The sequence below is a fragment of the Protopterus annectens genome, chromosome 1.part2 (genome assembly GCF_019279795.1).
Source record: "Protopterus annectens isolate FY-2018-M chromosome 1.part2, PAN1.0, whole genome shotgun sequence".
NCBI lineage: Eukaryota > Metazoa > Chordata > Ceratodontiformes > Protopteridae > Protopterus > Protopterus annectens.
Window position 1 is genome coordinate 1,133,557,128 of NC_056727.1, and position 72,089 is coordinate 1,133,629,216.

The following is a 72,089-nucleotide window of genomic DNA, read 5'->3' on the forward strand; positions in this document are numbered from 1 at the left end:
GCATCTTGAGATATAGACTTCTAGCGTTGAGCAGCATTACCCTTAGTTTTTTTCCATTATTGTTTTCTAAGGAGGTGGGTTTGCTTTTGAGCCTTGCCTAAAAAAGGCACTATGGGGGTGGCAAGAGCCTTAGCCAATATCCGGAAGCCCAGAGGTGACAGTTGTAAGCCATCCTCATGAAGCAGCGTGGCTTGTCCAACATGTCATCCCAGGCAGACAGACATTGGATCCCCTTAGAATGACACCAGTACTTGAGCCATTTGTTAAAGCTGATCATCTTGTCTTTGTATTGTGGTATCATTCTTGGTGAGGGCAAGATGCTGCTCAGGGTCAGGGTCATACCAGCCTGGGCTACATAATCGGAGAGATCCTCTCTGTCTCTTTTCATGTAGTCCAGGGAGGTACGTCTCAGGTCATTCACACCAGCATGGACAATGACGGAGTCATATTTGTACTTGCTTTGGAGTGACTTGAGTGCGTGTGTTATGTGGCGGATCCTAGCTCCAGATAGACAGCTCACAGTCACCTTCTCCTTGTTCAGGCTGGTCAGCGGGACATCAGTGTGTCTGACTATAGAGTCACCAATTACTAGTGTATCAGGCAAGGTGTTTGGCCTTAAGGGCTGTGATTGGTTGACACACTGATTTATTGAAGTATGTTTTGCCTGTGTTTTGTTTTGAGCTGGTGGATTTTTGGGTGTCTGCTTTGGGAGCCTCTGTTGTTTTGGTAAGTTTTTTATTAGGGCCTCCGAGTATGTCTTTGTGTTTTTATGTGTTTGGTTTGCAGTTGTGGTAGGTCTATGTGGGACTGGGATTGTTGTGTGTGTGGTTGCCATCTCCTCCTGTCTGGTCATGCCAGCCCTGAGTTGAGAGAGTTCAGCCTCCAGTTTGGCTATATAGTTGCATCTCTCACATGTATTTGTGTTTGTTGGGAGGAGGAGAGGGTTGTCTGTGTACAGGAGACAATTGTAGCATTGTCTCAAGATATCCAGATTGACCAGCTGAACTGGAGACGACGCCAGTAATCTACCACTCGACATGCTAGAACTGTATAAGGGAGTGCTGTACCTTTAAGGGAAGTGGATATTCACAGGGGTGGTAAGTAGATGTAGTGCTTTACTTAGTACGAGAGTGCTTACTTAGTAGAGAAGTACTGAGAACAAGTGCTAGGCTTATAATATAGTAAGTAGTCTGGTTATACTAAGAGTAGAGCTTCCTTAAGGGAAAATTTGAAGAGCAGACTTGGCGGAACCAGAAAAAGTTTAACCTTGTTTAACAAGCGCTGCGCTATGCGCACAACCACGCAAAGCTGTGCAAACGCGGATTTTAAACAGTGAACTACAAAAGAGCTAAAAATGGTCCAAAACAACCAATTACTACAGCTTCTTGTGCTGAGGTCACTTCCTACAGGAACAGGTAGGCTGCTCAAGGCTCCCCACTCCCACTGGTGAGCAAAGAAACTTCCCTCTATCCAAGTAAGGTAATGGACAACACAGGAACTACAACACAGCCCAGAATACAGCAATGCCTGTAAACTGGTCTAAACTAGTCGAGGAAGGCGGGAAAACAAGGATTTTTTTTTGTTTTTTTGGTAGAAACACACAGAAAATGCAGGAACAGTGATAAATTAGTTACACAGGCTAGCACACTTTAGTGGGCAGCCTCCACAGTTAAATTAAACAAATAAACAACAAACTTTCGATCAAATTCGACTAAAATGTAACTTTAAGTGCAGATTTTAAAATAATGCAGCAAACAGTTAAAAAACAGTTCAAGCTAGTTCAAGGTAAGCTACAGAAGCTAATTCAAGTGAAAAAAAGCAAAGATACTTAAATCCAGAAAGTGGTCACTTTTCTGAGTTCCCTGCTGCTAGGACCACTCTGCAGACCCACGAGGAACTTGTCTGAGTAGTATAGCCAGAAAAAAATGCCCAGAGGCGGATTTTAAACAGTGAACTACAAAAGAGCTAGAAATGGTCCAAAACAACCAATTACTACAGCTTCTTGTGCTGAGGTCACTTCCTACAGGGACAGGTAGGCTGCTCAAGGCTCCCCACTCCCACTGGTGAGCAAAGAAACTTCCCTCTATCCAAGTAAGGTAATGGACAACACAGGAATTACACCACAGCCCAGAATACAGCAATGCCTGTTAACTGGTCTAAACTAGTCGAGGAAGGCGGGAAAACAAGGATTATTTTTTTGTTTTTTTGGTAGAAACACACAGAAAATGCAAGAACAGTGATAAATTAGTTACACAGGCTAGCACACTTTAGTGGGCATCCTCCACAGTTAAATTAAACAAACAAACAACAAACTTTCGATCAAATTCTACTAAAATGTAACTTTAAGTGCAGATTTTAAAATAATGCAGCAAACAGTTAAAAAACAGTTCAAGCTAGTTAAAGGTAAGCTACAGAAGCTAATTCAAGTGAAAAAAAAGCAAAGATACTTAAATCCAGAAAGTGGTCACTTTTCTGAGTTCCCTGCTGCTAGGACTACTCTGCAGTCCCACAAGGAGCTTGTCTGAGTAGTATAGCCAGAAAAAAACGCCCAGAGGTGGATTTTAAACAATGAACTACAAAAGAGCTAGAAATGGTCCAAAACAACCAATTACTACAGCTTCTTGTGCTGAGGTCACTTCCTACAGGGACAGGTAGGCTGCTCAAGGCTCCCCACTCCCACTGGTGAGCAAAGAAACTTCCCTCTATCCAAGTAAGGTAATGAGCAACACAGGAACTACACCACAGCCCAGAATACAGCAATGCCTTTAAACTGGTCTAAACTAGTCGAGGAAGGCGGGAAAACAAGGATTATTTTTTTGTTTTTTTGGTAGAAACACACAGAAAATGCAGGAACAGTGATAAATTAGTTACACAGGCTAGCACACTTTAGTGGGCAGCCTCCACAGTTAAATTAAACAAACAAACAACAAACTTTCAATCAAATTCCACTAAAATGTAACTTTAAGTGCAGATTTTAAAATAATGCAGCAAACAGTTAAAAAACAGTTCAAGCTAGTTCAAGGTAAGCTACAGAAGCTAATTCAAGTGAAAAAAAAGCAAAGATACTTAAATCCAGAAAGTGGTCACGTTTCTGAGTTCCCTGCTGCTAGGACCACTCTGCAGACTCACGAGGAGCTTGTCTGAGTAGTATAGCCAGAAAAAAACGCCCTGAGGCGGATTTTAAATAGTGAACTACAAAAGAGCTAGAAATGATCCAAAACAACCAATTACTACAGCTTCTTGTGCTGAGGTCACTTCCTACAGGGACAGGTAGGCTGCTCAAGGCTCCCCACTCCCACTGGTGAGCAAAGAAACTTCCCTCTATCCAAGTAAGGTAATGGACAACACAGGAACTACACCACAGCCCAGAATACAGCAATGCCTGTAAACTGGTCTAAACTTGGCATGGAAGGCGGGAAAACAAGGATTATTTTTTTGTTTTTTTGGTAGAAACACACAGAAAATGCAGGAACAGTGATAAATTAGTTACACAGGCTAGCACACTTTAGTGGGCAGCCTCCACAGTTAAATTAAACAAACAAACAATAAACTTTCGATCAAATTCGACTAAAATGTAACTTTAAGTGCAGATTTTAAAATAATGCAGCAAACAGTTAAAAAACAGTTCAAGCTAGTTCAAGGTAAGCTACAGAAGCTAATTCAAGTGAAAAAAAAGCAAAGATACTTAAATCCAGAAAGTGGTCACTTTTCTGAGTTCCCTGCTGCTAGGACCACTCTGCAGACCCACGAGGAGCTTGTCTGAGTAGTATAGCCAGAAAAAAACGCCCAGAGGCGGATTTTAAACAGTGAACTACAAAACAGCTAGAAATGGTCCAAAACAACCAATTACTCCAGCTTCTTGTGCTGAGGTCACTTCCTACAGGGACAGGTAGGCTGCTCAAGGCTCCCCACTCCCACTGGTGAGCAAAGAAACTTCCCTCTATCCAAGTAAGGTAATGGGCAACACAGGAACTACACCACAGCCCAGAATACAGCAATGCCTGTAAACTGGTCTAAACTAGTCGAGGAAGGCGGGAAAACAATGATTATTTTTTTTTTTGTTTTTTTGGTAGAAACACACAGAAAATGCAGGAACAGTGATAAATTAGTTACACAGGCTAGCACACTTTAGTGGGCAGCCTCCACAGTTAAATTAAACAAACAAACAACAAACTTTCGATCAAATTCGACTAAAATGTAACTTTAAGTGCAGATTTTAAAATAATGCAGCAAACAGTTAAAAAACAGTTCAAGCTAGTTCAAGGTAAGCTAAGCTCTGCAGATCCAGTTTTGGCGATCTGCAGACTAGGACTGTTTTGTAAGTTTCTGAGCCGCCAGACCTTTCTGTGTTGGAGGGAAGCCTTCTAGCTTTTCAGTGAAAATGGTAAGCACTAGGTAGCCTATCTTCCACAAGAGGAGTGGTTTCTAGCCCAGAAAATGTAGTTTATTGGCTGTTTGGGCAGTTTGCACTTGTTTAATCTCTGTGGATCCAATTTTGGTGTCCTGCAGACTACAAGAGAAACAGGAAGGAGAAAAGAGATACTCTAAGCGCCTACATTTTGATTTTTTTCATAATTTTCTTTTCTCTGCACTTGTTTTTTTGTAATTTTTAATGTATCTGCGTTTATTTAAACTGTATTTGCCTTAATATTGCTACACGCTCAAGTGTGCTAGCTTGTACTGCATTTAAAGTGTTTTGCTACTGTTCTAACTGCTTTTCTGCTTAAAAAAACAAATAAAAAAAAAAGTTCTGAGCTTATTTCCCACCTTTCCTGTAACTAGCCTAGTCCAGATACAGATTTCCTATATCCAGGACTGCTTTTGTAAGTTTCTGAGCCCCCAAACCTTTCTGTTTTGGAGGGAAGTCTAGCTTATCAGTGGGAGTGGTAAGCACTAGGTAGCCTATCTACCACAAAAGGAGTGGTTTCTGGTCTAGAAATTGTAGTTTATTGGCAAATTGGGCATTTTTCCATCCCTTTCAAATTTCTGGTTTAAAAGCCTGTGTTTGCACACCATGCAGAGGTGCTCAGCTGAGGTAAACTATTACCAGTGCCAGAAAGTCTGCTTTTCAATTTTCCCCTTAAAATGTGCCTGTTCTTTTACTTATTTCACTTCAATTAGCATAATCGGCTAGCACTTTAACAGGCTTTTGTAGCATTTATTGTAGCACACTTAGGTGCTATCAGCACTAGCTGTTCCTACGCAGTAACAGCACCACTACTTATTAGTTATGACCACCCCTCCTTGTATGATTGTAAGACAATTTCCTGTGCTTTCTCCTGCTAACCTGGTGCACTTGGGCATTCTGAGACAGTTTGGCATCTGTCTAATGTACACAGACAACCCTCTCTTCTTACCTCCCAACACTCATACCTGTAAGAAATACACTTGTATCCCCAAACTGGAAGTAATGCATGCTCCAACCAAGATGGACTAGCTAGTCAAGAAGAGAAGGTCAACACCTGCAACTCACTACATAGAACACACAGCCCTCCAAAACACCAACAATCACAGCCCAAACATACAAACACAAACCGTGCACTCACCTTCATGGAGGCTCTCAATGAAAATTTATCCAAACAACAGAGACCCCCGAGACAGAAATGCACTCAACTACCACAACACAACACCAACCCCAGAACACATAGCTCACCACCACAGTATGCCCCCCAACCCAAGCCCTTAAGGCAAAACACTTTGCCCAATCTACTAATCATAGGAGACTCAATTGTGAGGAACACTGATGTCCCACTCACTAGGTAGAACAAGGAGAAGGTGACAGTCAATTGTCTATCAGGTGCCAGGATCCGACACATAACACATGCACTCAGGTCACTCCACAACAAGTACAAATATGACTCAGTCATTGTCCATGTAGGTGTGAATGACCTGAGACGTACCACCCTGGACTACATGAAGAGAGATCTGATGAAACTCACAGATTATGTGGCCCAGGCAGGTTTGACCCTAGCCCTGAGCAGTATTCTACTATCACCCAGAATGATACCACAGTGCGAGCAGAATATGATTCACTTCAACAATTGGCTAAGTTTCTGGTGTCATTCTAAGGGGATCCAGCATCTGTCTGTCTGGAATGCCATGATCGACAGACCTTGATGCTTTGCCATCGACGACCTACTTCTGTCACCCCTGGGATTTCGGGCACTGGCTAAGGCTCTTGCCACCCCTATAGTGCCTTTTTTAGGCAGTGTTCTAAAGACCAAAATTCCACAGTAACAGCTACAAACAAATGCAATCTGAGGGTCATGCTGCTTAATGCTAGAAGTCTAAATCTCAAGATGCACTCGCTCAAAGCTCTCCTCAAAATGGAGAATGCCCACATCTGTGCTGTAAGGAAGACCTGGTTTAAAGAGGAATAAAGCACCCCTGCACTCCCAGGCTACAACTCATTCCATACCTATCAGCTCCGGAATACATCCGGATGCTCCAAAGCAGGTGGCATCTCCATATTCTTAAAAGATACGCACACATCTATACTGATAGCCCAGCATAATGCATCCAAGATACTTCAGGTACAACTAACACTGGGTAAGATGGTGATACAAGTCATAGCCTGCTACAGAACCCCAAACATATCCCTAGACTCTCACTCCAACATCCTAAGCACCCTGGAATCTAACAAAGTCCAACCCAATACTCTCATACTGGGTGACTTCAACTACCCTTCCATCAACTGGGAAAACTATTCAAGTACCAATGTACAGGCCCAATGCTTTCTGGAATTTATCACTTCCAATGCCCTGGGCCAGGTCATTCTGATCCCCACTAGAGGAACCAACATCCTCAACCTGGTTATCACCAAAATGAGAAACCATTGCTCCAGACCTATAGTCAGTTCCTCCCTGGTTAAATCTAACCACAAACTGATCACCATGGAAATCTCCGTCTCACCTCCTCCCTCTGCTAAGGTGACCACCCTGAAAAACTTCTCTAAAGCCAACTTTGAGCTCCTAAAAACAGAAGTAGCTAACTTCTTGGCACCTATGCCAATGGAAAATAGCTGCACGACTGCCGAATAATACACCAATGCACTGTAGAAGCATGTACACAAATGCATGGACCTTGCCATACCAAATAGAACTAAGACACTCTCCTCCAGAAAAAGGAAGCCAATCTGCTGGTCCTCAGCCATCAATAAACTCTACAACAGAAGGAAGAAACTGTTGCAAATAAAATGAAGTCACAAGACTGGAAAACCTTCCTTATCAGTCTCAACAAAAAGCTGAGATTCCTTATAAAAATCCTCTAAAGCCAGCTATGAAAGCAGAATTGTGGCTGACACCAAAAACAACCATAAACCCTTCTGTAGCTATATCACTAACCTCAAAGGCAATACACATAATTGCTTTGAGTTATTGCACAATGGCACCTACTGTACTAAACCAACAGATATAGCCAACAAACTGTCCGACAGATTCAGTGCCAACTTTATGCCTCCCCCCAAGGGGCCCTATCAAAATACCAGAAGAAAGCCTGGTGCCCACCATTTCTGTGGAACAGGTAAAATCTGCATTGTCCAAAGCTAAAAATACAGCATCCATGGGACCTGATAATATCCCTGACTGCATCCTACATGAGCTACAAAACAAATGGGTACCACATCTGTGTGCACTGTTCAATCACAGCCTTATCGCAGGCTATGTCCCTAATGAATGACGCACTACTACTGTCATTCTGCTCCATAAAGGGAGAGTAACTACAGACCCTGGGAACTATCACCATATTAGTCTGACGAGTCTGGTATGCAAAGCTATGGAGCACATCATCATGGACCCACTTAAAAAAGATATAGGCAATCTCCAAACTCTTGACTCCACACAGTTTGGCTTTGTCAAAGGGAGATCCTATCTGCTGAACCTGTTTGTCTTCTTCGAGGCAGTCACCAAGGCTGTGGATGAGGGTAAGGCAGTGCATACAGCCTACCTCAACCTGACCAAGGCCTTTGATACCATTCCCCACTCAGGTATCATTGATAAACTCACCAAACTAGGCATCAATCCTTACATCACTAGGTTGGTTGCAAACTGGCTCACAGACAGGACCCACAGAGTGAAAGTAGTGGATTCCAAGTCAGACTGTCGATCAATCATGAGTGGTGTCCCACAGAACTTGATCCTGGGCCCTCTACTGTTTGGCATCTACTTCTTAGAGGTCCAGGCCAACAGAGAAGGACTCTGGCTGACTAGGTTTGCTGATGACTGCAAGCTAGGATCATTATCAACTCCCAAAGTGATGCAGACATCCTACAAAAGGGCCTCACTGAGACTAATGACTGGTGTCAGAACCATGGCCTGAAGCTTAATGCCAATAAATGCATTACCATCCCTTTAGGAAAAAACTCAGTTCCCATGAATTACTATGTTGATGGGAGCCCACTGATCTGGGCACTCAGGTCGACAGCCACCTCACCTTTGACCACCACATTGCCACTGTGGTGAGAAAGTCCTTCTATGTGGCACATCATATAACCAAAGGTTTCACATCCAGAAAGAAAGAGGTCATCATCCCTCTGTACTCATCCCTCATTAGACCAATCATCGAATATAATGCCCCATTTGGCATGTACCTGACCAGACACCTACAACAGCAGGAGAGGCCAAAAAAGTACCTCACAAAAAGGATCCTAGGCCTTAAACACATGTTCTACATGGACAGATTCAAGAAACATCATCTGTTCTCAGTCTCTTATCGTCTACTTAGAGGTGATCTCTGCTTGACTTACAAAGTCATGTCCAACCCAGCCCTACTTAAAATGCTGCACCTAAAGAAATCCCAATCCTCCAACACCACATGCTCCAGAGATCACAACCTCATTACCACAATTAACAGAGCATGCTGGAGGGACAGGTTCATCTCCCAAAGACTGCCCATACTCTGGAATAAGCTTCCCATTCATGTCAAGCAGAGCACCTCGCTGACCCTCTTCAAGTTAAATGTTGACGAGTGGATGGGTAACAGAAAATTCATTCCAGGGATCATTCCAGTTGCCCTACTGGATATGGGCACTGTGAACTAACATCAGATAGCATGGTGCTTGGGTAATTTTTTTGGGGGGCTAGGCTTGTAAAGGCTCCAGGGCCATTAGCCTAGTATACACCTATGAACCATTAGCCATGGGCATATAGTCTTTGAATCCAGGTGTATCTAAGAGTTTTAAATATGCATTTAAAATGTAATGAAATATTTCTTTATTCTACATTCACTGTGTGTTACCACTGAGCAGTGGGTTTAAACAACATTGCATTGAGGTAACTACACCAAGGAAAACCCATTCATCGTCACTTAGCATTGGTGCATGATGCTAAACTCCACCTAAAAACAGAGGCCAAAAAGTGTAGGGCTTCATTGCTTTTTTTAAGTTATGTGTGTTGTGTGTGATTCTGTTTTTTGAAGAGATTAAAGGTGTTAAAATGGGGTAGATAGGAAAGGGTTGAAATGGAGGCAAGCAGAGGGAGAACAAAGGGAAAGCAATATAGGAATATGCAGGCAGGATGTAGGAAAGAACCAAAGCTATCCACTTCTTCAATAGTGTAAAATAAAAATATAGACAGAACATTAGTAGTTGTTTCAATTGGAAAATTACTATGACAGTTGGCAAAAGTTTGAGGGTTGCTTGCTGCTGGGACTGTTATGTGATTTTACTTTGCAGACATGTACCAGGGCATACATTTCATGACCTGACAATTTTTTGGTTTGGCATTATACAGTGATAAAACTGATTTTTACCATGTGAGATTCAAACCCATGCATAAGAGACAAAATATTTTCTTCCACAGCTGTGATTTTCCATCTTTGTCACAGAAGTGCTTCTTGACATAGTCATAAATTATATATATATATATATATATATATATATATATATATATATATATATATATATATATATATATATACACACAGGACAGATTGTATGTGTGTGACCTGACAAGGTCCTGGTTTATACATGTGTGCATGAGTCTTACTGAAGTCTGAAGGCCATCCAAGGCCAAATAGCATTCATATAATTACTGAAGCATAGTAGTCTGTATAACCTCACATGGTTTTGCTTTATAGCTTGTTGAATTGCTCCTCCATCTTGGATTATGAGCATACAATTCAGCTGCTTAAGCTGTAATTTTCACACCACTATGTTTACTACACATGCACAGCTCTACACAGTACGCGGAGCTGCTTACTGAATCGAAAACAGTGCTCTATCATCCAAGTGTCGCACCACAACATGCGCACAGCCATGGCAGACTGTGTATGGTTTATTGAGTCTGCCCCACTGTTTACTATGACTTATAAATCACAATTTAAGACCTACACCCTAAATAATACTACCAGTATAAAAAGAATTTGTGCTGAGGTGTTTGCCATTTATACTTCTTTAGTAATCCTTTGGTTTCAGAGATATGAATATTTGTTTGAAATGTCAGGACATGATTTGATCCTATTAAAAGCTTAGGTTTCACCCATTGGAATTTACATTGCAAACTTCCAGATCTTTATTGGAGGGTATGAGTTAACAAAAGCAAACATACCTTCAAAAAATAATAGCAAAATATGAAGGTGGGAGAGAGGTGGACAACCTGGGCTCACATCAGTGTAAAGCAGGATAAGGTGTGTTGACACAATGCAAATGCATGTGTATATCACACAGGCTGCTGCAGAAGGCAAACAGAAATACAGTCAACCAAATAGAAAATGCATACCAAATGGCCAGATGGATTGCTGATGTCCACAGAATTAGACATGTATAAAACACACATATACAACAATGTGCAATCATGTCACATTAACAGGCATAGGTAAGCAATCTAAAAATTGCAAACACATGCACATATATTGTCATGCAAATGTCTAATAAAGAAAGGCACACATATTTCAACCAACCTGCTCATTATTGAGCAAAGGACACTACTGTGAGCATCATTACAGCACATCAACAGTAACCTAGTTACTGCTCACATGTCAAACATACATTTGTGTGTCAGTATGTATCTGACTATGTGGTCACACACATATGGTCATTTAATGTGTACAGCTATTTATGGAAGGTATACCCTGATGTCACTATGTAATGAGTCTGGAATTGCTACATATAACAAAGGTGGCATAATATACTGTTAAAGAATGTGTTATCTGTAACATTGTGTAAAGATTAATGTTAGTCTGCTGTTTGATGCAGTCATAAAAGGAGGACTGCCCATAGGAAATACATCTATATGATGTCACATGGCATCACTATTGTTAATCCATGACACACAACACCACATCATGACGGTGGGACATCATGACAAATGTCATCCAAAAAACATGTGAAATGAAATGACATGACTGAAATTTGCACATACCTGACATGGCAAAACAGAAATCCAAGGCATTTCACACTGTTATTGAAAGAGTATGGACAAGATATGTTGTCTATCATTTGCCCCTGTAACACACATGTTTACAGGCTACTTCTTGCAGCACTATCTGCATGTTAACTGCCACAATACATGGACAATTGAATGTATGTGTCGAAAATGTAATGTGTTAATGTGTGTCATTCACACATTGAAACCAAACTAAATGTCACATGACAATAGCACATTAGCATGACAGACACATGGTATGCATGCACAAGAGTGCATATACAGTGCAGTCAATGAAATGACAATCAGCATGTTGGCAGCATAACACAAGTGGAGTACACAGACAATACTTATGGCCTATAGGGATCAGGCTAATGGAGTTTAGACTCTTGAATTATCTCATGAGCTATCAGCTTGAATGAATCCCGCATAGCCCATGCCATATCCTCAATGAAGGGACCCCATCATGTTCCTCATTTGTGTTCACAGCACATTGGACATGACCTCCTGCATCTTCTCCTGATAATTGTCTTGATCACGGTCATGTAAACATCTTCTCTGGGGTGCAGACAGGATGGCTGGGGTAAGGACAGGTCCAGGTTTTTCAGCATCACCATTGTCATCATTGTCACCGTCATCCTCGGAAGAATCAGGCAATGGCCTCACATGTGCACATCATCATCTTCAAATTGGAGAATGTTGATGGGTCCCATGCTCTGTAAAGATTAATTGCAAAACACAACAGAAAAAAAGATTATTTGCAAAACAGAACAGAAAAGAAAACCAAATATCGATCACACAGAACAGTCCCATGAATATTATAGCAAAACATTTATTTTATTTTATTTATTTTCACATTTGTTGACTGAGTTAGTCTGACTGGGCTGAAAGCCCTTTTTCAGTGGAGACCCAAAGAGAAAAGCTCCAGAGTTACTCAAACATTAAAGTACAAAATTTAGTATAAAAAGTGTAATACAGTAAAGTTAGATGGAATGAAGCATGAACAGATATAAATTCAAATGAGACTATTTACAAATTAGTAGATATAGTATAGGTGGATTACATCAATTCAGTGCAAAAACAAATCTATATACAAAGAAGTCAGGAGACAATGTTCCACAGTGAGTTAGTACATATAGTATGGGTGAATATATCAAAATATTATATGCAAGAATAGTCAAGTGATGATGTTTTCCAGTATAAAAAAACAACAATATATACAAAGAAGTATGCAAACAATAATCAACAGTGAGAGGAAACATAATATGATTATGATGACAATTTATACCATGACTGAAATATATCCATTATGGACAGAGTTATTTATGGCCCTATATGTCGTAGTCCTAAAAAAAGGACATCAGTATTCTTTTCTGAACAATTCTACAGTACACATAGGGGTCATTAGCTTTGTATGACTTGTATGAATTGCAGGCGGTGCAGTGGTGCAGTGGCTAGCATTGTTGCTTCACAGCAAGAGGTACTCTCGTGGTTCAATTCTCAGCTGGGGTGTCTTCTATGCAGAGTCTGCATGTCCTCCCTGCATTCATGTGAGTTTCCTCTGAATGCTCCAGTTTCCTCCCACATTTCAAAGACATGTGTCTGCAACATTTCTCCCTGACCTCCACTGAAAATGGTCTCTGTCCCAGTTGAAATTTCTCAGTAAACAAAAGTTAAACAAATAAATAAATATATAAATGCTCAGAACAACAGATTGTACTGTCTTCATTCAATGATTTATACAAGCAGTCACAAAGTGCTTTTGTTAAAATGAAGAAAAAGTGATATGATAATATTGTGGACAATAGGCAAGCCATATAACACACATCTGACACAGGCAACATGATAATTGGCTGAACACACATCAATATAATGAGTACAACACTAAAAATCAGTACAGCTGTTAATATGTGACTTAATATATCTGTTACTAACAGTACTGTATGTGTACAGCTGTATGCATTATCAAGCAAAACAATTAGCAATCAGTGGCCTGAAAAATCAAAATATTGTGGGTATGCTTCCTGATACCGACCTGCTGCAATCAAATGGATTTCTGATCAAGGTTCAGTAAACTTAGGCTATAACTGTGCTTCTATAAACAACACCCAAAGGGTTGGAGACAGATGCAATACCAATTTTGAAGTGAAGGCCATGCCACACAGTCTGCAATCAGCTGTGCAAACACTGACACAGTAGACATCCATTCACTCTGTATTCTGAAACAATGGCTCAATGATACATAAAATATTAACATTGTTAAATTTTAATCACAGTTGTAAGCACAGCCACAGTGTGATGATATCACTTAACTTATCGATGAATGATGGGTATTCCTGCACTCTAATCAACATACATGCTACTGTGATAAAACAGGCCAGTAAATGGGGAAGATGCATTTCATTTCATAAAATTGGTAAAATGATCAACATAACTCTCTCACTCCACTGTTCCTCAAGCCTGTGCATCTGCTCGAGGCACATGGCTCTGTTCCAACTGTGATCTTCCTCGCCTGAAAACAGAAAAGAGAATGTATGAATAATGTAGTCCTCAAATAACACTGATATACATTTCTCAGCACAGTTTGTACAAATTTATTTCTGAAGAACAATAGATAATTATAATAGACAGTTGACAGCTTTACAATCAGGTGGGAGGCTGGTGTAATGGTTAAGGTGCTTGCATTACAGACACAAGGTGCAGCATTTGATTCTCACATGGGGTAATTGGTTAGGCTTCAAATGGCCCAAAATGGGCAGTTAGCCTAGTATTAATTTATGAACCTATAAACACAGATTGGAGAAAGTGAGATTCAAACCTGCAACCACAATCTACAACCCAACTCTAATCTTGAGAATTACCTGACTACCCAACACATCTTAATTGCAAAAATATGTTTGGAATACAGTGAAAAGACTTTCCTCATGATTTAGTAATGCCTACACTAAGTGTACACTATTCTGAGTGAACAGACAACTGATATAACTCACACCTTCTTCCTCCTAATTTTAGTTTTCCTATTGATATTCTTGCAGCTTTAAATACTGACATGGATTCATAAAGGTCATGACAAATTGTAGACTTATACTTTGTATAATCTTTATGAGTGACTAGAATGCACAAAAAATGTGATAAGAATGTTATTGAATATATATCATGTACACTTAATGTAGGCTTTATTAAATTATGTTATGACATCTTCTGGATTGGAGAGGGTCTCCTAACAAGGATCTTGGCTTAGGATTGCAAAGTATGAACACCTGCTGCTCATGTAGCTAAACAGCTGGAAAATGACATTCATGCTATGACTGTGTTCAGATACATTAACGGTAATAGAGAGCATACATCCATCAGGCAGTGTGACAATGTCATGTAGCATACAGTGTCTATGAATGGAACCATACATGTTGATGCACATACAGTAAGGTGCAAAGACCATAATATTCCTTGAAAAAATGCACATCAGTAGGAAAATACATACATTTCCCTGTTCTGTATTTCATCTATTAGTCTGCACATCCCACTCTCTCAAAAATAAGAATGATGTTCTACAACTGACTTTAATATTTCTTGAGAAAACAGACCTTCGTATCACTTTTACTAAGAATTGCTCAGACATATTAGCAGATTTAACAAGATTTACAGCCCCTGTTGTTAAATAGCTGATGTTAATGGAACATTATGGATACATTAGTAAGAATTTGATAAATAACTGAGTTATTTGCAATTATTCTCAAAATATACATTAATATCAAAAAGTGTAATATGCTTTTATATATAAGTGCTATGGGTATATTAATGCAACATAACAGTTTACGATATATGTGTAGTCTCTCTGAATATGAACGTACAACACACCAAAATGTCAACATGATGGTATGTTTTCTTACAATCTGAGCTACCAGCCAGCACATGCTATTCTTAAATAAACAGATACTGCTCTACAAACCCTGTTATTATAAAGCTGATGTTATCAGAGAATTACGGAATATGTCCATATTCATAGAAATTTGAAGACTAACTCAGTGAGTTGCTACCATGCAAAACATAAACATTAATATAAAGTATTGAAATACGGTTCTTCAGAAAATGCTATTGGTGAATTTAACCAAGGTAGCAGGTACAGATATATATTTTCCCTATGTGGATTGGAAACTACAGCACATCAAAATTTAGATGTGTTAGCTGGTTGCTTTACAGGAAAAAATAACTTTCAGCAAGAGTTTCATTTTAGGAAACATGTAATACAGGTGTTTATTAGAAGTCCTGTGGAGAACAGATGAACATGGAAAATGCAAACAAGTATTGGACCTTTTATTGCAAAGAAAAAACAGCTATCAACATGTAAGTAAAAACATATGTGTAAGCAGTCGGACAGGCATTACCTTTTAAATTAAATAAACATGTCTGTGTACTTTTTTCGGGGAATGATGTAAGGAAGTTATATAAGTACTTTTACTCCAACACATAACTGAGCATGTGGGACTATAATGGAAAATTGCAAAGTGTGCAGTCATCCTTTGTCTAGGAGTTATACGTGTCCATGATGCATGAGGACAGTGGATAGGTAAAATTCATAGGTTCATAGGTAGGTAGTAGGCTATCGGCCTTTGGGCCTATATAAGCCTAGCCAAAAAAGTTCCGTGGCTTTCACCACCCAAGAAAATTATTTTCCTGTGCCCCTGTTAAGCAGAGCCACAGAAGTGATCCCAGGGCGAATTTCCTATTTCCCATCCAATTCTCAAGATTTTTTTGAAGAGGGCTAATGAGGAGCTTTGTTTCACATGAATGGGTAGTCTGTTCCAGAGCAGGGGGGAAATCTCTGTGACAGAAATCTATCCCTCCAGCATGTTCTGCTTATTGTGGTGACAAGGTTTAGGTCCCTGGAGCATGTGGCTCAGAGATTTTCGGGTTTCTTTAAGTGTAGCATGTCCAACAGATCTGGGTTTGACACGGCTTTGTATGTTAGGCAGAGGTCACCTCTGAGTAGGCGATATGCGATGGAGTAGAGCTGGAGGTTTTTGAGACGGTCTGCGCATGGCATCTGTTTGAGGCTGGTAATCATCTTTGTGAGGTATTACTGTGGCCTTTCTAGTTGTTGTAGATGTCCTGCAAGGTACATGCCAAATGTGGTATTGTACTCTTTAATGGGTCCGATGAGAGATGACTAGAGAGGAACAATGACCTCCTTTTTTTCTGGAGGAGAACTCCTTTGTGATGAGGTGTGCCATGTAGGAGGATTTCCTGACTACTGTAGTGATGTGATTATCAAAGGAGAGACTACTGTCCACCTGTGTCCTCAGGTTTCTTATCACACTTTTGGTGTTTAGTAGGTTACCACCTATGTGGTAGTTCATGGGTACAATGTTTTTCCCAAAGGGGATGACATTGCACTTCTTGGCATTGAGCTTGATGCCATGACTTTGACACAAAGCATCAGTCTCAGTGAGATCCCTTTGTAGAATGTCCACATCATTAGGCTGCTAGTTTGCAGTCATCTGTGAACTTCGTTAGCCAAAGACCTGCTGTATTAGCCTGGACTTCAGAGAAGTAGATGGCAAACAGGAGAGGACCCAGGACTGGACCTGTGGTACTCCACTTGTCACTGGTCTGAAGCCGGATTTGGGGTCGGCTACTTTCACTGTGTGAGTTCTGTGAGTGAGTCAGTTGGCCACCCAACTTGTGACATAGGGATCTATGCCCATTCAAGTGAGTTTATCTATAGTTCCAGAGTGGGGGGTGGTGTCAAAAGCCTTGGCAAGGTCAGGATAGGCTGTGTGCACCATCTTACCCTTGTCCACAGCTCTGGTGACTGCTTCAAAGAAGTCAATCAGGTTTAGGAGACAAGACCTACCTTTTACAACCCCAAACTGAGTGGGGTCCAGAGTTTGGAGGTAACCTATGTATTTCTTTATAAGCTCCAAGATGATACGTTCCATGGCTTTGCAGGCCAGACTCGTCAGGCTAATGGGCCAGTAGTTCACAGAGTCCATGGTGGCACCTCCTTTGTGGAGTGGAATAACCGTCGTTATGTGCCATTCAGTAGGCACAAAGCCTGAAGTGAGGTTATGATTGAACATGGTACTTAGGTGGTGTGCCAGTTTGTTCTGTAGTTCATGGAGAACATAGCCTGGGATGTTGTCTGGTATCATGGATGCTGCATTCTTGGCTTTGGCAAGTGCGGTCTTTACTCATGCATCCGTGATTACAGGGGCTTTGCATTCTTCCAGTATAGAGATAGGTGCTTTGGATGGTGGTGGGGGGGGGGTAAAGTTTGCACTGAACCTATCTGCCAGGATGTTGGCAATATCAGTTGATTCTGTATATATAGTGCCATTGTGCTGTAGCTCAGAGCAGATCTGAGTGTTGCCATTGAGATTCTTGACATAGCTGTAGAATGCTTTGTGGTTGTCTTTAAAATCAGTGGCGATTTTATTTTCATAACTAGCTTTGGATGATTTTATGAGGGATCTCAGCTTCTTACTGAAGCCGACCAGGGAGTTCTTGCAATCAGGAGATTTTACTCTTTTTTTGCAACAATTTCTTCCCTCTGGCAGGGGACCACCAGATTGGCTTCCTTTTTTGGAGGATAGAGTCTTGGTTCTGTTTGAGATGGCACGATCCATGCAATTGTGTATGTGCTTATACAGTGCACTTGTGTAGGATTCAGCAGTCATACCTCTATTTTCCATCTGTATTGGTGTCTTGAAGTTTGCCACTTCTGTCTTAAGGAGCATTAAGTTGGGCTTGGAGAAGTTTTTTACAGTGGTTTCCTTAATGGGGGGTGTGGGGTATGGATGTCTAGGGTGATTAGATTGTGGTCAGATCTGAACAGCAAGGAGTTGACCTCTGGCATGGAACATTGGTTACCCATATTGGTGATGACCAGGTCCAGGATATTTCTGCCCCTGGTCGAGGTATGGAAAAGCTGATCCAGGGTGCTGGAATTTATGAATTCTAGAAAACGTTGAACAAATGAGTTAGTGCATGAGTAGTTTTCCCAGTTGATGGTGGGGTAGTTGAAATCACCCATTATTAGGGTATTGGGCTGTACCATAATATTATCCACTATATTAAGAAACATGGAGTGGGCATCCTGGGGCATGGTGTGGGATCTGTATCAAGCTACAACCTGGATTGCAGTCTTGCCCATTGTTAGTTGCACTTAGATAATTTCGGATGCATTATGTTGAGCAACTAGCCTGGAGGTGTGGATATCCTTAATGAATATGGGTTCTCCTCCTTCTTTAGTGTTTTGGTCCAGATTAGGTGGCCAAAAGGTGTGGTATAAAGTATAGCCTGATAATGCATGGGGTGCTCTCTGGAGCCTTAAACCAGGTCTCTGTCACTGCACAAATGTCGATATTCTCCATTTTAAGGAGTGCCTCGAGTGAGTGCATTTTAAGGTTCAGACTTCTAGCATTAAGTAGCATTGCCCTCAGATTTTGCTTGCTTGTACCTGCTATGGTGATGAGTTTGTCGTTTGAACCTTGCTTAAAAAAGGCACTATTGGGGTGGCAAGAGCCTTAGACTGCATCCGGAATTACAGGGTCAACAGGTGCAGGCCATCTCTGGCAAAGCATCGTGGTCTGTCGATCATGTCGTCCCAGGCAGACAGATACTGGATCCCCTTAGAATGACACCAGAAGCTTAACCAATTATTGAAGTCAATCATTTTGTTCTTGTACTGTGGTATCATTCTGGGTGATGGCAGGATGCTACTCAGGCTAGGGTCATACGTGCCTGGGCTACAAGATCCAAGAGCTCCTCCATGTCTCTTTTCATGTAGTCCAGGGAGGTACATCTCAGGTCATTCACACCAACTTGGACAATGACAGAGTCATATTTGTACCTGTTGTGGAGTGACCTGAGTGTGTGCATTATGTGGCGGATCCTGGCACTCAACAGGCAGCTGACAATAACTTTCTCCTTGTTTAGCCTGGTGAGTGGGACATCAGTGTGCCTGACTATAGAGTCACCTATAACTAGTCTGTTGGGTACATGGTTTTGCCTTATGGGCTGAGGTTGAGTGGTACACTGATTTTGTGGGCTATGTGTCATTTAGGTGGTGTTGGAGGGTGGTGGTTGCTTGTGTTTCAGCTTTGGAGGTCTCTGTTGTTTGGGCAGATTTTTATTTTGAGTCTCTGCGAATGTAGGTCTGTGTTTTGTGTTACTATGTGTTCATAGTTTCATAGGTTCATAGGTTGGTAAAAGGCTATCAGCCCAAGGGCCTATACAAGCCTAGCCAAACAATTCCCCAGATATTTTTTCCCACAATATTTCCTTCCCTGGATGCCTGTCTAGCAGGGTGACTGACATAATCCCGGGGTGAATTTCCTATCTCCCATCCAATCATCAAAGTTTCTTTTGAAGAAGGCCAAGGAGGCGATCTGCTTGACATGTATGAGCAGTCTATTCCAGAGTATGGGGAGTCTCTTGGTCAGGAATCTATCCCTCCAGCATGTTTGTTTCATTGTGATGACAAGGTTTAGATGCCTGAAGCATCTGGCTCTGAGGGATTAGGTTACTTTAAGTGGAGGATGTCCAACAGCTCAGGGTTTGACATGGCCTTGTATGTTAAGCAGAGATTGCCTCTGAGTAGACGATATGCCACAGAGTATAGCTAGAGTCTTTTTAGATGGTCAGCATAGGGCATCTGCTTTAGGCCTGTGATTCTTTTAGTGAGGTATTTCTTCGGCCTTTCCAGCTGTTGCAGATGTCTTGTGAGGTACATACCAAACAGGGTATTATACTCTATAATGGGTCTAATGAGGAATGAGTACAGTGGGACAATGACCTCCTTTTTTCTGGATGAAAAGCCCTTTGTAATGAGGTGTGCCATATAGAAGGATTTCCTGACTGTTGTGGCGATGTGGTTATCGAAGGTGAGACCACTGTCCACCTGTGTTCCTAAGTCTCTCATCACACTTTCGGTGTTTAGTGTACTGCCACCTAAGTGGTAATTCATGGGTACATGTTTTTTTCCCAAAGGGGATAACTATATATTTCTTGGCATTAACCTTGAGCCCATGGCTCTGGCATCAAGCATCTGTTTCTGTAAGGCCCTTTTGTAGAATATCCATATCATTTGGGGATTTAATAATGGCTCCCAGTTTGCAGTCATCTGTGAACTTTGTTAGCCAGAGTCCCTTAGTGTTGGCCTGTACTTCAGAGAAGTAGATGCCAAACAAGAGCGGTCACAGGACTGAACCTTGAGGTACTCCACTTGTCACTTGTCTGGAGCTGGATTTGTAGTCAGCTACTTTTACAGTCTGGGTTCTGTCAGTAAGCCAGTTGGCAAACCATCGAGTTATGTAGTGATTTATGCCCAGCTTAGTAAGTTTATCTATGATTCCAGAGTGGGGGATGGTGTCAAAGGCCTTGGCGAGCTCCAGATAGGCTGTGCAGACTGCCTTACCCTCGTCCACAGCTCTAGAGACTGATTCGAAGAAGTCAGTCAGGTTCAGGAGACAAGATCAGCCCTTCATGAACCCAAACTGGGTGGGGTCCAGTGTTTGAAGGTTGCCAATGTCTTTGTTTATAAGTTCCATGATAATGCGTTCCATGCCCTTGCAGGTCAGGCTCGTCAGACTGATGGGACGGTAGTTCCAGGAATCCAAGGTGGATGCCCTCTTGTGGAGTGGGATAACTGTAGCTGCACACCACTCAGTGGTCACAAAGCCTGATGTGAGGGTATGGTTAAACATGACACTTAGGTGAGGTACCAGTTCATTTTGTAGTTCATGTAGTACACAGCCCAGGATGTCATCTGGTCCCATGGATGCTGTATTCTTAGCTTTGGAGAGTGCAGTTTCTACTTGTGTGGCCATGATTACTTGAATTTGGCAATCTTTTGGTATGAGATGGGCCCTTCTGGAGGTGAGAGGGGGGTGAGGTTGGCACTAAATCGATCTTCCAGGATATTGGCAATATCCTTGGGATCAGTATATTTAATGCCATTCTGTCGTAGCTCAGAGCAGATCTGAGCATTGCCATTTAGATTCTTGACATAACTATAGAATGCCTTGTGGTTGTCTTTGGAATCTTTCGCAATTTTATTTTTGTAATTAGCTTTAGAGGATTTTATGGGGGATCTCAGCTTCTTACTGAGGATGGTAAGGGAGTTTTTTTCATCCTGGGATTTTCCTCTTTTCTGCAACAGTTTCTTCCTTCTGTTGTATAGTTTGTTTATGGCAGGGGATCACCAGATTGGCTTCCTTTTTTTGGAGGAGAGTGTCTTTGTTCTATTTGGAATGGCACAATTCATGCGTGAGTGGATGTGCTCGTACAGTGCCTTAGTGTAGGATTCAGCAGTCAAACTTTCAGCTCTCGTCTGCATGGGTGCCATGAAGTTTGTCACTTCTGACTTAAGTAGCATGAAGTTGGCTTTGGAGAAGTTTTTTACAGAGGTTTCCTTACTGGGGGTTGGGAGTGGGATGCGGATGTCAAGGGTGATTTGCTTATGGTCAGACCTGTGCAATGAGGAGGTGACCACTGGTGTGGAGCATCTATCTCCCATGTTGTTAATGACCAGGTCTAGGATATTGAAGCCCCTGGTGGGACAATGGATTAGTTGATCCAGGGCATTGGAATTTATGAATTCCAAGGACAGATGGGAAAAGGTGTTGGTACCCGAGTAGTTTTCCCAGTTAATGGCAGGGTAATTGAAATCACCCAGTATTAGGGTGTTTGGTTGTATCTTAATATTTTCGAGTATGTTTAGAAAGGTTTAGTGAGAATCTTGTGGTATAGTGGGGGATCTGTTGCAAGCTACAATTTGGATTGCAGTCTTACCTAGTGTTAGTTGCACCAGGAGAATTTCAGATGCATTGTGTTGGGCAACTAGCCTGGAGGTGTGAATATCCTTGGGGGGACAGTCCTCCATCTTTAGTGATTTTGTCTTAATTTGGTGGATGAAAAGTGTGGTAAGAGTTGTAGCCTGGTATTGCAGGGGTGCTCTTTGGAGTCTTGAACCAGGTCTCAGTTTCTGCACAGATATCGATGTTCTGCATTTTTAGGAGGGCCTCGAGAGAGTGCATTTTGAGGTTTAGACTTCTAGCATTGAGTAGCATTACCTTCAGATTTTGCATGCTTGTATTTGTTACGGTGCTGGTTTTGTCCTTTGAACCTTGCCTAAAAAGGCACTATAGGGGTGGCAAGAGCTTTAGCCAGTAATCTGAATCCCAGTAGTGACGGGTGCAGACCATCTCTGACAAAACATCGAGGTTTGTCGATCATGTTGTCCCAGGCAGACAGATACTGGATTCCCTTTGAATGACACCAGAAGTTTAGCCAATTGTTGAAGTTAATCATTTTGTCCTTATACTGTGGTATCATTCTGGGTGAAGGCAGGATGCTACTCAGGGCTATGGTCATACCTGCCTGGGCCACATGATCTGAGAGCTCTTCCATGTCTCTTTTCATGTAGTCCAGGGAGGTATGTCTCAGGTCATTCTCTCCAACATGGACAATGACAGAGTTGTATGTGTACTTGTTGTGGAGTGACTTGAGTGAATGCATTATGTGGTGGCTCCTGGCACCCAACAGGCAGCTGAATGTAATTTTCTCCTTGGTCAGCCTGGTGAGAGGGACATCAGATGGCCTGACTATAGAGTCACCTATGACTAACGTGTTGGGTACATTGTCTTGCCTTAGGGGCTGTTGTTGGGTGGCACACTGGTGTTGTGAGCTATGTGTCACTTTGGTTGTGAATTTTGTTTGTTTGCATTTCAGTTTCAGAGGTCCTTGTTGCTTGGGCAGGTTAATGTTAAGGGACTCCGCATATGTGGGTTTAGTGTTGCTATGTATGGGTGTTGACAGTGTGGGTTTTGAAGGGCTATGTGTTGCTTGAGGAGTAGTGCAGGTGTTAATCTTCTCCTCTTGATTGTCTAGCACAATCTTGGCTGGAGAGAGCTTTGCTTCCAGTTTGGTTATGTAAGTGCATCTCTCACAGATTGTAGTGTTGGGTAGTAGGAGGAGAGGGTTGTCTGTGTACATGTCGCAGTTGCTGCATTGCCCCAGTATGTCAAGATTCACCAGGTTGACATGAGAAATCACCGAAAGCTGACCCTTGGACATGCCTGATTAGGTGCTTTTTTTGTAAACTACAAAAGCTGTTTTCTTTTTTACCTTTGCAAGTTTTTTTACCTTTGCAAGGTACTTTGCAATTATAGGCTGTTTAGTTCTTACGATTAATTTCTCCTTATTAACAAGGAGAGTTGAGTGCTTGTATCAGTTTAAGGCTTCCTAGTGCTTTCCAGCAGGTTCTAGAGCAAGTGCTAGTCACAGGGGTTCAGATTTTAGTGCTACTACTGAGAAACCAGCTAGTTCTAAGGGAAAATTTGAAGAGCAGACTTTCTGGCAACTGGAATAGTTTAACCATAGCCCCACTGTGCTGCATGATGCAAAAAATGTGCAAACACACACGTTTTTAAGCCAGAAAGTTGAAAGGGATAGAAATCAGCCCAAAATGGCTAATACAATTACAATTTCAGAGCTGGAAACCACTCGTCTAGTGTTATATAGGCAGTACAATGCTCACCACTCCCACTGGTAAGCAGTAGGACTTCCCTCTACCACTGCAAGGTCTGGATAGCTCTGAACACAGAAAATAAAGTCCTGAAATCAGCAATGTCTGGGATCTGGACTATACTAGCTAGGAAAGTCGAGGAACGAGCAAACAAGATAGTAATTTTTTGGGTTTTTTTGTTAAAATAGGCTAAACAATGCAATAATGCAGTAAATAAACACAGAAAAAGCTAACACACTTGAGTGTGTAGCCCTAAACAGTAAATGCAATTAAAACTCTACAAAATTAGCAATGTGTGGGCTTAGGTGGTGTAAGTTTTGATGGACTATGTGTTGAGTGTGGTGTGGTGCAAGTGTTTACCTTCTCCTCTTGACTGTCTAGTAAAGTCTTGGCTGGAGAGAGCTTGGCTTCTAGTTTGGCTATATAAGTGCATCTTACATAGCTTGTAGAGTTGGGTGGTAGGAGGAGAGGGTTGTCAATGTACATGAGGCAATTGCTACATTGCCCCAAGATGCCCAGATTCATCACGTAGACAGGGGAAAACACCAGATTATCCCCTGTTATGTAATTAGATGTCGTAAAACATATGTGCATCTACAAAGGACATAATTGTGGCTATTATACATGTTATTAAATAAATTAACACCACTGGAATCGTACCCTTAGTGAATAGGAAAATATTTAACAAGTCCACTTAATTATCCCCATTTGCTGATGCGTTCTGTAAGTTAAACATATTGTTACTTGAATGGGACAGTCAAGTAGACTCATATCATGGTGGTGTTGTCTTGGGACCTTTTTGCGAGATATCTATATATATATATATATATATATATATATATATATATATATATATATATATATAAAAAAGAAACAGTCCCGATACCCAATAAATGTCCAAAAATTCCCTTGGTATGAGGCAACAGACAGGGTTTCAGTTGTTCAAACAATAAATATCCACAGTAAATATCCACAACGGACAAACTAATATATAAAAGGCCGTATTTAATGAAGAGCAAAAAAGAAACGTTAGCGCTTTCACGGACTTACTGATCCGCTTCATCAGACGTTGAAAATTCAAATCACAATATTCATTAAATATAAATCACTTAATTACATTAATTAATCAGTTGGAAATCTCATACAATTAATGTACAACCTGCAATTAAAGGCATATAAAGCATTTATAAACCACTATTTAAAATGTGAAAAACTAAAAATATATATGTGTAGTAAACATATGTATCTATAAAACATACAATGTACATTGTAATGGTATTAGAATACCACTAAACAAAATCATTAAAAACTATCTGAGTTTCCTAGCATTCAGTATGGGTTTCAGGGATATAGCATCATTTAAACCCCGTCCCCTATGTGCTCCTAGCCTAAGGATCCATTTTAGTTCAGCACTTTCAGTATCATTAACTATGTTACCTAGGCGTATGTTCTCGGGCTGGATATGTAATATTTGAAACAAAAAAGTATGATGTATACCTTCTTTACTAACATGTTTAGCTATAGCATTATATTCTTCTTTTCTCTGAATACTATAGATATGATCTCTTATCTGTTCCCTTAATGACCTGTTTGTTTTGCCCACATAAAAACAAAAGCAGGAGGTACAATGGGCAATGTAGACTACGTTCCTAGTGGCACAATCACCTTTATTCCTTAATTGCCACAGATAGCCTGTATCCGGGTGTCTGAAGAACCTTGATTCATCAATGTATGTACACTGTGCACAAGTTCCACATTTCTTAGTGCCCAGTAAAGATAAATTTATCTCATTGTACAATCTATTTCCTTTAGTCTGATAACATAGATGTTGTTGCAAACTCTTACAGTTTTTATATGTAAAAGTAGGAACGTTACCAACTAAATTTTTTGTTTTATCATCTACCAATAATATATGCCAATTATCATATATAACTTTCTGTACCCCGATTAACATTACTGCTATATGGTACAACAATGGAAAGAGTCGGTCGTTCTTTTTTATTGACCACTCTTGTATCAGAGTTACCAGATGAAAAAAATGGTTTAGCTCTGTCCTTTCTAAGTTCTCCCATCTGTGTGTAAACCCTATTAATCTCATCCTCTTTATAGCCTCTTTTCAGAAAACCTTCCTTAAGTCGATCCAATTCCACTCGCAATATCAAATCATCACAACATAGCCGAGAGAGTCTCATGGCCTGTTCTTTCACAATGTTGTCAAACAACATTGGATTATGCATACTTTCGCGATGCAGAAATGCTGGGCGGTAACATGGTTTTCGATAAACCTTGGTTTTCAATGTATTGGCTTCCACATATAATGTGACATCCAAAAAATCTATCCTACTAATAGAATGACACATTGTAAACTTCAGGAAATCACTGGTGGAGTTAACCAATTCAAATAAGTCAGTGCAATCTTTTTCTTTCCCTTGCAAAATAATGAAGAGGTCATCCACAAAACACCTGTAAAACAGGACATTCTGGTGACCTATCAAATGCTCTTGCTCCCATGCAACCATAATGAGGTTAGCATAGGTGTTAGCACAACTAGTGCCCATAGCTACCCCTCTCTTTTGCTTGAAGTATTTGTTGTTAAACAGGAATATGTTGTTATCTAATACTATCTCTAACAAAAAACATAGGAAGTCTGCTTTCAAAGCCTCCATTCCATTCTCATTTACCAATAATTTCTGTAATATTCTAATACCCAAAGTGTTGGGAATACACGTAAACAGCGCTTCAACATCCATAGTAACGAATGTTAAATCCTGGGTATTGTTGCAACAATACATAAACTCATGTAGGTCTCTTAAAAAATGTTCGGTGTCCTTCAAAACATATGTGTACCTAGACAAGACGTCTTTCAGCTCTTGATCCAAATAAATGGACAAAGGTTCTGTGGCCCATCGAGCCCCCGCCACTATTGGTCTAAATTTGGGTTGGGTGGGGTGTTTGTGAATCTTTGGAAAACCATGCATTTTTGGAATCAGTGGATGTTCAATGTTAAAATAGTTAAATAACTCTTTAGTAATAATGCCCATCTTTGAGCATTCTAAGAGCGACAGATATATAGTTCTCAAAATATCATGTATATTTTCTAAACTGATCTCCTCATAAGCATCAGTATTAATCATTTCCAACATTGTATTCATATAATATGCTGCATCCATAATAACAATCGGGCCACCTTTATCTGATGGTCTAATAGCAATTTGTTCATTGTTTTGTAAGCTCTTTAATGCTTCGACCTCCTTGCTATCTAAGTTATGTCCATTATTAGATTTTGAAAAATAAACATTACTGTAAACCATGCTTTCAACCGCTTTCAAGAAAGTGTCTACATTGGGTGGCATTTGTGGAACATAATTGCTCTTCTTTTTATAAACAAAACATTCTCTATTGGTGTTTTGGCCCATTGTTAATTTTAAAGCAAGTTCACGAGCAAACATACGTATAGACAGAATAACATCACTAACATCAGTACAAACTGTTGGTATAAAACCCAAACCCTTGTTTAACAGCTCATTTTCATTAAAAGATAATACATACTGTGATATATTCCAAACTAAGTCTCTTGAGTCCACATTTTCTTTATGGTACGCACCTGTTGTTGCTGCGGTGCTTCCTTGCGTTTCTGCCCTCGTTGTAGATCCAAGTCTATTGACTTTTTTCTTGTTGTTCTTTTTTAGTTTCTAATACCATTACAATGTACATTGTATGTTTTATAGATACATATGTTTACTACACATATATATTTTTTAGTTTTTCACATTTTAAATAGTGGTTTATAAATGTTTTATATGCCTTTAATTGCAGGTTGTACATTAATTGTATGAGATTTCCAATTGATTAATTAATGTAATTAAGTGATTTATATTTAATGAATATTGTGATTTGAATTTTCAACGTCTGATGAAGTGGATCAGTAAGTCCATGAAAGCGCTAACGTTTCTTTTTTGCTCTTCATTAAATACGGCCTTTTATATATTAGTTTGTCCGTTGTGGATATTTACTGTGGATATTTATTGTTTGAACAACTGAAACCCTGTCTGTTGCCTCATACCAAGGGAATTTTTGGATATATATGTATATATATATATATATGTATATATATGGTTCCCCTTCATGAGATCGAATTACTGAAAGCTCGAAACTCATAAGATCGAGTTCAAAATCTCGAGTTTCAGTAACTCGAAATTGTGAACGGGTAGTGTAAAAAATTAGATTAAGGGTTTTACTTACCTTTTCGTAGGGGTCTGGATCCCCCTGTACTGTTCCTTCCTTAATGTGCAGGTTTCATGACTGCTCAGAGGAGGAATGGAAAGTGTCCTGTTGTGCACGTATACATATAGCGCATAATGGTACATTTCCATCTCCTTTGCTGTAGTGCGATCTCGGAGTTGATATATTTAAGTAGGGGGGTGCCTGTAAAAACATTAGAAAAAGTGTTTTTTACTTTCCTTTTGTGCCCCTTCATAATTTCGAGTATATGAATACTCGAGATTTTGGGCTCGGGCTTATGAGTTTCGAGTATTCATATATTCGATCTTGTGAAGGGAAATCATATATATATATATATATATATATATATATATATATATATATATATATATATAGATAGATATACACACACACACACACATATATATATATATATATATATATATATATATATATATATATATATATATATATATATATATATATATAGATATGCATTGTCAGGGGTTGTAATCCCACTCATGAACGGTAAAGATATTTCAATATATTTTTATTTTACTAATGTTATGTATGACGGCATTGTTGTTACTTGTAATATGTCACATTAGTATTTATCAAACACTGTTATACAGACATTTTTATTGCACAGGAATGTGTACTGTTTATGTTGACATATGCTTCTCACAGAATGAAATGGAAGAATGGGCTCACGCATGAATATTATCATGTGCTCAACACTGTCTTTCGAATAGCCAGTCATCCTAGGGGTGAAAATTCCTCCCCCAGGAAATTACTTCATAAGTGATGTTCTCTGTCAACATCTAAGGAGTCTCATAGATTGTTCAGGTGATACTGTTTGCAGAAATAATATCCAGCCAGACTTTGCCAACATGATTAATGCAGTTGGAGGCCATACACAGTCCCATGAAGCCTGCACATGACACTGCTCGGACATGATCTTTCTTGCAGCCAACAGAGTGACATGTTATGAGAGATCGAGAGATGCCACAAGTGGTGAACCACCACTGACTTCCCCAATGCATCACAATTTTTCTGGCCTCACTGCATACAGCAAGAGGTGAGCAACACATCCCTGTAGCTGGAATTCCAGGATGAACATGTATGTTTTATTTCTATTACAGGGCTGGGTATTGAGAAAATCATTGCATATTGCTGTAGCATGCATATTCATGGACTTTTGTTTTTGATTTGCAGCAGCAAAGTTGAGCTGTGCACACACATCTAGAAAAGGTGAGGATAATGAATGTAAGTCTAATGACATGCATTGAGAAACTGTAATGGTATTTGCACTGATATTCACTGGTCCATCTACTTTGTGCCTAAACCAGGGATCAGCAAGTGAGTGTCTCTGTGCTGTTACTGTGAACACTACCTTGTTACTGCCTCAACCTCATTTTATGGCACTGTTGTTTAGTGTCATGTTGCTGTTTCCCTACCATTGTACACTATAGGTACATCCAGTGGAAGAGCAAGCCATACATTTTCAAATACAGGCAGACTAGGTATGTTACAGCAAAATTCTCATAGTTTTCAGCAATGTGTAGCAGATGTGGTACCTTACATTTATGTCAATATATGTCGATAGAGGCCCACTTGATGTAAAGTTGCAATGTCCATCACATGAGTACTTGCAGCCCATGATACTGTATGGAATATCTGATGCTGACACTATTCTTTCTGGTAAATAAATGACTGTGCTGTCTTTCTCATTACTTTCCCACTGCTGTATCTACAGTACAACCCACGTCCTCTCCACAGTAGAAGTCTGTCAGTGGTATGCCAGTAAGTATGTTTCATATGTGTCCTTTCTGTTAAACCTGTAGTTGTCCTTCATTAACACCGTATCCTTCTTACAATTCCTAGGCCATTCTGCATCAGTGCCCTCAAGTGCACATATGAATATTATGTGTACGTCACACATTCTGTATGTTTTAAATGTGTTCACCTGGTTAATGGTGCAAATGATGTGATCACTAATACTGTTTCTTTTCCTACACTAGATGAACTTTATCCCTGTTCAACACCATCATCTTCCCATGAGTTTTTGCCAGGTGTTTTTTTTTTATTCATTACATGTTGGCCATGTAAATAGATTATAGGTCCTGGGTCCTCTCCTGTTTGGTATCTACTTCTCTGAAGTCCAGACCAACACAAAGGGACTCTGGCTAACAAAGTCTGCAGACAATTGCAAGTTGGGAGCTATTATTAACTCTCCAAGTGATGCTGACATCCTACATAAAGGCCTCACTGAGTCCAACGAATGGTGTCAGAACCATGGCCTTATGCTCAATGCCAAAAAATGTGTCATCATCCCCTTTGAGAAAAACCTGGTTCCCATGAATTACCACATCAGTGGTAGTCCACTAAACACAGAAGGCATTATAAGAGATCTGGGAACTCAGATTGACAGCAACCTCTCTTTTGACCACCACATTGCCACTGTGATCAGAAAGTCCTTCTATGTGGCACATCTCATTATTAACGGTTTTGGATCCAGGAAGAAATAGGTCATTGTCTCCCTCTACTCTTCCCTCATTAGGCCAGTCATTGAGTACAATGCCCCATTTGGCATGTACCTCACTAGACACCTGCAACAAATGGAGTGGCTGCAAAAGTCCCTCATAAAGAGGATCCTAGGCCTTAAACACTTGTCCTATATGGACATTGGACAGACTCAAAATACTCCAACAACTATTCTCTGTCTCATATTGCCTACTTAGAGGCAATCTCTGCTTGACTTACAAAGCCATGTCTGACCCAGCTCTTTTAGAAATGCTACATCTAAAGAAATCCCAATCCCTCCACACCACATGCTCCAGAGACCTTAACCTCATTACCACAATCAGCAGAACATGCTGGAGGGACAGGTTCATAACCCAGAGACTGCCCATGCTATGGAATTGACTTCCCATACATGTCAAACAGAGCACCTCACTGGCTCTCTTCAAGAGAAATCTTGATGAGTGGATGGAAAACAGAAAATTCATCCCAGGGATCACTCCAGTGGCTCTACTCAACAGAGGCAATGGGAACTAAGGTCAGGTGGCACAATGCCAGTGTAATCCTATGGGCTAGGCTTGTAAAGGCTCCAGGGCCATTAGCCTAGTACACACCTATGAACCTATATACTTCATTTATGAAGAATCCGTGAATCATACATACTTACAGCAGACCATATGTAAAGTCATTATTATTTGTAACATTGCAGTGAGATATATATGTCATATGTCTTTGTTGATATCTATCACATGATGTTGGCACATTGTCCTGATCTGTGTCTTTGTATGTTGTAGGACACCTACTATCTGTATCATCCAGCAGCCCACCCAGCGATCATGATGTTGCTCGTGATGTGTCTCAGTATGGCAGTATGGCTCCTGGCACAGAGGACCTTGGGCTGTTTGAGACTCCATTCATGAGTTTGACAGTGATGTTACAGCAGATGTAGCTTCAGATTTGGAGATCGGCCTGTTCAGCCATTCAGTGGATGCTGTCACAGTGAATGTTTAACAGATTGAGGCCATTGGCCAATGCACCTCAGCTGATAGCATTGCTGCTGGCAGTTCCACACAACAACCAGGGAAAGGACATTGTGGTAGACATAAGCAAGCAGATGTTATGCATGGCTTGGTGTCAGAGGGTGTCCACTACCTGGTGCAGGCAAATGAATGGTCAGAGCAATGGCATCTTTTGGACATCTGTGCATTTGCCCGTACCACGGATCATGTGGCACACCAGCTACATGTCATACATGAGTGACATGAGCACAGATAATGGCTGTACTAGCCATTCAGAATGAGTGTCTTCTAGGTGTGCCTCAGTTGGTGGATACCCTGGCCTTTTTTTTACTGCAGCAGTATCATAGTACCAGCAGGATTCTGAGTTCTTTGACTTTGTTCAGAAGATTGCAACCAGTAAGAGGCAGGCCACCTGTCCACAGAATCACTATTGGCCATTGAGAATAACTGTCTGTAGTCCAACCTGCAGGCAGTTCAACTGCTAGACCATCTGCTGTGGTCCCGCCAGTCATAATGCCTTCAACTCGCAGTCATGCTCTTTCATCTCAACATGGTTTTGTAACTTCATCCATCTCCTTTGTGGAGCAATGAGAGCAAGATGTGTCTATACATGGTTGGAAAAGAGGTGACCATGGTTTGAGATATCAGCAAGATTGTCCTAGACTGTGTTAGAGTGTATCCAACAGTGCAATACACATAGCTGGATCATATTATTGAAACACCTTTGTACTCTGAAATATGTCTTCTGAAATTAAAAATTCTGCATTATGCCATGTGTGGTTTCTCTTTCTTCGTATTATTATATTGTACAGATAAGTATGTACAGCACTGATGTGTGTCCCTTATTTTTTACCATATAGTGGTACAACAATCTGAGTGTGTATGCAAACCTGTGTCAGTTGTGCCTGAGTTGATGATCCTTGTTATGACATATTTGCATATGTTCATGTTGGATTATGTTATAATTATGTTATGTGTGATGTTCGGTGTGCACGTCTAGTGGGTACCTGCCATTAGATGCAATCTGTGCTGCTGTGGTAGGGCAACACCTACACATCACTGTTCAATCTGTGTACTCATGTACATGTGGCTTGTCATGACTCAAATATTTGAGTCAGGTGTTGTCGTATTGCCTGGGCCTGCACTTGTGGTCACACTCTACATTGCCTACTCCTGTGACTTCTGTCCCCTATGTCCACTTGCTCTTTCTCCGATACCTCATGGATGTCCTCTTCAGACATTTGGAGTATATTTGTTGTTTATTTTATTTTACATCTGTTTACCGGAAAAGTCTGACTGGGCATGGATCCCATTTTCAGTGGAGGCCTGGGGAGAAAAGTTCTGCAAAGATTAGTACAGCAAATACAGTAAATAAAAATCCATGTTAAAGTATAGTACAGTCAAAAGTTAATAAAGTTCAGTTTCAAGGCCAAGAAAGGAGCAAAAAGTAAATATACTATAAGGAGCGCAGTGTGTTACAATAAACAATACAGTTGAAAGGACACTTTGTTCAGTCATTTGGTTACACTCATCATTGGCTAGTACAGTAAACACACTTGGATTAAGAGTATAGAAAGGAATTGTTGCAAGCTTTCATGGGAGGTTAAGGTATGATATGATCTAATTAAATGAAACTACCCAGGGTCAGAACAATTACATAACCAAGAACTATGTAAATGGGACCGGAGGAGGTTTTTGAAATTATTTTTTGTTTTCAGTGGTCCTAATATCTACAGGGATGGTATTCCATGCTTTTGCAACAGAAATGGAAAACAAGGAGTCTCCAGAACGATTGTTGTTTTTGCCTATGTCAATTAGTGCTTTACTGGTGGATCTTAATAGGCGTTTGTTAGAGCAGATATTAAGTAGACCTTGAAGAGCAGGAACTCTATCGGGATAATATAGAATTTCCAAAAAATATAGATGTATGGACTGAGGCATGAAAGAAAAATCCAGTATAAAGTAGTTTATTAGTAACACAACATAAGCACTTTCACAGTAATAGTCTATACGTCTATATTTTTTGGGAATTATCTGTCGCTTGCATTTTTATGGTGGACTGGGATACTGGAAGTTCTTGGTGTTTTTTCTTTTTACTTTTGTTTGTCTCGTAGTATAGAATTTGGTGGGCTATTGTAAGCTGGTTATATGTGAGCAGATTGGGTGATTCTAGTCAGGATAGTTGCTTGATTGCTATGCAGTGATGTGTCCTGAAGGGTGAGTCAGTAGCAAACCTAACTATTTTGTTGTAGCAGGTGTTTAGTTTGTTAAAGTCTGCTTTGTTTAGGTTAATGAGTATGGGGGGTGCATAGAGGAGTGTGGATAGTAGGTGGGTTCTTGTGATGGTGGGTTATTGTCATTGGTGAGATACCTTTTGCATCTATATGGGGTTCCGAGTTTTTTATGAACTTTCTTTATTGTCTGTGGAATGTGCATATCGAATTTCATGTTGTGATCTATGATAACCCTGAGAAGTTGGGTGTGTTACGCAGGTGTGATAGGAGTGTTATTAGCTGAGAATATTGTGACTGGTGGTATGGGGTCTAAGGCTCTAGTGGGATAGAATATCATTAGCTGTGTTTTATTTGGGTTAAGTATTAGTTGTTTTTCAGTTTCTGACAAATATGGATGGACAATTTCCTACATTTTCTCCTGCCAGTCTGGTTAATATGGGCATCCGGAGACAGTGTAGCAACTGCCTCATGTACATGGACAACCGTCTACTACTAGCGCCTAGGAACACAATTTGTGAGAGATGCAAATGCATCAAGAACCTAATGTCATCACTCTGTCCCCCACAAACCAATATATCTGGCACTGAGAATGTTGGCAACATGAACACCACACCTCAAACACCACCCACATCTACACAACACACTCCCACATATGCAGAGGCCCTCAACAAAAGCATACCCAAACAAAAGAGATCTCCAAGGCATAAACGCATGCAAACACCACTGCCCACCACACCACACACCACACATAGTCCACACACCTGTGTCTCACAGCCACTAAGACCTAATCATAAACCCAACATAATAGTCATAGGAGACTCTGTTGTGAGACACAGAGATGTGCCCCTCACCAGGCTGGATAAGGAGAAAGTCACAGTTAGTTGTTTGTCGGGTGTCAGAATCTGCCATATCACCAATGCACTCAAGTCTCTCAACAGGCATTGTTATGACTCTGTCATAGTCCATGTTGGTGTGAATGACTTGAGACATACCTCCCTGGACTATATGAAGAGAGACATCATCAAACTCGCTGGGTATGCATACCAGGCAGGTATGTCTCTAGCCTTAAGCAGCATTCTACCATCACCCAAAATGATGCCTCAATACAAACAGAAAATGATTGACTTTAACAACTGGCTTAGGTTCTAGTGTCATTCAAAGGGGATGCAGTACCTGACAGCCTGGGATGACATGACAGACAAGCCACGATGATCTGCCAGAGATGGCCTGCCTCTGTCTCCCTTGGGCTTCAGGCTCCTGACAAAGGCTCTTGCCGCCCCATAGTGCCTTTTTTAGGCAATGCTATGAGGTCAAAACTACCAGCATGAAAATTTCATCAAAACGAAAATTGTATTTATTATTTATTTATTTATTGACATTTGTTAACAGGGGTTAGTCCAACTGGGATTGTGGCCCATTTTCAGTCGAGACCCAAGGAGAAAAGCTCCAAATAGTACAATATATCATAACAGCAGGAAACAAATAAAAACACTATATCATTACAGTAGGAAATAAAATATAAACAAAAGTAACAAGTATAATACTTATAGTGAAAACAAAAATTGTAAACACTTTTTTTTTTTTTTCCTCAGGGCAGTTCTATGCTAATGTACTTGAGAGGGGAGAGTTCAGAGTGTAAGTAGGATCAACTGTGAGAGAAATGAGTGGGGAGGAGGGAGCTAAGTAGGGTTATGGCAGGGGCAGGTTCTGGACTAGAGTAGATGTGTTTTTAGTTTGTTTTTAAACAGTGAGATGTGAAAAATTGAGCGTATGTCAAGGGAAAGTTTGTTCCAGGCATGGGCTACAGAGTATTTGTAGAGTAGTTTGTATACTGACTTATTTGGGTGGTAAATAGTAAGCAAATGTTGATTAGAAGTGTGGAGAGGTTGGGATGGGGTGTAGATAGAGACTAGGGCAGATAGAGATGGACAGCAGGAAGGTTTATAGAGCATAGAGTGTACATGTGGAATTGGTAGAAATGTAGTAGCTGTGGAAGTTCCAGCCATTGTAGAGACTTTAAAGCAATACAGTGGCGTGTGTTGTTAGGGTAGTTAGTGATGAATCTGGCTATTTTATGGTAGGATTGTTGGAGTTTGTTTAGGGTAGTAGCTTGGATATTGATAAGAACTGGAGCAGCATAGAGGAGAGAGGGGAGGAGAAGAGCCTGACCTAGGGTGTGTCTAGCTTCAGGGCTGAGGTATTTTCTGTTGTGGTATAAGAGGCCTAGCTTCTGATGGGTTTTCTTTATGCATTGCTGTATGTGTTGGTTGAATTTTAGTTCATCGTCGATGATGACCCCTAAGAGTTTAGTGTAGGTGTCAGGTAGGATAGCTGTATTGTTACAAGAATTAATGACAAAGCCAGACTTATGATGAGAAAGAGAACGGGGCAGGAAAAGTAGGAGTTTGTTTTTTTGGGATTGAGTATCAGTAGATTTTTTGAAAGCCATTTTTCAGTGGATAGTAGTGCTTTTTGGGTTAGGTAGTGTAGGTCAGGGATGTTGTTAGCTGTAGAAATAATTGTGGAGTCATCAGCGTATTGAATGAGAGATGACTGTTTGCAAGAGGTGAAAAGATCATTGGTAAAGATGTTAAACAAAAGTGGTCCTAAGGTGAAGCCCTGTAGGACACCAGTAGAGATGGGAAGGAAAGGAGATGAGGAAGAGAGCCATTTGACAGATTGTTTGTGGCCAGATAGATAGCTAGAGAAACAGTTGAGGGTGGAGGTGGACAGATAAAAATTGGCAAGTTTGGATAGAAGTAATGGATGGGAGACAGTATCAAAAGCTTTAGAAAGGTCAAGGAAGAGACAGGAAGTGAGTTTATTGTTGTCCAAAGATTCTGCAATGGTGTGAGTGAAGGAGAGTAGAGCAGTAGTGGTGATGTGATAGGGGCGAAATACATGTTGGGTAGGGGTGAGTAAGTTGTGATTGAGACGGTGATTAAAAAGCTGTGTATGGATACATTTTTCTAGTATCTTGGATAGTGGAGACAGAATGGCAATAGGTCGATAGTTGGAAGGGTTAGTGGAGTCACCTCCTTTATGGAGAGGGATCATAAAGAAAAATTTCCATAAAGTAGGAACTGTAGATTCTTGAATGGATCTATTTATTAATATTGTCACTGGGTAGGCAATTGATTCGGCTGCGAGTTTGAGGAAGGTAGGAGGTAATTTGTAAGTGGAGGGAGAGCAGGGTTTTAATTTGAGTAGTAGAGATTTGATGTAACTAGTGGGAACTAGTTTAAAGGAAAATGAAATAGTATTGGGGGGAGGTGTAGGTAGGTAGAGAGGCAGAGTTAGGTTGAGAGGGTAGGAGATGTTGGATGGAAGAGATAAAGTGTGAATTGAATAGGGTAGCTGTATCCTGAGGGGAAGTATTTGGGTAGGGGGAGGGATTAGAGGGACTTCCTGGGTAAAGGATGCTGTTTAGTGTTGTCCAAAATTTTCGAGGATTGGATTTATATTTATACTGGCCAGAGCTGTAAAATGATTTTTTGTCTATTGTAGTGTGTCTTTTAGCCATGTTACGTAGTTGTCTGTATTTGAGAAGAAGAGGTGTTAGTTTAGATTTGGTAAAGGCTTTCCATATATTATCTCTTTGTTTCATGATGGATTTAGTCCCTTTAGATAGCCAGGGAGCATAATTAGATTTCACTCTGATTTTCCTGGAAGGAGCTGGGGAGTCTAGAGTACTCAGGAAAATGCTTTTAAAGGTACTAACAGCATCATTCAGGGAGAGTTGTCTAAGGATGGACCAGTCTATGTTTTAGAGAATAGAGTTAAACTAGGGAGAATTGAAAGTGGACAGTTTTTGACAGTCTTTGAAAAAGTGGGGTTTAGAAGAGTGGGAGTCATATCTCAAGATGGAGCTAGGGAGATGGTCACTAAATTAATATGGTAAGGTTGTGGGGTGGTGGTAGTGATGAGGGGAGTTGGTAAGTATCCAGTCAATTGTAGAGCTGGAAGTAGAGTTTTTGTGGAAATGGGTGCGGGTAGAAATACGTTGGTGGAAGCCATGAAGGTGAATACTGTGTGGGAGAGAGTCATTAGAAAGTGTGGACCAGTCTATATTGGCATTGCCGAGGATTAGAGACTCATAAGGTATGTTGTGGGAGAACCAGGATAGGATGTTTTCTAGAATGGGCACATTGTTGCCAGGAGGGAGATGGAAGCAATAGAAAGTTTTTTTGTGAGGATTAAGATGAAAGTTTAGAATGAGTAGTTCAGCTGGGTGGACGTCAGGAATGGGAGACGGTATCATGAAAGGTTAAGGTTATTTGAGTAGAGGATGGCTACGCCACCTCCTTTCTTTGAAGGCCTGCCAGAGCGGTAGATGGTAGCCAGAAGGGAGTATTTCACTATTTGAAATATGTGGCTTAAGCCATGTTTCAGACAGGGACAGAATGTGAGGGGTGTTGTAAGCTATCCAAGAGTGCAGCTTGGCGGTTTTATTTGCAGGGCTTTGAATATTCATTGAATAAAAGGTTAAGTGTTTACATGGAGTTGAGTTTTGAGACAGAGGATGTTGATTGTGTGAGTTGTTAGAAGAGGGCTGTGAGGTGGGGATTGTTAAGGTAGATAAGTAGGGGAGGAGGGGGAGTGGAGAGGGGAAGAGGGGCCAGGATTGGGGAGGATGTCCTCAGAGGAGGGTAGGTCTTTAGTGAGAACAGATAGTGTTATGAATGGTAGATAGAATCTAGGTAGTCTGGATTTAGTCTTATAGGATGGTTTGAGGACTAGTAATAAGGGTCATTTATACAGAGTTGTGGTAGAAGTGTTGAATAGGTTTGGGGAGATGGTAAAATAAGATGTAGTAGGAAAGTTGTAATATGAGTGAGAGGTAGGTGAACAGTGCAGTGGATCTATGAGGTAGTAGTGATAAGAGGTAGAGAAGGAGAGCAGAGTGAGTAATGCTGCTGATATAAGAAGATGATGCATGATGAGGTAACTTAGGACATGTGGGAAGAGAAGATTTCCACAAGTGATGAATAACAGATGATCTTGATAAGCTTGTTAGATATTGGAGTGAGGGAGTGGTAAGAGGCAGGAAGTGGATTTGTAGTGGATGGCCAGACAGGAAGGGGAGGGATGGTTAAGTATAAAGGAAACTTTACTGGGGGTGGGTGGGAATGGGGGTAAGGTAGAGGAGCAAAGTGAGCCCAAGCGCAGCAAGGGTGAACAGAGCAGGCTAACCCTCCAAGAGAAGAAATGCAGAAAAAAGTTAATCAGTCATCAAAGAAAAGAACAGTATAGGAATGGGGAGAGGGTGAAAATCAGGGGTAACAAAGAGTGGAAAATGAGGATGCTGGCAACACAGTAATGCTGGGTTGTGAATGAAAAGAGAGAAAATAATGGAATAAGAAGGTAGAAGAGAATAATAAAGGAAAAAAATAAAGTGGAAGGTGTACGGAGCTAATAGGCTGAGAGATGGCAGGTTAGAGGGGAAGACAAGTCTATCGAGAAAGTGAAGGAGATAGAGGGAATAGCAGAGAGGGTAACTAAGAGAAAATAAGTAGCAGTCACAAAGAGAGGGGGAGGGGGAGGGGAGTTTGCTGCTGGTGTCACTAGGAAGGACTGACCTCAAGGCAATCTAACAGGGACAATGGTATATTGCCTTAAACTATGGTATTAACTAAACAGTACAGAACATACTTAAAAAAATTATCTTTAGGTCTTTGGAAGTTTCAGGGAGATGCACCGCTCCAGATCAGGGACTGCATAAGATATGAGGCTGCCAGCAGGGCTGTTTCAAAGGCAGGAAAATTAGATGATGGGAGGAGAATAGTTGTGATAATGCCATGAGCAGGGCTGCACAGCAGCAAGGGTGAATGTCAGGATTCAAGGATTAAACATCATGCTGCTAAACGCTAGGAGTCCTAACATGAAACTGCACTCATTGCAAGCATTCTTAACCCTGGAAGAAACTGACATTTGTGCAGTCACAAAAACCTGACTCAAAGCTGCGGAGAGCACCTCAGCTGTACCAGGTTACTCATCCTATCATTCATTCAGACCCCAAGCCGTGGACAGCAAAACAAAAGGAGGTGGTGCTGCAATATATATATATATATATATATATATATATATATATATATATATATATATATGACATGCACACCTCTAGGCTGGTCAAACAGCATGATGCACAGGAAATACTCCAGCTGCACTTAATAATTGATAAGACCCCTATTCAAATCATAGCTAGCTACAGGCTTCCAACTCTGACTCAAGATGCCCACTCCACCTATGAACCTCTTCAAATCTATCAAGATTCAATCCTTTACCCTGATCCTGGGCGACTTTAACTATCCAGCCATAGACTGGAAGAACTACTCATGCCAAAACACAAATGCCCAGAGATTGCTTGATTTCATCAATGCAAATGCCTTGGACCAGTTGGTTGACACCCCTACAACAGGTGTAAATATCCTGGACTTAGTATCAACCAACATGAGAAACCAATACAGCATCCCTACAGTGTCATCATCTTTGGTAAGATCCGACCACAAAACAGTCACTTTCGAAGTCACCATCACCCCCACCCCCCAGCTAGAGTCAAACAAAAAATGTCTCCATAGCTGATTACAACATCCTGAGGGAAGGTATAAACAGCTTCACCTCCCCCTCCCTTCCCCAGAAACTGGCACATATGTCCAAACTTACATCAAAGTACTGTATGAGCATTTATATAGTTACATGGAATCAGAAATACCAGACAGGATGAAATCATCCTCCTCAAGAAAAAATAAATCTGTCTGGTGGACATCTACAATAAATAAACTCTATAATAAAGGGATAAAAATTGCTGTCCAGGACCAAGAAGGAGCAGGTGTCTAATTGGAAGCAATCTCTCTTTAGCTTGAACAAGCAAATAAGAGCACTAGTGAAATCTCCCCAAGCAAACTTCCAGTCCAAACTGGCCAAATCTACTAAAGACAATCATAAGGCGTTCTTCACATATGTCTGCAATCTCAAGGGAAGCCCTCAGATCTGCTCAAAACTGGTGGTCAAGGACACCACATACACAAACCCTGTAGATGTAGCCAACCTGCTGGCAGACACGTTCAGTGAATACTTCACTCCACTGTCCCCCCATCAGTAAAACAGGACATCCCCAGTACCTGCCCCCATCTCCTTATCTCTAGGGAGCAAGTTATCACTTCCCTCTCAAAGGCAAAAAATACAGTCTACATGGGACCCAATAACATCCCAGGCTGCATCCTACATGAACTCAGGCAGGAACTTGCAGCACCATTAAGCACCCTATTCAACCAAAGCCTGAGTACCGGCTTCATCCTAGCCAAGTGGAGGACAGCTACTGTCATCCCTTTGCACAAAGGTGGAGCATCCACCAATCCAGGAAATTATAGATCCATCACCCTAACTAGCCTGATCTGAAAGGCCATGGAGCAAATTCTCATGGACCTCATTAACAAGGACATTGGCAACCTCTAGACACTTGATCCAACACAGTTTGGTTTTGCCTAGGGGAGGTTATGCCTGTTAAATCTGGTCGACTTCATTGAGAAAGTCACCGAGGCCATAGATGAGGGGAAAATGGTGCACACCTTCTACCTTGACCTGGCCCAGGCCTTTGATAATATTCGCCACTCAGGTATAATAGATAAACTGTCTCAACTAGGCATCAAACCATATGTTACCAGATGGGTAGCAAACTGGCTTACTGATAGAACCCACATAGTCAAAATAGGGGGAGCCACCTAAAATAGTAGACCTGTAACAAGCAGTGTACCCCAGGGATTGGTCTTGGGGCCTCTGCTGTTTGGGATATACCTCTCAGAGGTGCAGGCCAAATCTAGTGGCCTATGGTTGATCAAGTTTGCAGATGACTGCAAGCTGGGTGCTGTCATCAATTCTCCTAGTGATGTGGACATCCTCCAATAGGGTCTCACCCAAACAGATGACTGGTGCCAGAAACATGGCCTCGAACTGAATGCCAAAAAATGCATCATTATCTCATTGGGGAGAATGATGCCCCACAAATTATCACATTGATAATAAGGCACTAAGCACACAATCAGTCGTGAGGGACTTGAGAACCCAAGTTGATAGCAACTGACTTTTGACTACCATATTGCCTCCATTGTATGGAAAGCTTTCTACATGGCCCACCTCATTAGTAAGGATATCTCATCCAGGGACAAGGTAGTCATAACATCCCTGTATTCTTCCCTTATAAAACTGATTATTGAATACAATGCCCCTTTCAGCATGTACCTATCAAAGCACATGCAGCAGCTGGAGAGACCTCAGAGATTCCTCACCTGGAGAATCCAGGGCCTCAAACATCTACCCTACACAGATATGCTTAAAGCCCTGTCTCTCTACTCAGTCTCCTACAGACTACTGTGATTGGGCAGAATCCATGCTGGGTGTTGGTTAGCAGTTTATTAGTGAGGAGATTAGGTGCCTTATTTGGGAATGTATCCTTTTTTTCTAGGATTTTAGATAAGGGGATAGAATGGCAATTGGATGGTAATTAGATAGTTCCACAGAGTTACCTCCTTTGTGGAATGGTATTATATGTGAAATTTTCCACAGACCAGGAATGCATTTTTCTGATAAAGAGTGTTTAATGAGCATCAAGACTGGGTAAGAGATGGCTTTGGCTGCAATCTTTAAATATTCTGCAGGTAATTTGTCTCCAGCCAGGGTTGTGGGTTTAAGCCTATTTAGGTATTTATATGTTGTGCTAGTTGGGACAGGCTGTAAGGAGAAGAGGTTTTGGTCTGCCGGTATGGAAGACAGGTTTGGATGTGAAGTGAGAAAACTGCTATTGGTGAGGACTAGGATGGATTTGGTGAAGTGTTTGTTGAACTGGGTGGCAATATTATTGGTGGCGGTGTCAATGTTTGGGGATGGAGTACTGGTCTTTCCTGGCTGTAGGATTTTATTAATAGCAGCCCAGAATTTTTGTGGGTTATTTTTGTGTTTGGTTTGAATGCCTATATAGTTGTTACTTTTGTCTGTCCTAATTTGTTTTTTGGCTTTGTTCCTTAGTTCCTGGTATGCCCATCTATTAGTCTGAGTTTTATTGTGATGCCATGAGTCCAATGCTTTATCTCTTTGTTTTAGTAGTAGACAGGTACCTCTGTTCAGCTAGGGGGCATAGTTGTACTTAGTTCTGACAGTTCTGATTGAGCAAGATGATTTAGAATTTTTAGAAGAGTGTTTTTGAAGTAGTCTATGGCACTTTCCAGGGAGAGTGATGAGAGTGGTCTCCAGCTGCATTGATTAAGTGCAGATATGAAGCCATGGGTTTTGAAATTCTTTGTATACCAAATTTGTTAGAGTGTGGAGGATTTTAATGGATTCATTTGATGTCTAATCATAAATGTGGTAAGGTGGTCGCTGAGGGTGTCTGGGAGGGAGCCTGAGAGGTAGGATTGAGATGGTCTCTTAGTAAGGATCCAGTCTAGGATGGACTCCTTTTTTTCATGCTTTATCTACCTGTGCTGTGGTTTTGATTAGTCTCATAGTTTTGGCTTTTGTTCATCCCATACTATATAGTTGCTCTCTAGTAGTGAACACATGATGTGGGACCCCATTATTAAGTAAACTATACTGTCTCTAGTGAGTGACACTGAGATGATCGGGAGGGTAAACTTCTCATCTCCCATCCATGAGATTTTTCTTGAACGGTGCCAATGAATGAAGTCTGGCTCTCTCTCATGGGATTTTTTTTTGAGTAAAATCTTTAGCTCGTGTGGTGGTGTGGGATTTGGATTTTTGACATGTCCATCAATTCCTGGTTTGACATGGCCCTATGTTATAGGCATCTGAGAAGTAAATGCCGACAGGAGGTGGACCCAAGACTGAGAGCCCTGGGACACCACTTAGACTGGGGCTCCAGCAATTTTAACCTTATGGGTTCTGTTTTTCAGCCAGTTTCTACCCCCCTTGTGTGATCTGCCTTTTACAAATCCTAACTGTGTAGGATCTCCCCAATGTCGCCATTTATGAGTTCCATGATGATTCTTTCCATAGCCTTACAGACCAGGCTGGGTCAAACTTATGGGGGGTAGTTACCTGGGTCAGTAAAATTTCCCTTTGTGGAGTGGGACCACTGTTGCTGTGCACCAGTGTTCAGGTACATATCCTGTAGTGAGGCTAAGATTGAATAGAGTTCTTAGCGGGTTAGTTCATCTTGAAGTTCACGTAAACGCAAAACCGATACCACGGTACCATGGATGTTTGCCTTGTTTTTTGCTTGTTTCACGGGATAATTACTTCATCTTTAGGGGGTGAGGAGAGGAGGATTTGCACTGAACCTATCTGCAGAATAATGGCAATTGTTGTACAGTTTGTTTATAGCGGGGTCCACCAAACCGGGCATTTTCCTTGGTGGAGGGGTCTGTTTTAGTTGTTGGTGCTTGATGCATTTTGGGATGTGGTTTCCATTCCAGGAATCTTTGGGCTAGGGTGTTAGGGCTGGGAATAGGCCCAGTCTATGTTGGGGTAGTTGACAGCGACCAGTTGTATGGGCCTTTTGCCTATGGTGGATAAAACATGAAACATTTCTGAGATGAAACCTAGGTAGCAATCGAGAATTGTAGGTGTGTAAATGAAAATGGACCTCCCCACTCCCTCGCCTGGAACTTGAGGTCTACTTGAATTGGCTAAGGTATAGCCTGGTAGCGCTGCCTGCTCTCAGCTGAGTAGTCTCAGGAGTGTTACTGCATTTGCTGGGCAGCACAGACATCGATGTTCTCCATAGGGTGACAGGTGCAAGCCATCCTTTTGAAAACAACGGGCTTGTGCAGCATCATCCAGGCTGACAGACATTGATTCCCCCCCTAGAATGACATTTTGTCTTTGTACTGAGGCATCATTCTTGGTGAAGGCAGGATGCTGCTCAGGGTCAGGGTCATACCAGTGTCATACCAGTCTGGGCTACATAATCGGAGGCTCTCTCAATGTCTCTTTTTCATGTAGTCCAGGTGGTCATTCACATGGACAATGACTGAATCATACTTGTACTTGCTTTGGGGACCTGAGTGCGGTGTGTGTGTGTGGGGATCCCTCCCGATAGGCAGCTCACCATTACCCTCTCCTTATTCACCCTGGTAAGTGGAACATCGGTGTGTCGTCACCTATTACTAATGTCTCTGGCATAGTATTTTGCCTTAGTAAGTTTTTATAAGAGCCTCGAGTATGTCTTTGTGTTTTTATGTGTTGGTTTGCATTAGTTAGTGGTTTTTTGTGTGACTGGTTTTGCTTTTTGGGTGTGGGTACTCTCTCCTCCTGACTGGTCCTGCCAGTCCTGAGTTGACAATTGTAACATTGTCTTAGACTCCAGATTTAACCAGCTGAACAGAGGAGGGCTATTGGTCACCACTCCGACATACTAGAATATTATAAGGTTGTGCCTTTAAGGAGGAAGGTATTCTGGGTATGGTGGATGCCTAGTGCTTACGTTGAGCGAAAGTGTGTAGGTTAATGTGGTTAGTGGGGTGGAGGGAGTTACAGGAGGACCAGATGATATTAACATCATCTAGTATGATTGTTTTGTGGGGACCTTTTTTGGGTGTCCAGTCTAGAATGGATTCTACTGTGTTAATGTTATTGCCAGGGGGTTATATAGGTACCAATTAAATGTAAGTGATTTTTTGAGATGATTTTCAGCTTAGTGGACATAATTTCTGCATTATTGAACTTGGGTTGTTCGTTGACTAACATTTCAAGGTCAGGTTGTTTTTGAAGAGGAGAGCAATGCCACTGCCTCTTTTGGATATTCTGTCTTGTCTAAGAACATTGTAACCAGATGGAACAAAGTTATTATTATTGTTTACTGGTTTTATCCAGGTCTCTGTGATGAGAACTATGTCAGGGGAGTAGAGGGCCAGGGAAGAGTGTAACTCTGGGATTTTGTTCAGTATGCTGCTTATGTTTTATGTTGAGTATAACGTGATCTGTTGATTCCCTGGGGGGGTTAGAATGTTATTTGTCTGATAGCAAGGGGTTGTTATTGTTTTTAGGGCCAGGGTTTGGGTGAGCATCTCCACTAAGTAATCGGATTATAGTTTTTAGGCATTTGATTATAGACGTATTATATTTTGAGGAAATGTGGTTGTTTAGTTGGTGTGGGGTTACTTTGAATGTGGCGAGGTCAAGATTTGAGATGTTGTAGATAGAAGGAGATATTAATGAGAAGGCTGGTTTATCTTGTGAATGGGTTGGGCAGGTAGGGGATTTAGTCTTAAATTTTGCCTTGTTAGTGCAGTGGTATGAGGTTAAGTGTGAGGTGATGGCGAGGCTTATTATTAATGTAAAGGTCAGGGGACACATTCTGCTCAGGCAAAGTGTGGCTGTATTGTTGTGAAGTTTTAGTAGGTATCTTTACTGGTGTGAGGACGGATTTAGGTTGGGCTATACTTTATGTATGTTGTAGTTAGAGTGGGGGAATTAGGTAGGGGGTATTAACCTGACGAGATGGTACAATATGGGTATTGTGTGAGTGAAGTGATGTGAATTGAAGGTAGATGGTCTTGGGGTAGTTCACCTATACCTGCAGCTGGAAGACTGTCATGTGCTTTGGTTTGCAAGCTGTGCAGCATGTCACATACTATCATCATATTTGCTGCATTTTCAGGTGTGTATTGCAGTGCACCCCCAGATGGGTCCCGGCATCTGAACCTAACTTTCAGTACACCAAGCACACACTCTGTGGTGTTTCTGGTTATTGCGTGTGCTCTGTTATAGGCTCCCTGTGCAGGGTTTGATGGTTAATGGTATGGGGACATTAGTCACAGCTCAAGTAGATAACCACAGTCACCTTTTGGGGGGAATTAAAACACTTTTAGTCATAATGGATATTGTTGAGAGGGGTATCCTTAAATTGCATCTTAGCTGTGTTTCTGTATTTAACCACTAGCAGTTCCTCAGGTATTTCACCTTGCTTCAATGCAGTCTCCAATCCACTTTCCCTCCAAATGGCAGCATCATGGGCACTTCCAGGAAGTGTTGCCATGATGTTTGCCATGCCAACAACTGCTGCACACACACTTGGGAGTTGATGGATAGCCATCTCTTTCTGTTTATGTATCACTTTGTTTCTGGATGTACTGGTGTCTTGATAGCTACTTGTGTACAACCTGTTGCACCCAGTACATGTGGGAAGTGTACTGTGTTATAAAACTGGGGCATTACAGTCCTCCACCCCATGGGGGTGGATGAAAAGTGTATGTAGTCATCCATGTTGTTGCACATTGCTTCCAGGAATGTAGCCAGGATACAACTGGCAGCTGTCTTTTATACTCCCACAGAACCCCCCCATTGTGTCTCTGTAAATGTCTCAAATGCAAGTATACCCAGGCTGAAATGCACTTTGGTTTCAACAGGGGGTGGGATTTCCTCACAGGGTCTGCACAGACATGTAAGGGGCACACATGCTGCAGACAGCCACCACTATTTGTTGTCTAGACAGTATCTTGTTGATTATTTGCTGGTCTGACAACTGGTCTAGTTGTGACTTTGCTCTGACTCTACTTGGCTGACTTCTAGGATGCACAGCCTCATTTATGGCTTGCATCATTGAAGGCTATTGCAGTATATTAAAAGCAGCTTACATTTTATATATATATATATATATATATATATATATATATATATATATATATATATTTTTTTTTTTAATGTTTTGCTGCAGATTGTGCTGTAATCTGTAGAATTTGCTTGAATTCTTTTAAGTCTGGAAGGTATGCATTTAGGATTTTCAGCATCCGTCAGCCTTGCTGATTGTTGCAGTTGAGTTGCCTTATGCGCTCATAATGTGTTTTGGAATTAGACCAGTGTGCAAGGAATCCCTAATTTTTCTACTCTACATATTTAAGAACCTTACCTTTAGAGTGTCTTCTAGAATTGCATCCGCACTAGGTATGCTGAAGTCTTCCTTTGGCATGCTGCACTATTTACAAATGGCTTCCATGCACTTTATGGAATCCAGCTGCTTGTGTCAACAGGAAAGAGATATTGTTTCTGGACTGGCTGTGTACTAGTGCAATGTGCATATGTAGTACAAGTATGCTGTTTGTAAGTATTTTGAGTTCAGCATGATAAAACTTCATATTTTGATATTTCAGGATTTTTGCATTAAGTATTATGACTTTCAGTATACCACTATTCAGTAAGTTTTTACATACCCTATATATATATATATATATATATATATATATATATATATATATATATATATGTATAACTTTACTCTCAAAATGTTGAAAGTAAAAAAAAATGTATTCACTTGATCGATCTGACATTATGAATTTGGCAATGTCACATTTACAGAATGCCAAACATCATCACCTCAACTTCCACATTAAAACATATTCAGAATGTCAGTAGGTGATGTCAGACCCTCAAGCAGTTGTGCTGAAGCTGCCATTTGAATTGTACATCTACAGTGCAAGTCTTTATAGTTTTACAAGCCATGTGAGGGGGCTGCACCTCCCATACTCCCTGCAAATTATAAATTCCATCTCTGAGATCACACTAAAGTGAGGAAACGGGTAAATTTCCCAATCCCCAGTGTAGTATGATTGCCAGTCAGAACGTCAGTCTCACATTAGCAAATGTACACTACCATTTGCTAATGTGAATTCAAACATTCTCAGAACGGCATTATGGAAACTGAAAAACACACATTATACCATTCCAGTTTCATGCAAGTGCTGTTCCACATTTTGAAAGTAAACCTATATATATATATATATATATATATATATATATATATATATATATATATATATATGCATATATATATATATATATATATATAGTTCCGCTTTAGAAGACTGAATTACTGAAAACTCGAAATTCATAAGCTCGAAGCCAGAATCTCGAGTTTTCAGTAACTCCAAATACTGCAGGGGAACAAAATCACCTGCAAAACAATTTTTCTAATGTTTTTGCAGAGGGGCAAGCCCACCTGCACCCCCCACACCCTCCCTACTTAAATATACCAACTCTGAGATCGCACTAGAACGGGGATAAGGGAAATCTCTCATTCCGTGCTGTGTGCAGAAGCTCACAATGGGAGAATTTCCATTTCTCGGCTATAGTGCGGTCATGGAACTGATATATTTAAGAAGGGACAGTGCAGGGGGAATCAGCCCCCTGCAAACATGCCAATAAACTTGTTTTTTTTCTTTCCCCTTCACTTCACAATTTCAATCTTGAAGGGTATATATATATATATATATATATATATATATATATATATATATATATATACACACATATATATGTATGTATATATATATATATATATATATATACACACATATATATATATATATATATATATATATATATATATATAGAGAGAGAGAGAGAGAGAGAGAGTGTGTGTGTGGGTGTATGAGTCTGTTATGAATATTCAAAGTGCCTAAATTCCATATCATAGGCAAAAACATTTCGAACATTCAGAATTCCAAAGTGCAAAAGGAAACAAAAGCAAAACAATTTCCTTTTGCAGTCTTTACAACACCTTCCTATAACATTAAGTCCAATTTTGCATGTGGTAGTACATGTGGTAGTGTTATGGAAAGGGTTTTTTTCTAAAATAATTAGGTTAGGATTACCAGGCTTTTCCTGTCAGCAGCACCTTAGTAATGCCTGCTAACTCTAACCCTAAGCCTGCCCCTGCCCTATTCACCCTACCTTTTTGGTAACATTACCAGTACACAATACAGCTTAGACACACACTACATACAAATGCATGCATGGATGCACACACACACAGTCACATGACAGACAGGTGCCATAAACTATTACAGGCATGGCAAATGGGGGATGGAGAAATCCACAGGAGGACAGACAAGTTAGGGACAGATATGGGGACTGTTTTGTGTGTGTGTGTGTGTGTGTCCTTGTGTTTTGTGACTGGGGCTGTCACTTCCTACATGAGCAGCAGTTTGCTACCACAGTTTGCAGGTCAGCAAAGATCTGCGCATCTTAGTCAGTGGTGGCTGGTGACTTCAAATTAAAGGGGGGGGTTGCAGGAGACAGCGGAATGTTTGGGGCCAATATGAAAGGGGTGTGGCCAACTAGAAAGGGGTGGAGCTATGCTGAAAAACACAACAACTGGAAATTTAATTAAATACACTGCCCTGGGTGCCAAATTGTCATTACGAGAGTCCAAGACAAAATGAAGTGTAGAAGAAAAAAATATTGCAATGCATTGGCTACATGACAGCTTACTTAATATCTAGATGGAAACAAAAAGGTTGTGAGGCATGGAAAAAATAAATTACTTTTTAAATATATTACTGGAATACTAGTCAAAATCAAGTATAAAAAAACAAGTTTCTCCTTGCACTGCAGTTCTAATTATAACTTATATTCAGCTTTATAAAAGTACCAAGTAACATGCTGAAAGTAGAAATCTCTGTGATACCCCCACTTGTAAAAATGTTTCTTATCCAAAAAAGACCTGATGCCTGACAACAACTGTCTATTGTTTCAATGGGAAAACATGATCAAAGTAAAAAATGAACAGCAAACAAGAAACAAGCTCAAGATAAATTGCTTAAAGGATTACTGCACAGGTTATGGACCACACATGATAGATTGGCATTTTGTTTAGTTTACGGGTAAAGCCTGCAAAGATGACTGCAAATCTCCAACAAATGTAATGAGCTTCTGAAAATACTGTAATCCCGTCCTTTATTACAAATACTGTCATATGCATTTCAATACCTAAGGCTTGTACATTATCTAGTTACACAAATATTCTCTGCATGGCAACAACAAAAAGGCTTTCAGTGTTGGTAGTTATTTAACAGTATGCTTATTAAAGGTTACTTGCATCTTACAATCACAGACAAGCTTACCTGATGGTCACTAAAGCATTGCTACTTAAACACAAAGCAACAGGGCACTGTGACAGCATGCATTTTCTGATTAATAAGAAGCATAAATCAACAGTATAATAATATGACAGAAAACCAGAACATTCTGCAAAATCAAGGACAGATGAAGAAAAGCCACTGTTGTACTTGTGTCTGCCTTGGATGGGGGAATACTCTGCACACTTACACTACATAACTACTCCTTGCCTTGCTTGGACACATCCAGAGTGACTACATGGGGGAGTGAAGTGCAACAAGTAGTTCACAGTTTGAAATGTCTCTGGGTGATGGTGATGGCTCTGACACTCATACCTCTCAACCTCAGAGCAAGAAATCTGGACAAAGCCATACATGGAAGTGGGACACAGGCCCAAAAATAAGGACAATGTTTAAATATTGCTCTTATAAACTTAGAAAGATAATAGAATAGTAGTAGGTCTTGCATTAGTATGAATTTTCTGAAGGGTATGAAATCTGAAACTGAAATGTCTGCCATTATTTTCTAACTTCAGTCTTTAATGATTTGCCATAAATTTGGCAGAAAACCACAATTTTATGAAAAACAGACCAAAAATGTGATGCAAAAATATGAAATTGCCACACTACAGCTGGGAACCTGTCAAAGAAGGGACACCTTTTTAATATTAATGCTGTTAACTTGAGCAGCTGACAAAATAAGAGCATCTACATGCATTTCTGAAATAAAAGTAATCTATAACTCTGATCATTACAGTTATTTATAATTGTAAACCCTCCATGTTTTTTTTCCAAAATTGCCATTTTGCGGAGGGGTTATTAGGGTGAGAGCAACATTTTGAGCCAAAATTGGGACAGTTGAGTGGTTTGAATATTCTTATGTCTATAAAGCGATTTATTTGCACATACCTCTCAACCTCTTAATGCAGGAAATCTGGACAAGGCCAAATAAATATATTGGGGGGAACATACAAATAGTACTAAAAAATTGCTCTTGTATAAACTTAAGACAGTTGATAGAATAACAGGTCTTGCTTTAGCATGCATTTTTCTGAAGGTTATAACATCTGAAACTCAATGTCTGTCATTATTTATTGACTTCATTCCTAAATGATTTGCCAGAAAACCACAAATTTTATGAGGAACAAACCAAAAATAAGAAGCAAAAATCTATTCATTCTGCAAAAATCTTCTCTGCCCTTGAAACTCGCATTCATTGAAACAGCATTGAAACCCACATTCAAAGAAAATACATTTTGCCAGTGGCAGATAAAGATTAACTTTGGTCTGTTTTCAAATCATAGGCCCCTTGAACATGAAACATACACATGCTCTTTGATACACCTTCCTGATTGTATTAAATTACATTCCTTGTACAATACTGTACAGTTGTAAGAGGGCATTTTAAATTTATTGTTTTGAACATTTTTCCAGTAAACAATGAAACAAAATGCATGCACCAATAATGACAAAACTGCCCAATTCAGAACACTTCCATCATAAAAGTCTACTCAAACTTACATTTCCATCATAAAAGTCTACTCAAACTTCTACAGTCCACTACTATCAGTCAATATGCACAATCTCTGAAGAAGTAAAAGTCATCTAAATAATTCCACATTAAAGAAATCTGTAACTAATGAAGAGGTTGCTGCTAGCAAACAACTTTATATGTCATTGTTTCATCTGCAAATAAAGTGGTTGTTACCCTTGAGGAATAAATTGCCCATGTTGCATTAAAAAAATGATAAGCTAGTAATATCGCAGTAGGGAATGGATGGCAAATTGATAACAGGTTCATAGTTACTTGGTATCTTCGCCAAAAAGGACTGCAGCATCCACCCCATTTGCAACACAGTAGAGTAATGCATTGACTTACTACAGGAGTAGAACCCACAGCCTTCTGTATTAAGAGCAAGTATACTACCTGTTGTGCTATTAACAATGCAAGTAGACTCCCCATATGCACTACTAAACTTTTGTTCCCCTGCAGCTCTCAGCTCCTTGTAAAATCTACTCGACACTCTGCTGTATCTCTGAACTTTGCAGCACAAGAAATCTGGAAAAAGCCAAAATTTATTGTGGGGGGCAAAAGCTCAAAAACCAGGGACACATTTTAAACGTTGCTTGTATAATGTTGGAAAGTTGCTACAATAAAATGATGTGTTATCACCATACATTTCACTGCCAAGTCTTGAACCCAGGAGAACTCTGTGCAAAACAGTCACAGGAACATACCACTATGCCAAATCAGCTGTTTTGTGCAAGAGAGAAAGACTGAAACTTAAATGACTACCATTTAGTGAATTCAGTTCTCACCATAGCTGTCAACCTCTTAGCACAAAATACCTGAACAAAGCCAATAATGGGGGAATACAGCCCCAAACATATTCAATGAATTCAGTTCTCACCATAATGAATTCAGTTCTCACCATAGCTCTAAACCTTAGCACAAAAAAAAATTGGACAAAGCCAATAATAGGGGAATACAGTCCCAAAAAATAAGGACAAATTTCAAATATCCATGTTATAAACTCAGAAAATTGTTTGAATAAAAGGTCATGTACTTTCTGAAGAATATGAAGTCTGAAATTCAAATGCCTGTTATTTTTATTTAACATTTGTTAACCAGGAAAGTCTGACTTGGAACAAAAGCCATTGTTCAACAGAGCAGGGAGAAACACCCCAGACACATGTCTTTGTAAGATGGGAAGACATGCAGAATCCACACAAAAAGCACCTCAGCCAAGAATCAAGCCAGAGAACCTGCAACTATCTGGCAACAATTCTACCAGTGCACCACTGCACTACTGACAGCACCTGGAACAAAAAGCATACAGAAACCACAGATTTTATGAGGAACAGAACACATATGATGCAAAAACATGCAAATTATTTTACAAATGGTGGTGGGTAGGGAATTCAGGCCCATACTACCTGCACCCAAGGTACAGAGTTCAAGCCTGAGTATTCTCTACTGACCACCATGTGTCCTCTCTAGCCACCAGTATGTAGCAACTGGGGCAGTACACACACACACACACACACACACACACACACACACACACACACACACACACACACACACACACACACACACACACACACACAGCCTACCTCCAGCAGATCTAAGTCCTTGTCCTCTGCAGTAGATCCGATCCTCCATGGCAGCGAAGTCTTCGTCCTCTGTAGTGGACTGAATCCATCCTCTGCAGCAGCCTGCTCAACTGTCCTCCATAGCAGCCCATGCAGGCTGTACTGGTGGTTTCCTTGCAAGATGTGAGTAGGCTGCAGCCTGCGGACAATGCAGTCAGGTATTCTTCTGGTCTGTGCAGTCGTCACTGCACAGACTTCTGGGCAGGCAGGGTGGAGTTCCCTTCCTTCCCTATCTGGACTGCCTAACACAGCAGTCTGGAGTTCAGGAACTAAGCACACATGTGTGGAGTTCCAGACTGCCTAACACAGCAGTCTGGAACTAAGCATGCATGCGTGGAGTTCCAGGACTCGCAAATTTCTTTTTTTTTTTTCTATTAACTTTCTACAGTGGGGGGGGGCTCACAATTTATTTTTCTATTTTCTTTCTACAGGTGGGGGCCTGCAGTCCTGCAGTCCTATAGCACAAGCCACCCCTGATCTTAGTAGTAAATGACATTCAGAGAAATGTAAATTAGCCTATGATGAGATCTTACCAAATGTGTCTTACCAATGTGGCTAACATCTCTGAATTAAAAAATGGGCATAATTTTGGGGAAATGTCTTTTTAACACATGATCCATATGGCTTGTGCTAGGCCCATTAATGAATCCCTGGATATATCTTTCCTTTGATATGTGTCTTTCTTTAACTTCTTCAGGTACCTAAATTTAACTTTGAGAAATACACCAGCACATGAACAAAAGTAAGCAACAGGCTGTGTTTTCTACTGGAAATAGAAAGCAGAGCAGCCTTCTTCCTTATCCCGATATTATAGATAATATATGACTGGTGAATGGTCATAACCAGTTAAAGTGTGCACATATTTTAAGAAATTACACTTCATCAAGGAAAAGAGAAAAAGCATTGGAACACTGGATGATGAAATGTTTCAAAGTATCAGTATACGTCTATGTGTATAAAGATCTGTGTGTGTGTGTGTGTGTGTGTGTGTGTGTGTGTGTGTGTGTGTGTGTGTGTGTGTGTGTGTGTGTGTGTGTGTGTGTGTGTGTGTGTGTGTGTGTGTGTGTGTGTGTGTGTATAATATATATAATGTATACACACACACACACACACACACACACATATATATATATATATATATATATGTATGTATATAAAATATATATATATATATATATATATATATATATATATATATATATATATATATATATATGGGTCTACTTCATAAGATCGACAGTCCATTTGATCGACATTCATTTGGTCGACAGCTCATTTGATTGACAACCAGTATTCAAGGCAAAAACCAGGGAATTGCCCCCCTCCCCAATGTTGTGCAACCCTGGAGTTGATATATATAGTCGGGGGGGTGGGGGGCACAGCCCCCCACATTGGGGTGTGTGGGGAGGGAATCCCCCCACCTATTTCCATTCAAAACATAAAAATACAATAAAAACTACACATTTTAAACGAAAATACACTGTGCCCCCCACACTCCCCTAACTATATATATCAACTCCATGCACAACATGGGGGGGGGGGCAAATCCCTGTTAAGTGCCTTGAATACTGGTTGTCGATCAAATGAGCTGTCGACCAAATGAATGTCGATTAAATGGTCTGTCGGACTTATGAAGCAGACCCATATATATATATATATATATATATATATATATATATAGAGAGAGAGTGATGGCTATAGATGTAGATACATATGTACACACACATACACATCATATAGGCTTGAATAAGGCAAGTGTAACTTTTTACAACTCCATTCATTTGTACTATGGATGCTTTTGATAACTATTCAAACTGTTGACTATATGGGATGTAAGTTTGTCAGCATTTTTAAATGTACTTGCCAAGGTGTATTGAGAAGGGGATTGCAAGAGTACAGCAATTACTGAGGTACCAGATTGTTAAGCTGGATGGGAGACACACTCCTGAGTTCATAGGCAGACTATTAGTGGTGTATGCATTCCATATTATGTCAGCAGCCTTGTCAGTTGCAGTTTTGAGATTGTTACGTGGGGGAGCCTGTGCTCAGTAGTCCTTGATACCCGGTGTTACCCGGTGTTACTTATAGAGTTTGGATATGGATAAATAGCTGTCAGACATAAAAACAAAAGCAGTATGCTATGTAGCCTAAGAGGATACTAGTGGTGTTAAGATTTTTATTAGGGCCATGCAGGAGCAAAACTGTTCATGTCACTGCTTTCTGTAACAACTGAACAATGCCTGAAAAACAGGCTAAGCAGATACTAAATAATGCATTTGCTGGGACATCAATATCCACACTTAAAGCAAAAAGAGAATGAGTTTCTATTCTCGGCTCTCTAACTCCATGGCTGATGGCTCTTGGAGTCAAGAGCTGCTGACCAACTCATAACTGTGTCTGAGCTGACAATGCAATCAATGTTAATGCAGTTGGTGTTAGAACAGAGGACACAAAGTGGTGTGCCACAGCACCAGCGATATGATATGAAATGATATGATATGATTTATGATATGATATGATATGATATGGGTTACCACACAAAGACCAGAAATCCTGCCATGAGAATATAGGGCAACAGATGAGGAGCCGCCAAGTGTACAACCTCTCATAGAAATGGAGATGTTCCTGACCTCTGTCTAAGGGTGTGACACCTCTACAGAGTCAAACAGAAAGGTGCTAGATGAGTTAAAGCTGGACAGGATCTGAAGGAATATCTATTACAGATGCTCCAGGTATGTAGTTTTATTTCTATTTATCAATACCTGCAAATCTTTTCCACCCGTTATTCACTATAAAACATAACTAAAGCTGTCTGACTTACAGTATACAGGTACATTAGGAATTCAACAAGCACATCCATCTGCATAGGGTATGCTCATAGCTATTACTTTTGATCATGTTTATATTTGTAAAACAGGCAGCTGCATGTATAGTTGTGGAGCTGGGTCATACACTGGCTATTTTGTGCTTTGGTCTTCACAGCTGATTCTTTATCCAGCATCAGCACAGTGGAAATGCTCCTTTCTAATGCTGAAGAATCTGTAGCCTCTGATAATAATGTCAGGTATGAGCTATCACAGTCCAAGAGTCAAAAGCATGTGTGTTAGACAGAGGGAATGTGACCACCACAACCCCAACAAAGACCATGGACACAGCCTTTATGCTTGTGGATACCCAGGCTACCCAGACATAACAGGACAGGTTGACAGGGATACTATTCATCAGAGAAATATGTTAACCCCTAGTAGACAATGTCTGAATCTTCCACTAGAACTCCTGGGCAGAAAGGTCCACAGCCTGGGCTTGGTAATGGCACTTGTTGGAGATGTGGTTATTGCCCTCCCACAGAGGTTGGTCTACTATTGACCATGACCCGATGTATGTGCAAGGTCATCATGGATGCAAAGGTTGGCACCACTACAGCCATGTGTAATAACCTATGGGAGTACATCTCTCATATGTATGATTCCTTGGATAGACTGGATCGAATCACACACTGCATTGTACAATGTCTTCTCTTGTTTGCTTGCTTGGCAAAGGTGAGGAGCTATCCATGGAGCTGATCAGCTGCTATATCCACAGATGTTAGCCTTTGTGGCCATGGGCAACTGAGATCCCCCTCCAACAGTGCTAGCACTGCTACAAGAACATCTATTGTGGAAGTGTCTACTCCCATAAGAAGCCATCCCTGTGGTTGTAGTCATTGTCATACTGACTTGTTTCCTAGCAGACATCTTTCAAGGTCATGCAGCACAGTGGAATCTGGCCAGGGTCATGGTACGCCCAGGATGAATCCCAACAAAACCAAATGTCATGCACGAGGGTGTGCATGGGATGCTGAACCTCCAGTGACAAGACCTGTTCAGTAGACCAAGCCACAATGCTGTAACTACTGCTTTGTTTGTTTCTCTGAAAACCCACATTCACACCACCATAGCTTGCTGTACATCACACAGTTCCACTGACACAAGTCTGTCTCTGTATTAAAGTCCCCCACCCCAGTACTGACATTTCAAACAAAAACATTTTTTTACTTTCACATTCCTCAACACTCACACTCACATACTTCCATGTGAAAGACATGCATTCCAGTGTTCCCCTTCCCACATGTGCAAATGTTGATATGCAACTGTGCCTGTCCTTTGTACATTTTACTCGGGTAACCTATCTCTGATGCACAATGTGATCAGCATATCAATGGGTAAGCACAGTCTGGTGTAGGATTAACATGCATCACTTTCATTGTAATGTATCTGCTTAATCCTTGTATATTATGCTCCAAGGGTGTGTGTGAGCTGCTGCCTCTTGAGCAGTGCCTCTGACTGGCACTATTATTCCCCTTTGCTGGCTCCTCCTCTGATTCCTTGTTCTGGTCCTTCAGATGCCTACTCTGCTGCATCTGCTTTCTACATATAATACTGTGCCACATAGTACACATGGGCACTATTTCTGCACATGTGGCAGGGTTCTCACTCCAGGGCAGCACCAGATGAATCCAGACAGCAAAAGAGTGCCTTCATTACGTCAAGCACATGCTTAGTAATGCTTATTCTCTGCAATTGTACATGATTATATCAAGGATCTGTTTTGTAGAAATGTAAATTTGTCTATGCCACAAGTGATAATTCAATGAAGGTGTTTAAAATATGGTCTCTTTGATTCTGTGAATTTCCTAGGAGTGCAATGACCCAGGGTTCCAGATATATCAAGCATCACCACCAAGACAATCCTGTGTGAAGTCACTCTTTGCATGCCACTTGTACAAGTTACAGGTATGTCATGTGAGGGAACTGTGATAAATGCCTGGCTAGTCTCCACACTCATTGTATGTGGTAACCTAACCAGATGATACTCTGTGCATTAAACACCACCTATCAGTTGATGGAGTGATGCCCTTTGCAGTGCATATGATTTCTTTACAGTTCACCAGGTGGGGCTGTTATTTCAAAGTTAGTACACTCTATGGTCCCTAGTACCTCAGAGAAAGAAATGAACTGAATCGTAGAGATCCATCATGGTGTTTGCTGTCGCCTCTGGGATACAAGGGTACTACATATTCTTCTCCACATGTTGAAGCATGTCATTGAGAAACAGATGGAGTATCCTCAAGGCAGGTGCCTCATATACCACACTGTCACTTCAGTAGGTCCTTGAAAGTTTCCTGTAGCTAATATACTTAAATCCACACATACCTTAGTAATCCACTAAATTAGGTACTCCATAGGGCTGCAGACAAGGCTGACATAAGCCCATAATTTCTTGAATGGTGTCTCTATGAACACAGTGCTAGTCCACAATGTTGGTGTTGTAGAGTCCATGGAATATTAAGTATGATTGTATGACCTTCTGCCTCTGTGGGGAGTGATGTCATGCATTGCCATGCACAGCAATGGTAATAAGACCCTCTGACAGATAGACATTTGAAGCAACCTTCAACATTAATTTGTGATTTAATCAGGCTGATTGCAAGCATTCATCCAGGTTCAAATATACAGTGGGTATGTCTCTGTTACATGGCTTTATGCATTTATGAGTCATTGTCACTTTTTTTTTTTTGCCACGTTATCATTTACAGATACTCATTATATGGTCATCTTCATATACCATGACCGGATATGTTTCTTGGGCAGCCCACATTGTGGAGCCTGGTTTTCTGAATTTGAAAGGTGGTGGAGCCTGGTTTTCTGAATTTGAAAGGTGTTGCGTGTAGCTGCTAATCATGCAGATTTGCTTAGCATAATGTTGCAAAGTTTTCTGAATCTGGAACAATATTGAGTTTTACCTTGACATTAATTCTGGTGAGGTAACTTCTATGGAGACTTATAGGCAGCTACTAGGCATGTAGTCTAGGAGACCATTGAGGAGTCTAGTCCAAGGGGTCTATATCATATGTTCAAAGTTTTATAACTTTGAACATTAAAATATCGAATTTAAATGTTCAAAGTTATAAAACTTTGAACATATGTAAAAAAAAAAAACAAACCCAAAACTAATGGCTATAATGCGGTCTTGGAGTTGGTATATTTAAAGAGTGAGGGGTGTGGGGGGTGCAGGTGGGCTTGCCCCCCCTGCCTACACTTGTCAGGTAAGTCACATTTTTTTTTTTTTATTATATGTTCGATGTTTGAAACTTTGAACATTTAAATTCGATTATTTAACATTTGAAGTTTTCAAACTTCGAACATATAATATAGACCATAGTCCAAGCTCCTCCAGAGCAACTTCTTGACAAATGGAGAGTGAGGGAATTAAACTCTGGACTACAGAGTGCAGCATGTTAATGGTTTATAGACTTTTGCTTATTGTCAGTTGAAAGAATATTGATTTATATGGTGTCTGTGTTCTGCTCTGAGCCAAAGAATAAATTAATGCATTTCCAATATGTTTCATGTTCAACATTAAGTGAAACCCTAGAGAGAGAGGGAGAGAGAGAGAGAGAGAGAGAGAGAGAGAGAGAGAGAGAGAGAGAGAGAGAGATGCTCAGCTTACATTACCCTGAGTCATATCATCCTTCAGCTGTGTTTATGTTGTAAAAACATTAAAGAAAACTTTGGCCGAAAGGTTTCCTTAGACACAGTTAAAAAAATCTATATACAGAGGCTTTCATTGAGAAGAAGTGTGAAAACTAAATAGAGTGGAAGCAAAATTTGTAGTCAAGACTGTAACTGAGAACTTATCAACAAATATGCTTTAGTTTTATTTGTGTCAGTCCCCAGCACCTAATAACTGACTAACTAACTAGCTAACTAAATATGTAAATAAAAATTATGTAGGGTATAGTTCAGCACTGAAGTTTTATCCTTCAGATGTGCTATTCCAAATCTGTAAAACACTAATCAAGGTAACGTATTAATCTGTGAGGATTTCCATTGACTGAAGCTCTATATAACATAAAGGCCAGTGGTCAGACTACAGACTATAAAGTTATCACTGGTCTTGGGTTGACTTTTTTTCTATTTATTACTGTTTTACATTATGCACATCAGTGTCACCTCATTACACTGGTAATAGTGGCAGTGCAGCATTAGCATAGCAGAGAATATGTCACAGCTGACAAACAAACAGTGGTGATATCTGTATATGAAAAAGGCCACCAAGTAATCATCTTTTTTTTGGGGGGGGGGATCATAGCATTTGTCTTAACTCTGTGAGACAACCCGCTGGATACAAGTGTCCCTCTTCAGAGGTAGACCAGGGACATTGTCTGGTGAAATTACTTGGTCAGAGTCACACAGTAAACAAATGATGGCTGAGAGAATGAAACATTGCACTTCACAGAAGTTCATTAACAACTCATAGCCTTATTCATCAGGACTAAATACCAGGCAGGCAGACAGACTGTTGTAGTTCAACACAGTGCATTTCATGTCTGTGTGCCTTCAAAATACAAGCTGAATTAAACATGTTTTTGTTGTTAAAATACTAACATTAAACTCTTAGGCTTACTGCTGACCAGTTTATTCACAGCCAGACAAGAAACACAAACTGTCAGCAGTCAATGAAACAAGGAAAAACCCCCATACCTAAAGAAAGTGGCTCATATAATGATGCTCTTGTTTACTATGATCATTTCCTTCTTTCACACAATAACTACTGCAAGATGCAGGAATCATGTATTCACAAATTCTCACACAAACATATTCACACACAGATGTGAGCATTAATTACATCCCCTTGTATGAATCAGTACTCCTTAATGTATGCTTGTGATGAAATGAATTAGCAAGTATATGAATGAAGACCAAGAAGTATATTTCAGCTCGCTGCTGTGAGAACCATAACATGCAACCACTTCCACCCCAAAATGCCCTCCCAACCTCTTTCAGTAACAGATTTTAAATATTGCTCATATATACTTAGAAAGTTGCTAGTAGAACATATTTTGTGTTAGCAAGAATTTTCTGAGGTGTATGAAGTCTAAAACTCGCATTTTTTCATTAAGCAGTGTTTACAGAAATTCACACAGTTTAATAGCATTCAACCACATATTTGAGGAAAAAATCAGTCATCTGAAAAACGCACCCTCTGTACACACACACACACACACACACACACACACACACACACACACACACACACACACACACACACACACATGCAACCACAAAACCACCAATTGCAGCCACTTACTGTAAATCTCAGATTGCTGATTAAGATCAAGTGAATAAATACATCTAGAAATAACTGGACAGAAAAGTATCTCATCTTTCTGATGTCAGAACCATACAGTGGAACCCACTGCAACTACCCTCTGCTCTCTTCAATTCTTAGCTCAGGTATCAGAGACAAAGACCCGAAAACAAGAAATAGATATTAAATATTTCTATTACATACTTGCAAAGTCACTGCAATAACAACTAGAATAACAAGCTCTGAATTCTCTGAATTAGCAAGTATTTTCTGTAGGATACAATCAAATGACTTGTCAGTATTGAATGACTGGAATTCACAACAGTTTGCCAGAAGACCATAAATTTTACATGGAACAGACCAAAACTCCTTTCATTTTATTAGCTCAAGAATTCTAGACAAAGCCAAACATAATAGGAAGACAAATTTTAAATAGTATTTCTTTCTACTTATTTATTAAACAGTTAAACCCCCTGCATAAAGGGCCTGTTTTCAAGGGGGCCGACAAGCACTGTCTGAGTCATGTGCTCAAAGTCACAGAGTAAGCATATGGAGGTAGAAGGACTATAACATGCATTTTTGACTAGCAAAAGCAATTCATTAACAGCCAAAAGCCTTAAGCACCAGACACATGCCTGTCAACTGGCCCTAATTTTCAGAGGTATCCTTAATTTGTGATTAAAGTTCTGCTGTGCCCCACCCAATCCTTAGCTCATTCATGACTATATTGCCTTTTAGGCGTACTTTCAGTTAACACCCATAGCTACTTATGGCATCCAGACCCTTACAGTCTTAGTAATATTATTTTTGAGTTACCCCAAATGACCTTGGATAGATGTGTGTTATTTGCAGAGTGAGTCCAAGGTCATCACCAACTACCTCTGTCCATAATGGACATGGTCTCCACCCCTGAGGTGAATTTGCAGTCCTCCATGCAATTATCCACTGTGCGCATTGTCCAGTGTGTGTTTGAAAATGGTCAGTGAGGAGCTCTGCTTAATGTGAATTGGGAGTCTATTCTAGAGGGGCAGCAACCTCTGGGAGATATATCTGTCTCTTCAGCATGTTCTGTTGATGTCACAGACTAGGTTAAGATCCCTGGAGTGAGTGACTCTTGTCCCATTTGATTTGCAGATGTTCAGTATTTCCTTTAGAGCAGGGTCAAAAATAGCCCTATAGGCAAGGCACATCTCACCTTTTAGCAGCCTATAAGATACAGAGTATAGTGACAGGGATTTCAGTCTATCCACATAAGACATGGCTTGGAGGCCCTGAATTTTCCTTGTGAAAAACCTCTGTGGTCTTTCCAACTGCTGCAGGTGTCTGGTGAGGTACATGTAAAAGGAGGCATTGTACTCAATTAGTGGTCTAATGAAGGTCATGTAGAATGGAGTTATAACATCCTTAGACCTGGATGTGATGCCCTTACTTATGAGATATGCAGTATATTAGGCTTTCCTTACCATTATGGAGACATAGTGATCGAAGTTTTGATTTCTATCAACCTGAGTTCCCATGTCTCGTACCACAGGGTTTCAGCATGGGGGGGGGGTGCATTCATTAGTGTAATTGCCAGGGTTCTCATCTTTGTCAAACGGGATAATAATGCAGTTTTTTTTTTTTTTGCATTTAATTTTAGTCTGTGGCTTTGGCACTAATTGTTTGCCTTTGTCAGTGCTTTCTGTAATATGTTAGCATCATTGGGGGATTCAATGATTCACTCAATTTGCAATCATCAGTGAACTTGGCAAGCTGCAGGCCATCTACTTTGGCTTGAACGTCTGAAAAATAGTTTCCAAACATTAACGGGCACAGTACAGATCCTTGTGATATGCCACTGGTGATTGGTCTAATGGTAGATGTGGAATCCCCCACTCTAACAATGTGACCTCTGTCTGTGAGTGAGTTGGCTGCCCATCTATTGATGTAAGGTTAATCCCCTGCTGGGTGAAATTTCTCAATGATGTCTGAGTGGGAAATTGTGTCAAAAGACTTAGCTAGGTCAAGATGGGTGGTATGCACTGTCTTACTTTTGTCCAGGGCTTTAGTGATATTCTCAAAGAAGTCTACCTGGTTTAACAGGCATGATCTACCCTTAACAAAGCCAAACTGGGTTGGCTCATGAGTTTTAAAGTTGCCTATGTCATTGTTGATAAGATCCATTATGATTCATTCCATGGCCTTGCAGATGAGGCTGGTTAAGCTTATGGGTCTATAGTTCTAAGGGTCAGTTGGTGGGCCCCCTTTGTGCAAGGGCATTGCTGTAGCTGTTCTCCACTCTGCTAGAACATAGCCAGTTCTCAGGCTATGGTTAAAGAGAGTACCAAGTGTTTCCACTAGGTCTTGTTTTAGATTGCTACGTAAGCAGCCTCGGATGTTGTGTGGTCCCATTGAGACCATGTGGTTGGCCTTGGTGAGTGCAGATAAGACCTGCTCTCTAGAGATATTAGTGAGGGGACTAGTGTCAGGAATAGATGGCTATGGTTGGTGGGGAAGGGGGGTAAAGTTTTTGCCAACTCAGATGGCTAGCAGGTTGGCAATTTCCCCAGTTAGCATATGAGTGGTACCATCCACAACTAGTTTGGCATATAGCTGGGCATTCCCTTTTAGATTTCTGAAGTAGCTAAAAAATGTCTTATGTTTATCCTTAGCCAGGGATGCTATTTTAGCTTTGTAGTTTGCTCTAGAGGACTTTAAAAGATATCTGATTTGCTTGTTTAAGCTGTGGATGGATGTTTTTCTCTGATGAGTCAGTTCCCTCTTGTTCTTAGACATCGATTTTTTTCAATTGTTATATAACTTATTTATACTTGGGGTCCACCAGATTGGCTTGTTTTTTTGAGAGGATCTGGCTTTGATCCAGTCAGGTACTGACAAGGCTATATAGTTGATTAGGTGTTTATACAAGACATTTGAGTATATCTCTGCATAGGAGTCATTGTTGTCTGTGTTTCTTAGGGCTTTTACTTTTTTTATACTATCACTCAGTGGGCTGTAGTTAGCTTTGGAAAAATCTTTAGTTTTTTTGCTGCTGTGGTGATGACAGGTCCAATAGTTACTTTGAACTAGACTGATTTATGGTCTGACCTTAGTTAGGAGGGTACCACATGGGGGAGGGGGACCCAGCACCCCATATTACTGAGTACTAAGGCTAGGATGTCTGAACCCATTGTGTGGGTGTAGACTATCCATTCCAGGGCATATGTATTGACAAAGTCCAAGAATCTCTGGGCAATCATGTGCTCATGTATGTCACCCAGTCGATGTAAGGATAGTTGAAATCTCCAATATCCAAGGTGTTTGGCTGTATGGTGAGTGACTCTTGTAGGTCCAGATAGGTGGTATGTTTCTCTTGGATCATGGTGTTAGGTGGACCTGGAGTAGCTCAAGAGACTCATCTTATTTAACCAGTTTCAAAGTGTCCTTAGCTTTAATAAAGATGGATACACCACCACCTTTGGTCCATTTACGTTCATTCTCCTTCTAAGGTCAAAATTTGTGGAAGGTATTGTGGCTTTGCCAAGACAGGGTGCTTTCCACAGCCCTGAACCATGTCTCTATGACTGAACAGACATCAGCATCTTCCAGGGACAGGAGTGCTTCCAGGTAGTGCATTTTCCTGTTTAGGCTCCTAGTATTAATAGTATTAAGCAGCATAACCTTGAGTTTGACAAGAGAGGAGTTTGGTATGCTGGAAATTTTATTTTTTTTTGACATTGCCTAAAAGAGGCACAATGGGAGAAGCAAGAGTCTTTGCAGTATCCAAAAGTTGTGAGGATACAGGTGCAGACCATCTCTGGGAAAGCAGCGTGGTCTGTTGACCATGTCCTCTCAGGCTGACAGATACTGGATCCCCCTGTATTGACATCAGAAGCTAAGCCAATTGTTGAAGTCTATCATTTTTACCTATATTGTGGCATCATCCTGGGTGAACGTAGAATGCTGCTTAGGGCTAAGGTCATATCTGCCTGGGACACATAGTCTGAGAGTTCTGTCATGTCTGTCTTCATATAGTCCAGAGAGGTATGTCTCAAGTCATTCACCCCAGCATGAATTGTGACAGAGCCATAATGGTACTTGTTGAGTCATTTGAGCGCTTGTGTGATTTGATGGATCCTAGCACCTGACAGGCAGCTGACCATAACCTTCTCCTTGTCCAGCCTGGTGAGGGGGACATCTTTGGAGACAGATATATCCCCTCAAAGACTCACACTCCTCTGTAATAGGCTCTCACTGTGTGAATCAGTGCTCATCAATGTCCCTGTTCAAGTGCAACCTTGACTACTGGTTGGGTGATTGTAAAGCCACCTCTGGGTTTGCACCTATGTCCTTCATGGACAAAGTAGTTGGTGGTATTCACAAAATCATTCTGCTAAAAATGACCATCCAACTATGGTCAATAAGGGTACTTGTGTTTTTACACAGCTAGGCTTCTAAACACTTTTTGGCCATTAGGCTAGTTGCCTCCTATGTACATATGAAGCTATGAACCTATGCAGGTCTCCCAATATTTTGTCTCCCACATGGCCTGCTGATGTCATCTTCTATAAGTTCACCTGCAGTCTTGTAAAAGTCAGACTTGTGATGTGGCGCTTATGTAAAGTACTGTGTTCTGTAGTCTATGTATTTAAATAGGTAGGGGTTATGTTCTCACTACTGTCAACTGGACGTGTGTGTGTGTGTGTGTGTGTGTGTGTGTGTGTGTGTGTGTGTGTGTGTGTGTGTGTGTGTGTGTGTGTGTGTGTGAGTGTGTGTGTGTGTATCTGCACCTAGCCAGAAAAGCAGAAGTGTATATCCTACAGTTACTACTTCAAGCCCATTGATTGAGAGTATGTTGATGCTTGCACATGCTTACACATCCATTTCATGCAGGCCTCCCAACATCTTCTCGCCAGCATGCACTGCTAATGTCATCCACTATAAGTTGGCCTGCAGCCTTGTAGAAGTCAGACTTGTGCCATAGTGGTTGTATAAAGTACTGAGTTCTGTAGTCTGTTTAGTTAGATAAGTAGGGGTTCTGTTCTCACTGTAGTCAACTTTGTGTGTATGTCTAGTCAGAAGACCAGAAATGTGTATCCTGCAGTTACTACTCCAATACCACAAATTGGCAGTGTTTTGATACTTGCACATGGCTACAGGCCCATTTCATGCAGGCCTTCCAACTTCTTCTCTCTAACATGCACTGCTGATGTCATCCACTATAGGCTGACCTGCAGACTTGTGCCATGGCACTAAAAGTACTGTGCTCTGTAGTTTGTGTACCTAGACTGGTAGGGGTTCTCTTCTCACTGCAGTCAAGTGTGCATGTGAGCAGTTGTTTGACATTACAGAGAACATTTTACACCCGCATGTAGAATACTGTTATATTCTCCTCAATAAACACTGTTGATTTCATCAGCTATATCATATTTTTTGATATGCAGTACTCTCACCAAGGCTGGGCCAGAGACTGACCTAAAGGCCAGGCAGATGTCACCTCATCCTATACAAGACACAGTATAGTGACATGGCTTTTAATCTATCCACATATATCATGGCATGGTTTGTAGGCCCTGTGTTATCTTGTTGAGAAAGATCTGTGGTCTCTCCATCTGCTACATATGTCTGGTGAGGTACATGAAAAAGAGAGCATTATACTCTATTAGTGTTGTGATGAGGTTTGACTGCAGTGCTGTCACACAATCCTAAGGTCTTAATATGATGGAGTGACTTATGATGTGCGCAACATAGGCTTTCACTGGGTTTCTGCATAGCAGGACTATTGTCAATGCTGTGATTAACATGGAATTCCACTTTTCAGATGGACAACATTACAAACACACATTTCTGAATTTATTTGTAGATCATGTGCCTTTGTCACCATTCAATTGTGTGTGTTAGCTTCTCCTGTACTATATTATCACCATTGGTGGACTCAATAATTATGCAATTATCAGCAAACTTGGTAAGCCAAAGGTGATATACTTTAGTCTGAACTTTCAAGAAATAGAGTTCAAACCATGAAGGGCCAAGCACAGATCCCTGGCTTTTGTGAATAGTGACAGCTCTACTGGTACAGGTTGATTCACCAAATTTCACATGATGTATTCTATCAGTGAGCCAATTGGTTATCCATCAACTGATGTATGGGTTAATCCCCAGCTTGGAGGTTTTCTCAATTATGCCTGCATGGGGGATTGTGTCAAACCCTAGGCCAGATCACGATAGGCAGTGTGCATTGTCTTACCTTCATCCAGGCCTATCACATGGAATCTATGGGCTGGGACAACATCACAGATCACCTATGGCATGACTCAGCACATACATACAGTTGACAACTTTTCATGTCAAAAATTCTGGACATGTTAGTGAAAGCAAATATGTGTGCAATTATGGTAGCCAACACTCAAAAGTTTTGCTTAATAATGTTTAGAACCATTAATCTGTCTCTGGCATTATTTCTCTTAACTGCAACTTACATTTCTTACTTTTTCTTGCTGTGAACTGCAAGCTGTAAGCTTTGCAAATACCCACGGGACAAAACATGGGTATGTTTTGTCATGCAAAATCTCATGTTTCTACAAAAAATGTCCCACGTTGGACATTTGAAATGGTGGCAGCCCTAATTATACTTCCCATTTTAATTGTCAGCATACTTCATCCAAATAAATACATTTCAGGGCACTGTCATCGAGTACAGACGTCTTAGAGGTACAGTTCTGAACTCTTTAATTTTCAGGGATGTCCCTAACTTTGGCTGAAAAAATTGCTCCATCCCTCCAAAAACTGGTTATTTTGAAGGTGATATGTAATCATTACAGTTGCATACCACTTTTACTCCAGAAAGCATATCCAAATTTATATTGCTAATTGTACCACTGTTTGAAAAGTGTGCCTCATGTAGATCCTTTCCCCCTAATTACTTGTATTATTCATTTAGTTCTTTTGGATTATACTTACATCTGGAGATAACATTTTGACTCTAATGCTTAGCAAAAATGTTGGGATTTGCCTTTCTTTGGATTTAAAAGTTGACAACCACAGTATAACATTCATATAAAAAAAACTTTTAAACTTCAGATGTTTTATCAGGTGGCACCTGTCCCACAAAGAATAAAATTAATTTACAGTGAACCTCAAGACATCACTACAAACCTCAAGTGATATATTTATAATTACAGACCTCGTCCTTTAAATATGTTCAGAACTTCATAACGGTTCAAGCAGATTTCAAAATATAAACTAAACTATGCATTGCAGTTTTCAGTGATATGCAGATGTGCAACTAATGACCACTACCTTAAAGAATAACCCCATGTGTGAACCGAAAGAAGCATAAATATACAGCAGAGCTGTTTCATTACCTGCTGTGGAACTGCAAGCTACTTGTTTTCCTGCTAAGTGTCTTCTCTGACCTCAGAGTTGAGCAGCAGCAGCCCACCAACCGGTGTCAGTCAGGCAGGAGCCAGAGCCTCGAGAAAGAATCTGTCCACTTGCTGGATTTGACCAATTACAGGTATGCCTGGTTGTCTTGGCCCACACAAGGAAGGAGGGGGTGAGCAGTGTGTCTGTCTGGAAGACAGATGGGGCATGGCATAACCAGTATGAAGTATTGCTGCATGCATACACATGCAATAAAAGAAGCAGGCATCTTCCAGGTTAAAAACTGGACAAGTGCACAATGTAGGCATTTTAACAAGCTTGTATCTCTATCATAAGCTAACAAAATAAGCTTATTGAAGTAATCCCCCCCCAAAAAAAAAAAATGCTTATACTGCAGCCCTCTTTCCTCATCTATTAAAGATTTTTCTGGCTGATACCATACCTTTCAAGTGTCCCTGATTTTGATTGAAATTTTAGCTCTGTCCCTGTTAATCCTCTCCAAAATTAGTGACCTTTGGTGAAAAGGTAAAAAATTACACTTAATAAATAATGACAATAATTACAAGTATAATCTTCTTTTAATTAAGGAAAAAAAATAATTCTTATTCTTTTATTCTGTCATTGTCTCAAGTTTATAGTATTAATATTTTACAAATCTCCCTCATTGTCCTTGATTACTTCTGGATTTGTCCCTGATTCTGTTGAAATCTGTCCATGATTCACTGACAGCTATGGCTGATCCTGTAAGAAATGAGCTCCTTGCATACATTTTGAGAGTTTGTGAACTCTGCCAGGTTCATGCACAATTCATAATTGCCTGATTTTAAAGGATATAGCTGAGTGATGTAAAATGTTGCACTAAATCAGCAATGATTAACCAATAAACAATGCCAGTCATTTTATTTATAGATGATGAACTTTTCAGGAAACGTAAGCCATCAGACATCATTTTTGCAAGTCAGAAATTGAATTCCATGACACATGTATCTAAGAAGAATATCTTAAAGTACCTTAACTTTCAATTACTGAGTGGGTTCCCATGCATACAAAGGAGATAAATCAAATAAACCTCTTTGTCTGAGTGCAGATTGTTTGAAATTATTTCTACTTAATAAGCTGCTTGTATGTGCAGTGATGTCATTTGCTTAAAGCAATAAAATACACTGTTGTATATAACTGCATGCCACTGTAATATTATGCTAAACTTTCTATCTAACCTATTTTGTAAATAAAAGCATAATATTGGTGATGGATTGTGTCTGAAAAGAGGGAACAAACCAGACCACTTACCTCAGTATGGAACGTAAATAAGAATACCAATTGTTATGCAGCATTGTTTATATGTTACTTTTGTTTCTTTATTCTTGGGTGAAGAAGCTCACATCAATGCTATTCTTCATTTTCTAAAGAGGACTGATCTAAAACATGTGTTCCATTAAATCAGCACCAACAGGGAAAAATGTGGACATTAGAGTACTTATCGGCATTTTAAAAATGCCATTATTGAGTATGCTTAGTATAAAGATCAGCTGGTGTTTCTTTATTGGAAGTTTTTTTTTAGCTTCAGACATATCAGCCAACCTAATTTAATGTCACATTATACATCTCTCAAAACTTAAAATTCTTCCCAACAACATCACTTGTAAACCCAAATTTTACACAATAGTCAGCAATACTAAACCTACCCAGTACCTCAAACATTACTGCTCCAAGCAACACACTCTATTCCTGTGTGGGGACATGTGCCCCAACCCAGGGCCCCCTACCACAGCTTCCTACACTAAAAGCCTAAACCCTAAAATATTCTTCTAGTATCCCTAAACTCATGCAGTATTCATAACAAAACCACATGCTTGGTTAAGTCAGTACACCCAGATATTCTAGTAATTACCGAAACTTGGCAAAAACCCCATATTCATGATAATGAAATAATATAAATAATAAACTTAGAAAAGAGAGAGCCAACAAAAAAAGTTGGTGGAGTAACCTTAATCTATCCTAGCACCATCTCAGTCTCACCTTTCCTTAAAGAAATGCCAGCTTGTAATAATGCCAAAATTCTAACTGGAACCCTACAAATTAACAAAACAAAACAAATATGCATTGTTGGACTATATATTCCCCCTGGCAAATCATCCAAACTATGGAAGATATCCTCTCCTAGATATCAGAAAACATCAGTAATGAAACTATAATTATGGGAGATATCAATATCAACTGGCAAGATCTAATGATTAACTCTCCTACTAATAGCATAAACCTCTATGGTTAGACCCAGTGCATTACCAATGCCACCCGAATGCATAACAATACCCTAGGTGAAACTCTTGACTGGATACTAGTTTTTAATCATGACAAATACTCTAATTCCCACACTCTACCCAATACTCTTAGTGACTGCCTACCCATATTCATATATAGATCCACACCACAAATTACAACACCCACACATACAGTTCCACCAGAAATATCAGGAACTTTGACCAACAAAATGTTAGCAACATCCTAAAACACACTTATAACACTAGCACTAGAAGATGCCGCTGAATACTTCAACCATGTTTTCTAAATAATCTTGATAGCCTAGACCCATCTGCACCAAAAGAATAAAAACTAACCATGCTCCTAGGCTAAAAAATAATACTAAACAATATTTACTAGATAGAGATAAAGCCTGGAAGAAGTGGTACAACAACAAATCTGATGCCACC